General features: G+C 47.6%; 1 long non-coding RNA gene across 1 annotated transcript; it reads right to left on the bottom strand.

The window, feature by feature from the left end:
• Window positions 1–8,441: 8,441 nt before the first annotated feature.
• LOC108530510 (uncharacterized) lies at window positions 8,442–40,910 on the bottom strand. The gene is made up of 4 exons (XR_001885861.1): window positions 40,835–40,910; window positions 24,090–24,224; window positions 12,756–12,810; window positions 8,442–8,598 (listed from the first exon to the last, which is right to left on the bottom strand). It is a non-coding gene; the product is annotated as an uncharacterized LOC108530510 (long non-coding RNA).
• Between the last annotated feature and the right edge of the window lie 25,339 nt (window positions 40,911–66,249).

The following is a 66,249-nucleotide window of genomic DNA, read 5'->3' as shown; positions in this document are numbered from 1 at the left end:
TGCCTGCCTGCCTGCCTGCCTGCTTTCTTTCTTTCTTTCTTTCTTTCTTTTTCTTTCTTTCTTTCTTTCTTTCCTTCCTTCCTTCCTTCCTTCCTTCCTTCCTTCCTCCCTCCCTGCCTTTTTTCCTTCCTTCCTTCCTTCCTTCCTTCCTTCCTTCCTTTCTTTCTTTCTTTCTTTCTTTCTTTCTTTCTTTCTTTCTTTCTTTCTTTCTTTCTTTCTCTTTCTTTCTTTTCTTTCTTTCCTCCCTCCCTCCCTCCCTGCCTTCTTTCTTTCTTTCTTTCTTTCTTTCTTTCTTTCTTTCTTTCTTTCTTTCTTTCTTTCTTTCTCTTTCTTTCTTCTCAGGTAAAAATAAACAAAATGGAAGTCCTAATATTATCTGCAGTAGCTCAGCACATGCAGTCCCTGGGGTGAGCTGGGTGAGCTCTCAGTTTGGAGGCCACAGCTCCAGTGTGGTCTGTTCAGTTGGAACCCAACCCGGAACTTGTGTGCAGACTGAGGCCTTGGAGTCCAAGGTGCTTTACCCAGCTCTGAACAAATGCCAGCCCAGACTGCTCACCCATTCTTCAGTCAGCACCCATTTCCTGCCTGTTCTCAAGCGTCGGGCTCTGTGCTTGGAGGGTCCTTGATAAATAAAGCAGACAGGATCTCTGCCCTTGAGAAGCTTACAATCTAAGACTAGAAAACACGGTATAAACATACACACAAATACATGCTTATAAATTGTAGTCAGCGTTGTAACAGTGGCAGTTTAAAAAATGGGTACGATACAGTGATAAAATACAGTGTGTGTACAGTCGGTGGAGGCAACCCACTGGCAAGACCCCTATCTAACCACTGCAGCAGCTGAAAGGTACACGCACAAAACACCCAGCAATGATTGTGCATGAAATTGGACATTTTTATTTTAGAGGAGTGTATTCCTGAAAGGGAAATGAGAATGGGGTGTGTGTGTGTGAGTGTGTGTTCTACTCTGAGTAAGGAAACATGCTGGGCAGTGCTGTGGAGAGAGATTTAGTAGGTCAGTCTAAGCCAGGAGCCTCTTGGCCAGTCTATGTGTATTTAGGAATACCTGAGCATCTCTGAACCACTGAGAGTAGCAGGGCAGTGAACGTGCCTATGGGACCCAGCCCTAATGCGTCTGGGCTAGGAGCAGACCAGTGGGGCAGGAAGAAAGGGCCTCAGAGGATGTCACAAGGAATGATGTAGATTTCTCCTTGAGACAAGCCACTGCTTGGCACAAAGCTTCTGCTCTAGGCCACTGTCTTAGCTCCTTTGCTCTCCAATTTTTGGTCCAAGGTACGAATGATAATATCACATCTCTACTACATGCTGCACAACTTTCGAGGTGGCTTTATACATATAATGTCATTTAAACCCCACCGCAACCTCACGATGCAGGCGTGAGTATCTTCATTTTGTGATGAAGGAGCTGGGCTCACACTCGTCAAGCCCTTTGGCACGTTGTGTGCAGAGCCGGGCTCCTGCTGCAGACCTGACTCTCTGCGGTACCCGAGCTTCTTCCTCCAGCCCACAGCACGTCGGAACACACCCTGGACCTTGAACATCCTGAGGGCTGGGACCATGTCTCACTCATCTCTGTAGCTCCCAGAGCTCAGCATTGTGAGGAATGCAGTCGCTCATTTATTTATTCATCCAAAATAAATATTTACTGAGCACTAATTAAGTTCCAGGACCTTGCTGTAGGGTCATTAAATATTCGACAAATGAAGGAGGGGAGGGAGGGAGAAAAGGGGAAAACAGCCCGGGGGCAGCTGGATGTACAGTGGGGCCCCGGGGCTGTGTGGGAGGCGGGCAGTGCCGTGGGGCGGGAGGAGTTCTTGGCTGGCACTCCATCCCTGGCTCTGGCATTAGCTTGCTGCCTGTCATTGCCTCTCCGGGCCTTAGTTTTTACAGAACTTTCCAGTGCTCCTCAGGCGATTTTTTGACAAGTGATTTTGAAAGCTCCATCAACTGAGCAAACCATGGGGCCTGCCCATGCCTTTCACTTGTGTCGCCTCGCCGTGGTTTGCCGTGGCTCGCCGTGGCTCGCCGTGGTTCGGATGAGTCCTGCTGAGAAGGAATCTCTTCCTGAGGAATGAATACCTTTTGAAGATTAATTCGTGCATGAAGTTCACTTTTAGTATCTTTTATTTTTTATTTTTTGAGGCAGGTTCTCACTCCTGTCGCCAAGGCTGGAGTGCAGTGGTGCAATCTCGGCCCACTGCAACCTCATGTTCCCAGGGTCAGGTGATCCTCCCACCTCAGCCTCCTTAGTAGCTGGAACTATAGGTGCACACCACCATGCCCACCTAAATGTTATCTTTTTTGTAGAGATGGGTTTTGCCATGTTGCCCAGGCTGGTCTCAAGCTCTTGGGCTCAAGTGATTACCTGCCTTGGTCTCCCAAAGTGCTGGGATTACAGGTGTGAGCCACCATGCCTGGCTGAAGTTTGCTTTTTACATGGAGCACTTACTGTATGCAAGACACGAATCCATTGAAAATTGATTGATTGGTGGGAGTAGTAGAAAAGCATTGGAACTCAAAATGTAAAATTCTGGGTGCCAGTCCTTACTCAGCAATAAGTTGCTGTGTGACTCTGAGCAAGTTACTTCTTTCTCTGGGTCTTAGAAACAGTGATAATTAAATCAGCTCAGTCGATGTCTGGAAGGGGGCAAGGGCTGTTGGCGTTTTTAAAAAGTTTCTTGTGCGATTCAGATATGCAGCCAGGATTGAGAACTACTCATTTATACGTTTTTCTTCCCATGTAACTGTTAAGGCTAGAAACTGGGAGTCCGAGGCTTTGAGGCTCCCAGCACAAGTATCTGAACTATAGAAAATATGAGAAATGGGTTTGTTATTGTTATTATTAATAAAATAATCATGGAAGAAGATAAAAAGCAAACAGAAGGTGATATAGTTTGCATATTCGTCATCTCCAAATCTCATGTTGAAATTTGATCCCCATTGTTGAAGGTGGGGCCTAGTGAGAGCTGTGACGGGAGTGGATCCCTCATGAAAGGCTTTGTGCCATCCTCCTGGTAATGTGTGGGCTCTTGCTCTATCCGTTTCCAAAAGAAGTGATTGTTAGGAAGTGCCTGGCACCTGCCTTCTCTCTTTTCCTCCTCTCTTGCCATCTGGAGCCTGCACCCCTTTGCCTTCCCCCATGAGTGGAAGCAGCCTGAGGCCTCATCAGATGCAGATGCTGGCGCTATGCTTCTTTTACAGCCTGCAGAACCATGGGCCAAATAAAGCTTTCTGTTGTGAATGACCCAGCCTCAGGTATTCCTCTATAGCAACACAAATGGACTCATACAGAAGGTTTAGGAGAAGAAACAGGAGGAAGAGAAGAATCAGCAGCCACATAGAATATTCCAACATTGGAGGAATCATTATTATCTTCATCCAATCTCTCGACTTCAGTTTCCCAAGTGTCAAAAAAAAAAAAAAAAAGGAGAATATCTAATTCCTAGTAAACTGGCTTCATAAATAAATAAACAGCCTCGATTTGTAGCGTCTACACATTTCCATGGTGTAAATACTCCCAGCATGGTTGGCTTTCACTTATGAATGGTTTAACAATAGGTAAAAAATAACCCTGGATCCTTAGCAATGGTTCTCCTAAACCTGCACCGGCCAGCTCCAGCGGAGCAGAATAGGGGAATAAGTGAGTTAAACATATATAAAGTGTTTGGGACAGTGCCTGCCTCATAGAAAGCACTCAATAAATACGAGTTGTTACCATTATCATTACTGGTATTAATAATATTATTTTCAATCCCAGCACTTTGGGAGGCCGAGACGGGCGGATCACGAGGTCAGGAGATCAAGACCATCCTGGCTAACACGGCGAAACCCCGTCTCTACTAAAAAATACAAAAAACTAGCCGGGCGACCTGGCGGGCGCCTGTAGTCCCAGCTACTCAGGAGGCTGAGGCAGGAGAATGGCGTAAACTCGGGAGGCGGAGCTTGCAGTGAGCTGAGATCCGGCCACTGCACTCCAGCCTGGGCGACAGAGCGAGACTCCGTCTCAACAAAAAAAAAAAAAAAAAAAAAAAAAAAAATGTTATTTTCATTATGGCTATTGATAATGTTATTAATCATTATTAGTCATGCTATTTTCTTTCATCTTATTTTGCTAATGGAACTCTTTGTCTCTAACAGGACCCAAAGAAGCTGAAAGATAGGATTTTTTTTTTTCAGTATTTCAAGTAGAAACTGGGTAGCTTCTGACAGCTAAGCAGCCTTCTTATGCAATCTGCTTTATAGCCAGGGTCGTTTAACAGAAAGAGATTACATTTATGATAGTTCAGAGTTTATGAAGCACTGCCATGGTTTTTTCTCCTCTTTTGATACCTGCAACATGCAGTGAGATAGGCAGGAATCCCCATGTTGCAGACAAAAATTAAGGTTCAGAGAGATGGTAACTTATCAGGGTCACAGGACTTCTGCCAGTGGTGGAGTTGAGTCTCAAAAAAGTCCAGTGGGGCTGGACGTGGTGGCTCACACCTGTAATCCCAGTACTTTGGGAAGCCAAGGGGGGCGGATCACAAGGTCAGGAGATCGAGACCTTCTGGCTAACACAGTGAAACCTCATCTCTACTAAAAATACAAAAAATTAGCTGGGCATGGTGGTGGGCACTTGTAGTCCTAGCTACTTGGGAGGCTGAGGCAGGAGAATTGCTTGAACCCAGGAGGCGGAGGTCACAGTGAGCCAAGATCGTACCATTGCACTCCAGCCTGGGCGACAGAGTGAGGCTCTGTCTCAAAAAAAAAAAAAAGCCCAGGCTCCCCCATCGATTGTAGCTCCAACTTAATTTCCAAGAGGCATTTATGTGGGACGCACCATTCCCCTGACCAGGGACCCCAGCAGACATGGAGAGAGAGGGAGAGAAGAAATGAGGCAGGAGGGTGACCTCATCTACTCTAAGCAAAAGCCCTGAACACTCACTGCATGCAGGATCTTAAAATAAACATAGTTAATTCAGCCTAAATACCTTCCATGAACATTTTCAGGGAAGGGATCTCCTGAGGGAAAACTTACCAATTCATGGTAAGGATAAAGTAGACTCATCTCTCGCTTTTAATGTGAGCTTGAGTTACTACGATAATTAGGTTAGGCAGTGAGGGTATTAAGCTGTGTAGTGCAAGAAGTCCTGTTGTTTGTAAAACACCAAGTGCGGTTTAATGGAATGCGTATGTGAGTGCACATTCAGGACGGGCTGGGGAAGACTCCAGCAACACTTTGGAGGTGAGAGTCTGCTAAGTTGGGCAACTACCGGGGCTCCCCAAACATAGTTCTTGGGCTGAAAGCCTCTCCTTACTGAAGAGGCAATGGCTCCATCTCTAAGGAATGCGATACACTCCGTCTTGTGTTCTGCGGATTAGCAAGAAGGGGTGTCTGAAGAAGACACACACGCATTATCTTTATGATGTTTTCAACATGCCATTGATCCTGCAGCGTGTCACATGCCTGGAGTGGGCTCACTCAGATGGGAGGGGGGTTGATTCTCCTACCTTTCCTTCCCCGTCCTCTGGTAACTTAGGTGGGGTGCTTGGGAGAGGACTCAGTAAGGACGTGGGGCTTTCGGTGGCGGTGAACAGCCATGTGGTGCAAAGGGCCCACACAGAGAATGGGGACAGGGCCTCTCATTCCTGCCAAACTAATCACTTGAGGGGTTACCACATATTTTTGTTTCAAGGGAAAACCCCAACAATGTGTCGACATTTATGAATGCATGTTAAGCAATACTGGGAGAGAGCTGTCTACATTAGAGGTCAGTTTTGGGATTTGGGTTTTTTTTTTTTTTTTTTTTTCACTTTTAGAGTTAAAAAAATTATTAAATCAGTAATCACAAATGACTTGCTTCTAGACCTTTGCTATTTCATCCAGCTGGCTTAGAAAAAGCCACGTCAGTGCCCAGGGGAAAATGTGAATTCCACGAAGCCTTTGGGTACCAGGCAGCTTTGGGAGGAGCTTGGAGGACCCTGTTTCAGAGTTCCAGGGCTTTGGGTTCCAAATGCTTTCCAGGCTGAACATCTCCAGGTGATGCTTTTCGAGGAAGAGGGCTTTGAGATGCTGCCCTGAGGCTCTTGTGTGAACACGGTCCACTTTGGCAAGTCCTTCTGGTGTTTGGAGCTGGAGACAAGGAGACCAGCATTTGTTGAACATTTTCTAAGCCCCAGACTCTGTGCTCCTTGCTTTCTCTGCATCACCACACGTAATCGTCACAACCTCCACTATGAGGTAGCTGCCATTATCTTACAGGAGAAGCAAGATACCCAGGCGGCCAGCCCAGGACCTAACTTGGCTCACCCGACTCCTCTGGGTCCCACGGCCCAGGCATGGATGGCTCAGCTTAGACCAGGACAGAACTGGCTCCTTTCTTGCTCCACACGGAATAATTCAGTCCATGGCCTATCACATTATGACACAGAATGAGGAGGACTAAAATTAAATACTCACTGTTTGCCAAGCCCTATGTCAGGCCCCTGAGAGAGGCAGCACAGGGTAACAGAAGGAGCTCCAGCTTGGGAAGAGAAGGTCCTGGATTCATGTCTTACTCGTTATTCATAGTTGTGCAGTTTGGAGCAACTTAACCTTTCTGAATATTAGTTCTCTCAGCCATAAAATGAGTATAATAGTATAAACTTTTCTTCAGACAGCTGTTGGAGGATGAAATGAAATAATGTGTGAGCCCTATAAGTCTTCAGTGCATTAGCATCACCATGCATATTCCTCAGAACCTGTGTTAAATGCTCATAACACATTCTTTCTTTTGTATGTGTGACAGAGTCTCCCTGTCGCCCAGGCTGGAGTGCAGTGGTGTGATCTCAACTCACTGCAACCTCTGCCTCCTGGGTTCAAGCGATTCTCCTGCCTCAGCCTCCCAAGTAGCTGGGATTACAGGCGCCCACCGCCATGCCCAGCTAACTTCTGTATTTTTAGTAGAGATGGAGTTTCCCCATGTTGGTCAGGCTGGTCTTGAACTTCTGACCTCAGGTGATCCGATCCAACTGCCTCGGCCTCTCAAAGTGCTGGGATTACATAATGCATCCTTCTAACAATACAGTCTCAAATTGGGTCCAAAATGGACTTCAGGCTTTTATATCATTGTTTTCAGAGTGTATCTTCTCTCTCTTTTTGAAAATAGAATTGCATTTGCCACTTCTGTATGTCAACTCCTTTCCCTAATGCTCTAAAAATCATCTACAGTGCTTTGGTGAAGAGCTTATTAAGTCATTCAGGAACCTGGGAATACATTTAATCCTAATTCATGAGAAGTAATAAAAGGTTCTGAGAGTGGTAGGGAGGGGAAATGTTTTATATATTTACTTGTCCTATATCATTTCGCACATATTACATAGTATGTATTATTTAGCACCTACAATGCAAGGTACTATGGAAGATACACATGTGAATGGCAGCTTCTGTCCCCAAGGAGGACACAATCTAGGAAACAGCCAGACAACAAAGGCAAAGAGTGTTACATGCCTGAAAAGTGGCGCCTCCAAGGAGGTGTGTCATCCAGGGGAAAGAGAGGCGTCTTCTGGCCCGGGCGCCACGGAGGAAGAGAAATTTGGGCAACTGACTTAACCTTTCAGGAACTGGGAGAGCTTTGCTAACCTTTGGACTAGGCTTTGAAGAGTGGGTTTGGTGGCAAGCCAGGAAGAGGAAGGGCAATTAGGGGTTCAGAGGGAAATATACAGGACCTGACAGTGTCTGTCTGTCTGGTTGGAGCTAACAAATTATGTAAGAGAAAAATGAGATCGTTTAGCTGGGTGCCAGAGTGTGAGAAACCTTAAACATCAGGCTGGGTTTGACTTCACTGGGGAATCACTGAACCAGTATTTTCAACAGAGAAGTGACATAAACCTCACCCTGAGGGGTTCTGTCAACCAGACAGGAGATGGAGACCAGGGGGAGGCATGCTAAAGCCAAGGTCGCTGGCCAGGTGGCAGCGAAAAGGGCAAGAACTAGAGAAGCGTCCAGGACAAACAGCTCAGGGGATGATCCCTCTGAGTTCCTATCCAGGTTCCACCGCAGGGGACCTTGTTTATCCTCTCTGGGCCTCAGGTGCCATTGCTGGGAAGTAAAAAGCTTGGGCCAGAAGGTGATTTCTCCAAGTCCTCCCAGCCTGGCCTCCTCTGGCTTTCTGTCTGACATTTTTGTCACTGCTCTTCAAGCTGGTCAAACAGGGGAGGAGGAGTAGTTGTCCACCCACCATGCCAGGCCACCCTCTAACCCCAACAATCCCTGTCGCATTTGCAACAGCTGATGGTTTTTCTTTTGTACAGCCTTGCAAAGAAACCCAACTAATTAAATCAGTTGTGTTTGCCTTGACTTCGCAAATGTCCCTGAAACAAATGATGCAAAACAAAGAAACACATCAATAAATGCAGCCAAACAATGAAGTGCAAGAACACATAAGAATGTTCTTTTATTACAAAGGTGACACAGCACATCAGTGAAGATAGGAGAAACTCAACCAGCAGGCCTGGGGTAACTGCTGTTTAGGAAAAAATAATGCTCCATCTCCATCTCACTCTGTAGACCAATATTAATTCCAGGTGATTTCAGAAGAGAAATATAAACATTTCCTAGAAGAAAACATAGAGACAGTTAATGTAATCTTGAGACAAGGGAAGCCTTTCTTAGCCTGACACCAAAGCAGTTACAATAAAGGCAAGGATATTAATTTTTATTATTTTTTGAGATGGAGTATCACTCTGTCACAAAGGCTAGAGTGCAGTGACACAATCTCGGCTCACTGCAACCTCCACCTCCCATGTTCAAGCGATCCTCTTGCCTCAAACCCCCAAGTAGCTGGGATTGTAAGTGTGCACCACCAAGCCTGGTTAATTTTTGTATTTTTACTGGAGACGGGGTTTCACCATGTTTTCCAGGCTGGTCTCGAACTCCTGAGCTCAAGTGATCCACCCGCCTTGACCTTCCAAAGTGCTGGGATTCCAGACACAAGCCACTGCTCCCAACCAGATTTGACCATATAAACATTTAAAAGTCGGCATACCAAAGACAATAAAATGATTTCCCAATGTTGTACCAAACATCTTTTTAGGTGTTTCTGGGATGGGTAGGAAAGCCATTTCTAATTATCCCAAACGTGAAAAGGGGGAACCCATTAATGAGAGAAACGAAGAGAACTAGCGTTAGGGGGAACTTCAGGAGGGAAGAAAGCCTTCACCACAGCCACTGAGCAGGGCCAGGAGGACGCTGAGCTCCAGCTCCACCCCAGGACTTCCATTTCCCTCTGCCCTGGGGAGGAACTGGAGGGCTCCGCTGGCCTCCCCATCCCACTCCTCCACCCCGGGCCAAAGCAAGTGAAGGAAGTAAATGCAGATCCCGCCAGGGTTGCCTTGACCTTTGGGCAGCTCAGAGGGGCGGATGGCCTGGGGGATGTCCTTGAGCCCCTCCCCAGGGCTCCAGGAGCTTGTCTTTCCTGTTCTGTCTCCATGGCCTGGATATCACAAGGGAAGGATTTGGTGTCATACTGCCTTCCACAGCCTGTGACTGCATGCCAGGCCCCAGTGCCCACAAGAAATGTGACTCCACCTGCTCCAGGGGACAGGCAGGCCACTCTCGGCGCTCGAGGAGAAGTGGGTGAAATCTCCAGGCGTGGAGTGCCGCTCATCTGAGCCCGCGGATTCCTGCCTTGCTGGGCTTCCCTTTGGGGCTGAGAAGGAGCCCTGCATTCCTGGCGGATTGGAAGCTCCCTCTACGGTCTCCTCAGCAACCACAGGCTGCTGCCCTCTGAGCGGTGGTCTGGGGCTGAACTGCCAGGTCACCGCACTGTCCTCAGCCCTGCTCGGCTGCAGCAGCAAATTCACATGTGGCAATGAATGGTCCCAGCCTAAGATGGGGGATCTTAGGGATGAAGGTGGCATGGGGGCTAACATGGCTTCTGGGAGGGAAATTCAAGTTGTATCCACAGGTAGAATTCACACATACCTGGGCTCATCTGGTAAACTAGAAAGCAATGGCCCAAGGAGGGCCTCAGGGCAGGGAAGCAGAGAAGCCTCTCAGAGAGCACTCACCCTAAGGGAAGAAGGAGCTGGAGGACATGAAGGCGGGAGAGCCTTGTGGAGGAGGCGGGCCCTCCTGAGCAGTAGCTGAGACTCTGACTGGACCCCGCACCGACCCCATTCACTTTATGTCTGAGTTCTATAGAGGGTGAAGGCCCGAAGAGCGAGCGAGCTCCGGACCAGCCCAGGGCCATGCACAGAGTGCGTCAGTGAGGGCTCTTCACTGCAGGCAACAAAAGCCGATCAGGCTGATAGGAGCTAAGAAGGAATGCTGTGAAAGGGTGTCACGTAGCTCACAAGGCGGCTGGCCAGCAGGACTGGAAAACTAAAAGAAACAAAAGGTTACTGTGCAGCCAGAACCACAGCCACAGAACCAGCCCAGAGACAAGGCTGCCGCCTTCTCCCTGACAAAGCCCAGAGAGCTCAGCAGGCTCCGCTGATATTGTCCATCTTGGATGCTGGATGTCGCTGCCACCACCACCACCATCCCCATCACCACTGTCACCGATACCACCACACCGCCAGAAAGAATCTGCCCCTGCTCAGCCTCACTGCCATCACTGGCTCCTGATTCAAAGTTGGAGGTGGGTAAGGCTGACTGGCCCACACCTTGGCCTCAAGGAACATGGGGTAATGATTTGTCTGTCCTGTTCAGCTTCTAGATTTGTACATTAGGAAATTCGCCCAACATAGGCGGCTGGGGAGGGAAGGATCAGTCAGACACTGACAGCCAAGAAGAAGGAGGAAGAGGAGGAGAAGTGAGAAGAAACAAACAGTTCAGCTGGAAAAAAATCTTGAAGATGTCACTCCTGCTCTCTGGGCTTCAACCTGTGACCGTCCAAATTGCCTGGGGGTCATGGGAGGAAGTGGGCCTGAGAGCCCTGTCACTGGCACCGTGGGCAAGGGGGACAGTCACCATCCTTCATGGTCACCACCATCATCATCTTACGGATTGTCCCTAACCCGGGGTTCCTCAACCTCTACAGCTAACATTTGGGGCCAGATAATGCTGTGTTGTCCAAGCGGTCCTGGGCATTGTAGGATGTTTAGCAGCATCCTTGGTCTCTACCCATTCGCTGCCACCAGCACCTCCTCTCCAATTGTGACAATTAACAGCGTCTCTAGACATTGCCAAATATCCCTGGGGCAGAGTTGCCTCTGGTTGAGACCATCGCTCTAAGCACAGCTGCCTCAGTCCTCCTACGGGCACTCTGAAATAAAGGCCTAGACTTTCCCTCTGGAGAGGCTGGGCTCCTGCCAGGACAGGAGCACGCAGAGTCCTAGGGACCCCTTTTGGCTCCTGCTCATGGAGGCAGGGAGGAGGAAAAAGGCAATCTTATGTCACCAAATATTTACTATTCATTGAGCCCTGCACAACCTGCCTTTGCTCATGTAGCATGCCCTCCCTCACCCCAGCCTCTCTTCACTTGCCCAAATCTGACCCCTTCCCTCTTTCTCTGAATTGGCCTGCATCTCTCCCTTTCAAGATGTTCAGTGCCCTGGCCAGACGTGGTGGCTCACACCTGTAATCCCAGCACTTTGGGAGGCCAAGGTAGGTGGATCCCTTGAAGTCAGGAGTTCGAGACCAGCCTGGCCAACATAATGAAATCCAGTCTCTACTAAAAATACAAAAAATAGCCGGGTGTGGTGGCACATGCCTGCAGAGTCCCAGCCACTCCAGAGGCTGAGGCGGGAGAATCGCTTGAACACAGGAGGCGAAGGTTGCAGTGAGCCGAGACTGCGCCATTGCACTCCAGCCTGGGTGACAGAGTGAGACTCCGTCTCTAAAAAAAAAAGAATAGCTGGGCATGGTGGCATACACCTGTCCTTCCAGCTACTCAGAAGGCTGAGGCAGGAGAACCACTTGAACCTGGGAGGCAGAAGTTGCAGTGAGCTAAGATTGTGCCGCGCAACAGAGTGAAACTCTGTCTCAAAAATAAATAAATAAATAAATAAATAAGCTCAGAGCCCTAGTCCGAGACCACATTTTACTCTGTGCTCTACCCCTGCAATGGGGTGGGGAGGGGCAAGCCATACCCTGCACTGAGGGCCATCATGAGACGTTGCCCTGTGAGGACCCTTGTGGAGAGATGTCAGGGGGACGTGGCTCATTTCGTCATGCAGCGCTCTCTCAGTTAGGACCCTTGGGAGAGATGCCCAAACTACTCCTGAGCAACTGGTCAGTGTTTGTTTTGTGGACACCAGGAACTGGGCCTTTTCCCAGGCTTCCCTTTCCTGGAAGCTGTTCGAAAGCTTGGAGCCAAATTTGGGGTTCACCCGCATCATCTGTATATTTATGGTTCTCGTAGTTTAGTCTCATTCCTGGCGCCATTTTTATGCCCTTACCCTTAGTTTGTCCTTTTATTCCTTCTTTTAAATTACGTTCCCTTGTTACGTTTTACGTATGAACAGTTTCTGGCACAAAGCATGGTATAAATAAGAAGATAGATGTAGATAAAGCAGCTCTGTCTCTCTCATATGAGAGCTAGGTATTTTTATGTCTTGTCTGGTTCTAAATTAATATGAATTTACTGAAAGCAGTAGCTGCATCAGATTCATTTCCTGCCCACCATCCCCACTCCTTCACTCCCTCCCCTGGAATTCAGCCCACTGCCCATGACCTATGGACACTCAGTCAGTATTTGTTGCTCTGTGGATGAACGGTTCTCTTAGATGCAACAAATTCCTTCCCTCCCTCCTTTCTCCCTTCCTACCTTCTTTTCTCTCCTTCTCCTTCTTTTTCTTCTCTGTCTCTTCCTTTTTTTCTTCCTGAAAAATAAAGACAAAAAAGAGGAAACAGATACACTTTGGAAAGAACTCCCAGTGAGGTCCGTCACTATAGTCACATTTTAGAAGAGCTGACACTTCAATTCCCTTCTAAAACCTACAACAACAGTCTATCAAGTTCATGCTGAAAAGTGACTTCAGCCAGAAGAAGGAAAGTTCGAGACCAGCCTGACCAACATAGTGAAACCCAGTCTCTACTAAAAATACAAAACTTAGCCAGGTGTGGTGTCACGTGCCTGCAGAGTCCCAGCTACTCTGGAGGCTGACGTGGGAGAATCGCTTGAACACAGGAGGCGAAGGTTGCAGTGAGCCAAGACTGCGCCATTGCACTCCAGCCTGGGTGACAGACAGGCAGAGCCCCAAGGCCTTCTTGGTGACACTGGTCTTGTCTGGGGAAGCAACATTCCATCCTTGTCAGCTCATTATCTTTTCTCCGAAATCACCCTGCCTTTTCATCTGGATCCGGCATTCCTCAGACTTTGCCTTCTCCTGGTGTTACATGGAGGAAGTGAAATTCTACCCTCAGAGAGTATTTGCTGAATGAGTGAATCCTATTTAGGCAGTAAAATAGGGTCTGGAGGCAGGAAACACAAGATACCCTCTCCACAGGGCATACGGCGAATAAATGACTTTGTAACTTTACTTCATTCTCTTCATTTACATAGGGTATACTCCAAGTAGAGGGTATTTAAACTCATAAAAACTCTGTAATGGGGCCTTTGAGCCCCTACACACAGGCCCACTTCCACACTGTGGAGTGTGCTTTCATTTTCAATAAAACCTTCATTCTTTCCTTTGTGCGTTTTCTCCAATTCTTTGTTCAGGACTCCAAGAACCTGGACTCCCTCCACGGTTAACATTATTTGAACCTCCCAACACTGCCGTGAGTTAGACAGGGCAGCGATGATGATCACTATCACCCGTATAGATGAGGAAGATGAGACTTAGACTCATGATTCACGGTATAGTCAGGACCAGAGCGGTGGTATAAAGCTCAAGGAATCTGCTGGGGGTGCAGAGCGGGTCTCCATTAAATGTACATCACCCTAAAGCAGAGCCTAGGCCTCAGGCCCTGCAGATGTGCCAAAGACCCCATTGCTGCTGTAGAATATCATTCGTTTGTTAGTTTGTTATTGCATTTATGGGCAACACCCATTTATTGAACATGGCATGGTGCTAAGCACAGTGAAGCACATAGAGATGAATGCGTCCACTCTTGAGCAGCTCAAAGTCTAGCCAGGAAAACAGACCTAAGGACAAAAGACCACGAAGCAAATCGTCCGCACTCTCATGGCGCCTCTCCTCACCAGCACTCCCGAAACCGCGCCTGCAACTCCACGGCGGCAATTTTCATATGGATTGCAATTGTTTCTTGCCTCTTTCACCACCAGAGTATGACCTCCTTGAGGAAAAGGGCAGTTTTTTGTTTATTTTATTTTATTTCTTAATTAATTTATTTTTATGGTTTTTTTTTGAGACGGAGTCTTGCTCTGTCGCCCAGGCTGGAGTGCAGTGGCACGATCTCCGCTCACCGCAATCTCCGCCTCCTGAGTTCGAGCGATTCTCCTGCCTCAGCCTCCAGAGTAGCCGGAATTACAGGCACGCACAACCGTGCCCGGCTAATTTTTTGTATTTTTAGTAAAGACGGAGTTTCACCATGTTGGCCAGGCTGGTCTGGAACCCCTGACCTTGTGATCCGCCCACCTCTGCCTCCCAAAGTGCTGGGATTACAGGTGTGAGCCACCGCGCCCGGCCCGACAATTTTTATTTTAGCCTTTTTATCCCCCACAACGTTTAGCCCAGTCACTGGTATCCAGCTTCTACTCAGTCAACACTTGCTGAAGGGATGACAACAGAGGCCTCTCGGGGCTACAAGAGGAGGACATTTCTGCAGGAGCCATGGAGCGCATCACAAAAGGGAGATTTTGCTTGGAGTCTGAAAGCTGAGGAAGAGTTTGCTGGGAGACAGGTTGAAGGGTTCCAGGCCAGAGGAACCCCATAAACATGACTGGCCTTGGGTAAACGCTTCCTGCTGGCCAGGCTGTCTGTGGCCTGTGGTGCAAAGGGCTTTACAAGGACGACCTCTGAACCGCACCCACCCCATGAGGTTGCTGATATGATCAATACCATCTTATACCTGAGGAACAAAAGGCATGGAGAGTTCGAGTACCTTGCCCAAGGCCACACAGGTACCATGCTGTAGAAGTGGGACTAGAATCCACTCTGGTACACAACTATAGCCCAGGCAGGAGGGGGAGAGGTCACTACCTCTTCCTTCCCTCTTCTCCTTGGAACTCTTGAAAGATTTTGGATCCATCTGTCACCGAGACCCCAGGGTGTCTGTGGTCAATAGGATCTCAGCCGTGTGCAACCCCTGGGGGCATGCAGCCATGTGGGGCACCTGGTCCTAAATGTTCCACATGCATGTGGCCACCCTCCTTTGCCATGCCTTGAACAGCCACTCCACAGTCTCCCCAGGTTCTCCTAGGCTGTAGCCAGGGAGCTGAGGTGAATGGCTGCTGTTCAGGGTTATGTTCTTCCCTTCCTTAGTCCAGAGAGACCCTGCCTTTGCTCCCCAGGCATCTGCACTCTGCAGAGAAGACACTTTGAGATAGGAAAAAACTGAGGCAGCATGAGAGCAGCCAAAAATGCCAGCCGCTCTCTCCTGGTACAGGATTCTGTTTTCCAGAGTGCTCCCAGGGCTTAGCAGTGGAACAGGATGGAGCCCAAGAGCTGCAGAGGAGGCACTGGGTTCCCAGGGCCTCTGACCCAAGCGCCCATGGTGTGTCCACTGGGGCAGTGTGCTCAGTTACCTGCTGTCTTCACACTAGGCCTCGCCCTCAATGTGCACTCTCACAGTGCCACAGGAAAACGAGACATTGTGTATGTTCCTATTAGTGACCATCATTCAACATGCTTGATTGTTGGGTCAACCTTATGCACCAGCCATGATAGAGGGGATTTTATAGTGTGCTCATCTAAGAGAGTTGCCCTGGATGGACCTGGCCCTCAGCTGGGCTGTGCTCTGGGGACGTAGAGACCAAGAAAGGATTCTAGTTGAGAGGGTCACTCACGTGAAGCAGAGAACATTGTCTGACTGGTCTCTGTCTTATGGCAAAAGACATTTTAGCAGATATTAGGGAATTCTATAATGGTAGTCTCTAGTATTTATTGTCCATCAGGTGCCAGGTATGTAGAATATATCTAATCCTTGTAACAAACTTGAATTGGAGATCATTGTCAAATTTTACAAATACACAATCTTCAGGATGTTAAGCAGAAAATGCAAATGCCACAGCTAGTGTTCAAACCCAAGACTTTCTGGCTCCAAATCCCATACACTTTCCACTACACATGTGCGTCTCAGCCCAGGCTATGTTCAAAATACTCACCATCACCATCACTGTCATCATCATCATTATCTCCAGCTCAGGCTATATTCACAGTACTCATCATCATTTATGCACCATCACCATCACCATCGCCATCACATCTCCAGCCCAGGCCCATGTTCACAATTACTCCACCATCACCATCACCATCCCATATCCACCATCATCATCATCGATTATGTCCAGCCCAAGCATGTTCACAAACTCATCATCACCATCACCCATCATCATCATCATTATCATTATCTCCAGCCCAAGGCATGTTCACGAACACTTCCACCATCACCATCACATTCATCATCATCAATTATCTCCAGCCCAGCGCTGTTTCACAAACACTCAATTGCAGCCATCACAATGCATCATCATGCATTCATCTTCCAGCCCAGGCAGTTCACAACCACTCATCATCACCATCCACCATCACCATCATATCATTTCATTATCTCCAGCCCAGCTGTGTTCAACAAAACACTCATCATCACCATCACCATTATCACCATTCACCATCATCATTCATCTCCAGGCCCGAGGCATGGTTTTCTTACAATACTCCCATCACCCATCACCAATCATCATCGATCTCCAGCCCAGGCTATGTTCACATACTCATCATCCAGCCATCCACCATCTCTCATCATTATCTCCAGCCAGGCTGATGTTCCACAATACGCATTATCACCATCACCAGTCATCATCATCAGCTCATTATCCTCCAACCCACGGAGGCTATGTTCACAATACTCACCACCATCCCATCCACCATCATCATCTCCAGCCCAGGCTCATTGTTCACAATACTCACCATCACATCACCATCACCATCACCATCATCGATTAATCTCCAACCCAGGCATGTTCACAATATCATCATCAGTAATCATCATCATCATCATCATCACTCTCCACCAGGCTATGTTCACAATACTCACCACCCCATCATCCATTCACCATCATCATCTCCAGCCCAAGGCTATGTTCACAGCACTCAACACCATCATCATCATCATCATCATCATTATCTCCAACCCAGGCATGTTCACAGTATTCACCATCACCATCATCATCATCGTCGTCATCATTATCTCCAACCCAGGCATGTTCACAATACTCACTATCACCATCACCATCAACATCATTGTCATCTCCAGCCCTGGCTATGTTCACAATACTCGCCATCACCATCACCGTCATCATCAATCATCATTATCTCCAGCCCAGGCTATGTAACATTCATCATCACCATCACCATCATCATCATCATTATCTCCAGTGTGTACACTAGGGCATCAGTGGGTGCTAGAAGCCACAGAAATAAATATAAGCCATCTTCTTGAGGGACAATTTGTTTGGTGATTCGTACGCATTGGTTTTACATTAAAATCAACATTGATATATTAAGGAAGAGAGAACAAGTTAAGCATAATTGTTTAGGGGGAGAACGGAACTCGAATCTATGGGCTGTTTCAGGCTCTGCCCCAGTTTTGGGGTCTTTCTTTGTGCTGTTGAAACACTTGAATGGAAATGTGGAGAGGTCCCAGGCTCACCCGGGAAATAGTGAGCAGGCCCTGGTGGTAAGGGCTGCAGGTTGCCCTGGACTCCTCCTTCCTGCCTGAGGATTGCCTCCAGATTAGCAGAGGCTGGGGTCTGTCTGAGGCAGACTGCTTCAGTGCACACAGGCAAGCTACGGTCAAGAAATGGACTGTAGGATCTTTCAACTCTCTTCTTATCTTGCTTTCCGGTAATTCTGTTATTTAAAGTTTTTATCTTCTTGAAAATTTTAGGAAGATTAAATATCTTAGGAAATTTTAAATCAAATCATGCTTTTATGGAGTCAGAGAACTAGGCCTTCCCTTTCATGACCCCAGTGTACCTCTCCCAAGAGGTGTAGTAAGTTGGTTTTGCGTGGTTGATGGGGGGCGGGGGTTAGCAGTTCTTCTATCCTTCAGTAGTTCTCAAGCTTGGCTGTGCCAGGAATCACCTGGGAGGCTTTTGTTTTTTGTTTTTTGGTTTTTTTGTGGGTTTTTTTTTTTGAGATGGAGTACCACTCTGTCGCCCAGGCTGGAGTGCAGTGGCGCAATCTCAGCTCACTGCAACCTCCACCTCCTGGGTTCAAGCAATTCTTCTGCCTCAGCCTCCCAAGTAACTGGATGCGCCACCACGCCCAGCTAATTTTTGTATTTTTCGTAGAGACGGGGTTTTGCCATGTTGGCCAGGCTGGTCTCAAACTCCTGACCTCAGGTGATCTGCCCACCTCAGCCTCCGAAAGTGCTGGGATTACAAACATGAGCCACCGTGCCCACCCCACCTGGAAGTTTTAACAAACACTGATGCCTGGGTTCAGTCCCCAGAGGCACTCTCTGAAGTGCTTGACCAGGGCTGTGGCCTGCCCACTGAGGGTATTAAAAGCCCTTCAGGTGACCCAGGTACAGCAGACTTGAGAACCACTGTCATGTAGTTTTAGGCCAGTGACCAGGATCCCTGGCTCTTTGAAGGAGCAATTTCAAGTAGATCTGAGCTGCAAAATTGCCATCACCTTACCCCTGCTCATTAGGAAAACTCAGAGAAAAATCTTCCTGCTAAAAGCCTGAGGTGAAAAGGTTCCGCTTTTGATGGATGCACTTAAAGGAAAAAGCTTTGATTTGTTTGAAGTCATCCTTAGGGGTTGATTTTTTTCTTGCATCTATGAGAGAGTTCTCAAACCCTGTGAAATAAATTAGATTCTAGCAGCAAAGGTTGATGAAATGCAGATACTGGGAAAGAGCCGTTTCAATGAAAAACCGGAAGGCCTATGGCTGGCTTCCTTCTTGAGTAGTTTCTATGGTTTTCACAGATATTTCTGCAATCCGATTGCGTCCATTCATCCTCTCCATTCCCACTGTCATAATCCAGGTCTGACATCTTCCCGCTGCAGTCACAGTCTCCTAACTCATCTCCCTGCCACCAGTGTTCCCCTTCTTCAGCCACTCTTTGCATCATGCCCAGAGAGATCTCTCTAGAATGCATATTTGATTCTCCTGCTTAAAAATCCTGTAGTGTCTGCTTCCCTGTTGCATTTGAAATAAAACCTGAACTTCTTTGTACAACTCATAAAGTCATTCATGATCTAGTACATGCCTACCTCTCTGGCTTTTCATCTCAATTTCTCCATAATCCCGCACACTCTGTGCCAAAGCCAAACAGAATGACTCATGGTTTTCCAAACATGCTGAGCCCTCTCATGTCCCTGAGGCCTGGTTTCTAGAAGGTTCTAGAGGGCTCTCTATATCTGGAACATCCTTCCCACCGCTTTCCGCTTTCTTCTCTCGACTAAGTCCCACTGTTTTTTTTGTTGTTGTTGGTTTGTTTGTTGAGACAGAGTCTTGCTCTGTCGCCAGGCTGAAGTGGTGTGATCTTGGCTCACTGCAGCCTCCGCCTTGCGGGTTCAAGTGATTCTCCTGCCTCATCCTCCTGAGTAGCTGGGACTACAGGCATGAGCCACCATGCCCAGCTAATTTTTGGGTTTTTAGTAGAGACTGGGTTTCGCCATGTTGGCCAGGATGGTCTCAATCTCTTGACCTCATGATCCACCCGCCTCGGCCTCCCAAAGTGCTGGGATTACAGGCGTGAGCCACCATGCCCAGCCAGTCCCACTTGTTTTTAAAGAAGCTTCCTTGAAGCCTCACTCCAGGTTAAGCATACTCTTCTTTCCTCCCACAGCACCTCAGGCATTGACCTCAGTCACTACTCTTACCACACTGTGTTATGATCATCTCTTTGTCTACCCTAGACTGAGGTCTTTACAACACCACTCCAGCACCTAGCCCATAGCCTGACATGTTATTGGTGCTTACTATGGTTTCCAATATAAAAGAGTCAAAATAATTCCCGAAATATGTTCATTTCTGCCCTACTGACATCTAGCACAATGGGCAACTGAAGTAGGTAGTTTGCATAGACACCAAGAAAATAAATCTTTGTCTTAGTGGCACCTAATTTCCCCTATGTCAATAAAATCTCATGGAAAAATATCCAGTGCTTGCTGAATGACCAGCACAACGGGGAATAAGCAAAAAATAAGACCTGGTCAGATGAGATGTTCTTCCTCTTTGCTTCCACTGCAATAGGTGTTCCTGGCTAAATAGGTGTTCCTGGCTGAATAGGTGTTCCTGGCTGAATCCCTTCATTCCCCACGAACTGCTGTCCCCTGGGTGTGTGGCTGTTCCTCCGCTATCAGGAGAACCCGCTCCCGATCTTTAACATGGGTTCTTTTCTATTTCCCAAGTGTCTCGGCTGGGTTAAGAAATAAAGGGAAAGAGCACCAGAGAGAGAAATTTAAAGCTGGGTGTCCGGGGGAGACATCACATGTCGGCAGGATCCGTGCTGTTCCCCGAGCCATAAAACCAGCAAGTTTTTGTTAGCGATTTTCAAAAGGGGAGGGAGTGCACGAATAGGGTGTGGGTCACAGAGATCACATACTTCACAAGGTAATAAAATATCACAAAGCAAATGGAGGCAGGGCGAGATCACAGGACCACTGGATGAGGAGAAATTAAAATTGCTAATGAAGTTTCGGGCACGCATTGTCATTGATAACATCTTATCAGGAAACAGTGTTTGAGAGCAGGTAACCTGTCTGACCACAATTTATTAGGTGGGTATTTCCCCACCTAATTATAGTAAGCCTGGGAGCACTATAGGAGACCGGGGCTTATTTCATCCCATTGGCTTCGACCATAAAGACACAACGCCTTAAAAAGGGGCTGTCTATAGGCCTACCTTCAGGGTGCATTCTCTTTCTCAGGGATGTTCCTCGCTGAGAAAAAGAATTCAGCAGTATTTTCTCCTATTTGCTTATGAAAGAGGAGGCATATAGCTCTGTTCCGTCCAGCTCACCAGTGGCCAGTTCAAAGTTACTTCTCTTGTTCCCTGAACATCGCTGTTATCCTGTTCTTTTTTTAAGATGCCCAGATTTCATTTGTTCAAACACACATGCTCTACAAACAATTTGTGCAGTTGATACGATCACAGGGTCCTGAGGCGACATTCATCCTCCTCAGCTTACGAAGAAGATGACAGGATTAAGAGATTAAAGTAAAGAATAGGAAAACACAGGGGTATTGATTGGGGAAGTGACAAGTGTCCATGAAATCTTCACAATTTATGTTCAGAGATTGTAGTAAAGACAGGTGTAAGAAATGATAAAAGTATTAATATGGGGAACTAATAAATGTCCATGAAATCTTCACAATTCATGTTCTTCTGCCACAGCTTCAGCCGATCCCTCCGTTTGGGGTTCCTGACTTCCCGCAACACTCTGCTACACCCAAAGCAGCTGGAGGGCATGGTCATGCATTATGGTCCCTCCATGGCCCACCTTGCCTGGGGCACGTGCTCAGGAATGTTGTCCAATTCCGAATTATGATGAGCTAAGATTTGGCGACACATTCTGAAATGTTTTCTTTGGAACCCAAAATTAAAACTCTCACTTCTGGTGAAGTTGCCTCAAACCCTTTCTGAAACAAAGCAAGCTATAACAAAATGAATAGAGGAGAATGAAAATACATGAAAATGAATAAATAAGGACATGAAAAATATTTGGTGAAACCCACTATCTCTCACCTATTCATTTATATGATCATTTAATCACCAATCCGTCCTGTCATCCAACCAACCATCCTTCATTTAACAAATATGGTCTGCGCCTGGGGCTGGGCTCAGAATGATCAATGAGACAGAAATAGTCCTTGCACTCATGGGCTTATGTTCTAATGGGAAAAAGACATTGGACAAAGAATTTCAGGTGTAATTGGAAATGAAAAGGGTGGTGTGGAGGTGCCCCCAAGACAGAGGGTGGTACTCGCTCATTCATTCACTCACCACTCACTCACCCCCTCATTCATTCCCGGGTCCTCACATGAAGCCTGGACTAGCAGCACCACTCAATGTTTACTGAAGGAATGGATGAGGCCTGCTGTCTGCACAGTGTGTCACTAACAAAGCAGAATTTACCTGGAAGGTTGACTTGGGGAGCCCCAAATGTAAACTTACATGATTTTTTAAAGCTTCTGTTTTTCTCAAATCTCTGCAGTAAGAAGGAGCATGGGCATGCATAATGCCAGAATTAAGACCTAATGATGAGACACCAGAGGTGTGAGTGTCCTACCGCACAGTAGCAGGGTTACCCTAGGGCTTAGCCAGAGGCAGTTTAACCTCCAATGACAAAGAAATGACATTTCCATCACCTACTTCCCTGAGGAAGAAGAAAGATCAAAGATCTCGCAGTGCCATCATTTAACAGTGAGATAAAATTCGCCTTGCGCAGCAAATGCCCCATTGCACCTGCGTTACCAGTGTTCTATGTTTTCTCGGTGACAAGCTCTTGTAGGTTCTCTTCTATCCCGTGAGTCCCAGCAACTCTAGCCAGCACCAAGAGGGCCCTGAGGGACACTTGCCTGTTTGATTTCACAAAAGGACTGGCTTTTGCCTTTTCTGGCTAACCATGAGATGGAGAGAGACAGGGAGGGCGGGCTTTAGGATGTCACTGTGCCTTTGGCCAGGGCTCATTCTGCTGCCAGCATGAGTCACCTCGAAGACAGAGTCTCAGTCATTTGTGAGCTGGGTGTTACCATACTTGGCAGAACTTGGATGCTATGGCAGGAGCGATAAGCTTAGGTCTGGATCTGTAAAAGCATCAGCAGGTCCAGACAGCCGAGGCTCTGTGAAAAGGTCCTATGTGCTTCTCCTGCTTCCCAGCTTAAGAACTAACAGGATGTCCAAGTGCTGAAGAAAGGACCCAGGGAAGAGAATGGGAGACCTGCTTCTAGTCCCAGACCTGCTACTGATGCTCTGTGTGGCTTTGGACAAGCTGCTTCTCCCTCTGGGCTCCTCTTTCCTCATCTGTAAAATGCTCGTAGTCAGTCTAGTCCAGAAGCGCTAACTTTTGGGCCCTAGTCTACCAGAAATCCTCAAAGATAGCAATGGTTTCTGTGATTCCAAATAGCCTGATGGAAACGTACATTTCACAATGAAGGGGCTGAGTTGACTCAAGAACCCAACTCCATTGCTTTTGACTAGCATTGTGTAGATGCCATAAATTGGGACTCTCGTGTTCGTTAGAAACCCCTAGCAGCAGCCATATATTTCTTTAATGAATCACAGGAAAAGAAATTTTTAACATATTTAGTTTTCTTCATACAAAATTGTTCTAAATGTGGGCCAGCATGAAGGATGGCCTTTGAAAGGTTTCTGGTGGTAAGCACATCTGAGGTCCCTTGAAACCCAGTGATACCTCCGGCCCTAAGATTCTAATATTCTAAGACCAGCTAAGGAGCCCACCTCGCTCCCTTCCTCCTGCTCCATTGCCCCACAGCAAACAGCAGCCGTCTGCACCTAGGACCAGGCTGCAAGTTCACTTCAAACAAGGGCACTGGACCCTCTGTGTGTTCAGAAAAGGTCTGAGAAGTTGGTGATTAGAGATTATGATCCCTGATACCCAGAGTATCTCTCAGTAACCATTATCAACTTACTTATCATTGCCTCAGTTTCCTTTTCTGCGAAATAGTTTTCTATCTAACATAGGCATAAATGGACATTATTTTGAGTAGTAACCGTTAGAATAACCTTTTGACTATTGGATATTCTATGGATAGAGGCAAGTGGAAGGCAGAATATAGACTTTCAGAACCAGAATTGCAATTTATGGAAGTTTACCCACCATACGTGTAAACACACACACACACACGCACACACACACAAAGTCATACTCTCCTACAAGACAGAGGTGTGACCTACCCAGCCCTCTCTCTGAGTCCTTGATTTCTGACTTGAATAAGAGTACATAGGTAGCTGGGGTGTTAAAAGAATTTTCTAGGTGTTAGCACCTGTTACCTTGGAAAGACTTTGAAGGTCACCAGCTGCTCCCTTCTTCCAGGTGAAACCAGAGAGAGCTTGACCTTGATGTGGGTACCGATGCTCTAATTCCCTGATGCTTAGAGGAGGACATGTCAGAGGGACTGCTGGACTCTGCAGAGGGAAAAGGATGCGCTGAGACTTTCCATTCCAACTCTCTCACAAAGCTCCACATGAATCCCTCAGAGCCAGGGTGAGAACCCAGGGATGAAGGAAGTGGCTACTATTAGGCCGTCAAAACCAGGAATTCATCTCTTAGTGTGATATTTATAGGAGCTGCACATAAAAAGTAACTCAGCCACCATTACCATCATTGCCATCATCACCATTGCCCTGAGAGAGGAGCATCTGCTCAATGTCCTATAATGTACAAAAACAGCTTTCACATCCATTATCTTATTTGAGCTTCAAAATCACCCTGTAAAGTAGGTACAGCAGGGTTTATTCCCTGCTCCCCTTCCCTTTTGAGGATGAGAAAACGGCAACGTCAGGAGAAGTGACTTGCCCACGGCCATCCAGCAGGTAGTAGCAGACACAGGACTAGAACCCAGGCCTTCTCACTTCGGCCCAGCGTCTTTCAGTGACAGCTCGGAAAGCTGTTGCCTTGCCAAGAGCACCGAGGGGGATGGGTGCAGTGGGAAGGCGCTCTTCTAGGTGGAGGCTACCTTAGTTCAGGCTGAGGACAGAGCAACAGAGACCCTGTTCCCCGATGAAGGCCTGCCAACATTCTGACGCCTTTGGGGTTGCTGATGGTCCTCATTGCACCAAGAGGAGCAAGTGGTTTTCTGATTGGCTTACTCCACTGATTGCAACTGAGCTGAATCTTTAAATTGAGCTTGCCAGAAAAACTGGTACCAATGAAAGAAGAGCCTTCTGCTCTCCATTGCTGGCTGGGGTTTATAGGCCTCAGGGCAGCCCGAAAGAGGCTCTGTCCCTGTGAGGTCAGCCCTTATCCTCCCATTCCCGAGGCTCCTTCTCTGTAATCTGAGCAGAGAGCCCCCACTATGGACAACTCTTTTTTTCCTCGGCAAAACCTGGCTGTGCATTTCTTCCTCCTACCCATCTCCTTGAAATCAGCCCAGTCTCATCTCAGAAACATGTGCTGAAACACCCACAAGTCCACCTGCAAACCCGGAAGGGCCAGCGCCATAGGAGCCCAGGCCTTCAGCTGACTTCTCAGGCATGTCCCTCCTGCATCCCCTCCCTGCCGCCCCAGCCCTCCCCCAACCACCTACATGCTGGACCAGCTCCCACTCCATGGATTCCCAGGCCCCCTGTCCTGGCAGGGCATGCTCCCATCTTTCTGGTTTGTACCCTTCTCAGTGCTCTACATCCCACTGGAGGAAACCACCTCCAGTCCTCTGGCTTTTAACCATTTTCTGTCTCATACTTCCATGTATCCTTGACTGCAAGCGATCTCTGTTTTCACGGTTTTGAACAAGTGTCCCAGCTAACTTACGTTGGCTTTTAAGCACAGTTTCTACAGGCCTCTGTGTTATCCCTCCCTTTCACAGAATCATGATGTGTAAGAGGTGGAAGGGGCCTTGCGTAGTTCCATTTTACAATGAGACACGCTGACGTCCTGAGAGGAAATGCAATCTGTCCTGGGTGGAGATGACTTTAGTTTTACTGAAGACAGAGGACCAGTGGCCTGTGCCCTAATTGAGGCTGGCAAAGCTTGACCTCCATGTGGATCCTGAAGCTCCAATCCCCTGATGCTTACGGGAATGCATGCAGGAGGCACTGCTGGACCCAGCAGGGAGAAAGATGCGCTGCACAGCGACTGGCCTGGACTCCAGCCTCCACCTTCTGGCTTCAGCGCTTAGCGTTTCTTCATGACTCCCTTCTGGTCTTTCCACTATTTGAGTCAATCCCAGAATCCCTTAGTCCAGGTCTGGTGCTGATGCTACTGGTACCCAACACATCGGTGAATGAAAACAGAGGCCTATCACGAAGCAGACTGAGGACTTCTTGTTTGCCAAATAATCCTGTCTTTGTTTTCTGCCAGCTTGGATTCACAACTTCGAAAACATGTTTGTGCAGATTACAACTCTGTCCAACCGCTCTGCTGTCCTATCAGTCCGGGCCCTCAGTATGTCCTGCCGAGCTGTTTGCTCTGGCTCCATACGCTAGCCTGATCACTCTTCCAAAGACCCAGCTCTGAGCACGTCCCCTTCTCTAAAACCGTTAGTGGCTCCCCATTATCTACTGATCTCCTTCAGCTGATATTATCCTTCTCTGCACCAGCTGCAAATGTCTTTCTAGCTATGCCTTATCTGACAATTCTCTCCACTGGGCATCTTATACCCACCATGCAGCCAGCCTGCCACTGCGCCCTCCACACACCTTAAGCTTCCCTGATGGATTGTGTTTGCCTAGGCTGTCTCCTTGCCTTAGAATGGCCTCCTCTCTCTCCCAAGCCTGCAGAAATGCTACTGACTTCTCAAGACCTATCACAAATGCCATCTTTCCATGAAGCCTTCTTAGTCACTCACGTGGTGCCTCAGACTTCTTTGTTTTTTCTCTCTCATCTCACTCACCTAACTTTGCTTTGCTTTACAACTATTGAGACCCATGTCTCCACTGGGCTATAAGTTGGAGGGCAGGGACCTGGCCTTTTCCAACTTGGTATTTGCTGCTGCCCGGCACAGCAGCCTGTAGGAGAGACTGCATGGCAAACATTTGTTAAACAAATGAATTCTTTGCAGTGCTGTCATTGCAAGGGTGTCTCTGGGTTGTCAAGGTTAATATAAATAATTAAGGCTAGTTATTCCTCTCTGGATTATTACAGTGAACCCAGTCTCTGATTGCATGCCTTCCTCTAACAACTCTTTACCCCAGGCAGAATTTCCTTCTGGGAGCTTGAGGCTTTGATTATAGAAAAGCACCCTGGGAGGCAAGACCTAGAAACATGTTTATCAGCCTCTCACATTTGCAGTTTGCCTGTAGACGGCTCTGAAAGTGGGTTGCATGGGGGTTAAGAGCTGGAGGTAGGGGCCGGGAGACCATCCCCCTCCAAACTAGCCTGAGAGCTTGTAGATGTTAAAAGCAGCCAGTGTTTCATAAGTGGGCATGGAGTCTGTCCCCATCAAGCTCTTCTTTCTCCTGGGCTCTGTGACTGTGGAATAACCAATCAGGCCACCGCAGATTCCTGTGATGCTTCCTCAAAGTGAATGCTGCTGATTCTCACACTGTAGACATTATTTTATTTTTTGAGACAGAGTCTCATTCTGTCATCCAGGCTGGAGTGCAGTGGCATCGTCTCGGCTCACCACAACCTCCGCCTCCTGGATTCAAGCGATTCTCATACCTCAACCTCCCGAGTAGCAGGGATTACAGGCATCTACCACCAGGCCTGGCTAATTTTTGTATTTTTAGTAGAGACGGGGTTTCCCGTTGTTGGCCGGGCTGGTCTCAAACTCCTGACCTCAGGTAATCCGCCTGCCTTGGCCTCCTGAAGTGCTGGGATTACAGGTGTGAGCCACTGCACTTGGCCACATTTTAGACTTTAAAAAATGATGTCCACCAGTCCTCTCACTACCCCACAGAACTTTCATCCTTTCCACCACCAGTGGTGCACAGGGCCAGATCATCCTGGATTTTTTCACCTGAGTCAGTAAAAGCTCTTTGAGTTTCCACTGGTGTGGACCCTATGGAGGGCACCCACACATGATTCACACCTGCCCAGAGCATGCAGACTCAGAAGGCCAGACCGTAGGAACAGAAAGGACCCTAAAGGGCACCAGGCCCCACCTCTTCATTTGTAGACCTGGAACCTGGCTGGAGTAACACATGGAACCGTCAGGTGCCTCTGAAGGACTGCTTGTGAGCAGGGGATGGATGGGCAGTTCCTGCTGGGTTTTGATGAGGAATTGCAGGGGCAGACCCCTGGAGCCAGATCCTTTTTCCTCCTGGCCCGGGAGGCACACAGGTGTGCAGCGGGTGCCATTCGTGAGGGCGTCTGGCTGAATGCTGAATGGAGCAAGTAGGAACTGAAATCCAGTCCATGCTCCTTTTTTTTTTTTTTTTTTTAGACTAAGTCTTGCTCTGTCTCCAGGCTGGGTGCAGTGGCGTGATCTCTGCTCACTGCCACCTCCACCTCCCAGGTTCAAGGGATTCTCCTGTCTCAGCCTCCTGAGTAGCTGGGACTATAGACGCCCATTACCACGCCCAGCTAATTTTTTGTATTTTTAGTAGAGACTGGGTTTCACCCTGTTGGCCAGGATGGTCTCGATCTCTTGACCTCATGATCTGCCTGCCTCAGCCTCCCAAAGTGCTGGGATTACAGGCGACAGCCACCGTGCCCAGCCCCACGCTCCTTTTACCGAACCCTATTCCATGGCCTGGCACGAGATCTCTCCCTCCGCAGTAAGAGGTACCTTTCCCTATTTTGCAGAAAGCCACCTTCTACCTGGCAACTCTAGTGCCACAGTCTGGCCACATCTACCCAAAGGCATGACTTTTTCTAATCGGTCCACTCAGAGGAGGCCCCATTTTCTAAGTCACGCAAAGATATGCTATAGGCCAGTGGGGGTCCAGGTGACCTTTCCCTACCTCTTCAACTGCCTCCCACCTGTCCCTTGTACAGATCTTCCATTCAACCCGGACTTATTGTATGGGAATGTAGAGATCACTTCCTTTTCCACAGTCTCAAGCCCTCGAGCACATTCTCGCCACGTGTGACACGTGTATCATGCTGTCTGTGTACCTTCTCCACACACCAGCGAGCTTCCTAAGTACAGAAAATCTGCTTATTGATCTTTGTTTCTACAGCCCCTGGGAACTGCCTTAAACGTATGAATGAAGGAAGGACTCAATCAGACACTGCCGTATAAATTCTACCTCCAGTATCTCGCTGCCACGCCACTCCTCCCGCTCCCACCCCACCCGCTTGCGGACTCTCCAAGCCTGGCTCTTCTTTACAACTCTCCTTGGGTTCTGCTTCCTTGTGAGACTTTCCCCAACAAATGGTTCACAAACGTTCCCCTCCCGGTGGCTTGTGCCACACAAAGTGTGATGGTGATTCTAACAATAGCCAAAATTACTAAGGCCCTGGTATGTGCCTCCCGTGCCAGGGGTTTCATGAGAAGAATCTCACTTAATTTTCTCAACATCTATGCAGCTATATTAAGTATCTATTGCTGTGTTACACATTACTGCCAACACAACAATACATACTCATTATCTCACAGTTGCCGTGAGTCAGGCGTCCAGGCACAGCTTGGCTGTGTCCTCAGCTCGGGGTTTCACAGGGCTGTGGTCAAGGCATTGGCCAGGCGGCATGTTCTTCCGGAGGCTCCACTGGGGAACAATCCACTTCCAAGCTCACTCGGGTGGGCAGAATTGATTCCCTTGTGTTTTGTAGGAATGAGCTTCCTTTCTTGCTGGTTACCCACAGCCGCTGCCCTCGGCCTAAGCTGCCTTATCCCATTGACACTTCTGCGGGTCAGTCCATCTTCACTCCCTGATTCGTGGATGGCAATCAATTGCTGGCTGAGCCTTTTTACATAGTTGCACTGGAGGGCTGTGTGTGGCTGCTGTCACCCTGGTGTTCACGCGGCCGTGCATCCCGACATCTGACTGAGTCCCAGCTCATCAGTGTTGTTGATGATGACGATGATGATGACGATGATGTCAGAGGAGGGAGGCCTTCTAGCCAAAGAGGAGAGAGAAGCCCAGCCTGTGAGGAGAGTTCCCTGGTTGGGCGATCCAATGCAGGGTAGGAGGGGAGAAAAGGGTGAGGGTGGGGAGAGGGGTGCAGAAAGCATGGGAGCCCTTCAGCTCCTTTTGGGACTCCAGTGACCAAAGGGTCTCAGTCCTGCCCACCCTGGTGCAGATGGAGGCAGTAGGGCCAGCTGTGGATAGGCGGTGACCTTGGTGCCTTTGACTCATATACCCATTGTCCTTCCACCCCCTGCCTTTCACCCTGAGACAACGGCCTGTCATCATCCCCTTTCCCTTTTGCCACCTGAACTCCTGGTTGGGCCACTGAACCCTTTTGGAGCCCAGGCTCTGCTGACTGATGCCAGGCCCTTCCACTTAACTCATTCAAATACCCCATATGCTTTTATATCTGAGATCATCTTTCCATTTTCCTCCCTGTTATGATTTTTTCTGGTTTGTTTGCCCACTGTGGAAATTTATGTTCTTCGCCTAGCTAATCGTATCTTCTTCCATTACTCTCAAATTTGATCATGCCATGATCTTCTCCCCACAATTTCTGGTAGGCAGGAAATCCTAGTTTAAAATAACAACCCATCTCATTTCTTATTCAATCGTTATTCACTCAGTACATGATTTCTTTTCCTGAGGCAGAAGCAATTGCTCAATTTTATTTTCTTTATCAGTCCGGTAAACAGAAAGGCAGCGCAATAATCCCAGCAAACTCCAGTAAGCGGGGAAACCTCGGGTCTCATTTAACCTTTTCTTATCTGTGGCAGAGGTTGATAGGGTGAGCATTACTCACTTCATTCGTGGTGAAATTCTCTTATTCCTCCTTTTCCCCAAAGTTTAGGTCAAGACACTTCTCTTCATGATGTAAACAAATAAATAGTTTTTCCAAATTTGAAATGTAGGAGTCACTTTTGATATTTCTCTCCCCCTAATCCCCATATCTAGCAGCCCGAGTCCTGTCCATTCTGTTAGAACACCTCTTGAGGGCCCTTGCCTGCAGCCCCACTTCCCCCACCCTCTCCACCCTGAGCTGCTGCAACTGTCGCTTTGTTCTCACTCCCTCCACCCTTGCCTCTTCCAGTCAATACCTCACAGAGCAGCCAGACTGCTTAAAAACCTAAGCCCCCATCCTGGCTAACATAGTGAAATCCCGTCTCTACCAAAAATACAAAAAATTAGCCAGGAGTGGTGGCGGGCGCCTGTGGTCCCAGCTACTCAGGAGGCTGAGGCAGGAGAATGGCGCAAACCCGGGAGGCAGAGTTTGCAGGGGGCCGAAATCGCCCCCCCCCCCCCCAGCCGGGGAAACAGAGCCAGACTCCGTCTCAAAAAAAAAAAAAAAAAAAACCTAAGCCCCGATTCAAACCCATCAGCAACTTCCCATTGCCCTCAAAATGAAACTCGAGCTCCTCTCTGTGTTCTGAGGCCTATAAGGCCCTACAGAATCTGGCCCCTCCCATGTCTACTCTTTCCTCTCCTGTCTCTGCCTTCCACCCTCTAGACACTGTCCTCTCCTTTCCATTTCTCCCAGAGACAAGTTCTTTGCTGCCTTCGGCCCTTGCAGGTGCAGCTCCCTCGACCTGGCGTGCCTCTCCCCAAGCTCTTCACAGGACGACATCCTGCTCGTTTTTCAGTCTTCCGCTTAAATGTCACCTTCCTTAGTCCAAAGTGGGCCTCCCCTGTTATGCTTGCTTCGGCTTGTTCTTTTTCTTCACAGCACTTGCGGTCTTAATCAGTGGCAGCCTCTCCTCCCCACTAGACTATAAGTTCCATGAGGGCAAGGGCCATACAAGTGTTGTCTCTAGCTATATGACCAGCTCCCAGCTCAGTACCTGCCACATGGCAGACGCCAAAGTCTATTAAATGGAGTTTTTTAAAGGATTAATTAATAATGAATAAATGAGGCTTCCTTGAATTCTTTCCACCCACCTGTGCCCTTCCAACCAAGATTAGATGTCTTTCAAATATGATATGGACTCCCTCCCTCCTTCCTTGACTCCATTCCCTCCATTTGTGCTTATTTCTTGAGTAATTTCTATGTGCTCACATTTTTCCCCTCCGCAGTGACATCTGCTTTATCTGAAGGACATTGTCTCATCCCCTCTTCTACTCAGAATGCAGCTGAGAAGCCAGAAAGAAGCAAAAAGTCCTCTGCAATAAACTCCAAACTGGGAGATTCTGGCCTTTGGGCTCCCACTCAGAGCAAAATTTTCTATTTTCCCACACTCCTAATAGGGACGAAGATCTGCTCCCCAAACCTTCAGCTGATTAATTTCTTTTGTTGTTGGGAAAGGGTGCTGCCAAACTCCATTAAATGATGACCACCTTTTTCAACGAAAGACCTCAAGGAAGGAAATTTAAATAAAACTTTTAATAGACATAGAATCCTTACTTTTGGTATATTTATTCATCGCAGTCTAAACCCTGCGGATGCTTGTACACACACACACACGCATACCCCGCTGCCTCTTGCTCCCTCGCCCACAGCCACAGTCAGACACGATGGAGCTCCTTCCAGGGAGGTATGTAGTACCCGTTCCCAGGTGTCCTGCTGGAATGCTGAGGGATGCCCAGAGGGGCCCATTGTAGGGCATCTTCCTTATAGGATCCAGGAATGCAGGAGCCTTGGGATTTCTCTCAGGTCATCTTGGATGGGTTGGCCCGAACTGCAGCCCTCCAGAAGCTTGGAAGAGTTTCCAGGAGATCACGGATGAATTCCTTCAGCACCAGCGGCTCTGTCCAGCATGCCTGGCCCTGTCAGAACACACACCTGTGCCCACTCCTCCAGGAGCTCTTCCACAGCTTCCACAGGTCCAAGCCCAGAAGTGGAGTATTTACGATCAATCGGTTTGTTATTCGTTCATCTGCATTCGCGCCCCCGTGTGCCTGGGGCAGAATTGATTCCCTTGTGTTCTGTAGCAGTGAGCTTCCCGACTTCTTGCTGGCTACCCACAGCCTCTGTTCTTAGCCTAAGCTGCCTTATCCCATTAGACACTTCTGAGGGTCAGTCTCTCCGCAGGCAACATGCCAGGAAGACAGATGTCGGCAGGATGACCTCTGCCCTCAGAGGACTGTCTTACTTGAGTTCTGGCTGCACCAGGGATTTCCCGTTTCTAAGACAACGCTTTCTTTCTTAAATAGCCTATCAGGCGGGTTCCCTTAGGGGTCCAGGTTCCCTCAGGGGTCCTTAACCTTGGCTCTGACTTGTTGTTGTCTTTTACAATTTGTTCACCTGTCTCAGAAGAACTTCTGCCCTGATTTGTAGATAGCTTGCTACATTGTGGGTTTCTGCTGGTTCCGCTGGAACTGCCTGCCAGGTTCCTTCTTCCCTGTCTCTGCGTCCCACATCTGATGCAGTGCCGAAGCGCAGATTTAGCTTCGGATTTGTCCTAGAAGCTGCCGTAGCAGTTTTTTAGGATTGGAGGCGGATCGCTGTTAGTCACTCATTCTATAGGGATTGTCCTGTGAAAGGAGAGATATGTATTTCCCTGGAGAAGCTCCCCCAATCCACTGCAATCTCATTACAAGTTATTGCCATAAAGAATTCCTGATGGGTGCCCAGGGAGCTGAACTGGTTACACAAACGTTCAGGCATTGAAGGGCCCAAGGCCTGAAGGGAATGGGACAAAGCCCGCAGGTGTGAACAGAGCCACAGCAGTGAGACGGCTTCTCCATTTTTCTGTGTTAGGCTTCCAGGTGAACCAATATCACTCACTGAAGAACATTAAACTTCATGGACAAGGAATTATGGGACTTCTCTCATAAGCCTGGACTTCCGGTAACTCACAAAAGGCCTTTGACTCAGTTTTCTCCAAAGGCTCTCTGAATTGCAACCACTTCTCCCCAGCCCTCTGCCACCTCTGCCCTTGCCTGGACACCGCACAATGTTGTAACTGGAACTTCTGGCTCCCCTCTCAGTCCCCTCTAATTGGGTCTCCACACAGCATCCGGAGCCATCTTCTCAGCCACAACTCCGACCAGGTTTCTCTTGCCCCTCAGTGGCCTCCTTAGACCTCAGAGTAATATCCGAGCCCCTTTGCTCTGGTTCATAGAATCCTTCCAGCTTGGTCCCCGTTGACCTCAGCTACGTCCTTATTCCTCAGCACTCATTCTGTTGCATGAATGCTCTGACCACGCATGCCCCATGTTTGCTCTCGCTTCCAGGTCTTCAAACACACGTCCTTCTGGATCTCCCTGCCCTCCCTCCCCTAACTGCTAGTCAACCTTGAGGATGGTTTAGACACCAGCTAAGGGTACCAGGGAAGGACATTTGCCCAGCGCACTCAGCACCCTCCACCACTACCTCCTTTCCCAGCAGCTGGATTAGGAGGCCCTGCACTGCTGTTGAGACATTACCTTAATATGTGCTAATTACCTGATTAGTTGTCTGTTTCCCTTACTAGGCCGTAAGACCTTGAGACCTAGATTCTCTCCTATTCATTATTGTATCTCCAGTGGCCAGCACAGTTCCCAGGACATAGCAGGGAAAACTCAATAAATGGCTGTTGAATTCATTCATTCATGAATAGAATTGCTGCAATAGGATAAATCCTTGGTGTTAGAGACAATCTTGAAAAAGCAGGTTAGCACAATAAGAAAAGTCCTGGGCAGGAAAGTCACGAGATCTGAGTTCCTCGTAAATTCGGACAAGTCAAATCTCCTCTCTGCACAGAACTTCAGTTTTCCCACATATAAATTCCAGAATCTAAATCTCAGAGGTCCTTTTCAGCCTCTGTGGTTTATGGTGGTGAATCATACGTGTTTTCTTGAAGAATTGCCGCTATTCTTTTGAGTTGCCTGTGAAGGACATCAGAAGACCATCATGTTCAGAGGAGTGCTCTGAAATTCCATGAAGAGCACCAAGGACACAATTAGAAAAAACAGATGCTTTGGTTCCAATAGGACTTAGTCCTCAAAACCTAGTTGTCAATCCCTCCTACTGCCTTCTTCCTGGGGTGGAGGAGTCCCTGTCTTTATTTTCTCCTAACTGGCATCTTGGGGCTTCTCTACGATGGCTTTGCCATCTTTTCCCTACCGAGCTGGTAAGTTAGCTGAATTCCAAAGATTGGGGCTAAAAGTATCAATCAGAATCAGGACCTGAGAAGAATTGGAAAATGTGTCCAATTATATGAATGACCATAAAGCATCTAGAAATTTATTATAACCCTCCAGAGTCTAAGGCCTGAGGCCCCCAAATCCTGGGCTGGAATGTAGGGCAGCAGGTAAAAGGCTCAAAATTATTGCTAGGGGTCCACAGTTTCCTCATGAATCCAGCATTGTTTCTAGACTAACTGAATATGAAGTCTTGCAACTATGCCTTGTTTCTCAAATGTACAACAGAGCTGCCATTGTAACTAACAACATAGAAATTGACTTAAAAGTAGCACTGAATTCATACCGAGCATCATGCACTTTCCTTGCTCAATGGATATAATCATGGATACAACAACAGGTACTATCACAGATACTACCACAAATACCGCCACGCATACTACAATGGGTAGTGCAAGGACTCTTGGTTACTAGAATGCCAGCTCTGGAAAAGATGAAACCACAACTGTCTTATTAGTGCTATACTCCTAGCACCTCCTTCAAGACTGGCCATGGCTAGAGGCTGATCAGGTATTTGTCAGGCATCAGGGAAAACGCTTTACTTTAAAAAGACAGATGCAGCCGGGCACGGTGGCTCCCGCCTGTAATCCCAGCACTTTGGGAGGCCGAGGTGGGCAGATCACCTGAGGTCAGGAGTTTGAGACCAGCCTGGCCAACATGGCTAAACTCCGTCTCTACTCAAAATACAAAACAATAGCCAGACGTGGTGACCGATGTCTATAATCCCAGTTACTCAGGAGGCTGAGGCAAGAGAATCCGTTGAATCCAGGAGGCGGAGGTTGCAGTGAGCTGAGATCATACCATTGCACTCCAGCCTGGGCAACAACAGCAAAACTCCATCTCAAAAAATAAACAAACAAACAAACAATAAAATAGAATAAAAAATAAAAACAGCCATATTTAAAAACATTAAGAACCACACTAGGTAGTCAAAATAATTAACAAAATGACAGCTTCATGTTTTATTGCCTGTTGCAATTAAAAAACATTGATTTTCCCAATGACTGCATTTGGCTCTCAAAACATCATCTTGCAAGGGAAGTAGAGCTCAAAGTCCAACAGGCTGCCTGGGGCGGCTACATAAGCAACCAGTAGTGGAACCTGGGCTTCGGCAACATACCACACAATGACGTTCGCTTGCAGGAGAATGTAGCTCTCCTCTCCCCTCTGCTAGCTGGGATGGCTTGGCTAAGTGACATCCGGGCAAGATACGGCCCTAAAATAAGACTGGAGCTTCATCAAGCCAGGTGACTTATTGCTGAGAATTGCAAAAATAGTACAGAGCTTCTTGCATTTAACAAAGTAAAGCAGTTGGGGAGGTTGCCTGAGCGGTGGCAGGCAAGGCTCTCCTTTTGTGTCTCCGTCGTCTCCCTTTTTTCTGTCATTAAATAGAAATAAAACGGTAGGGGCAAAATGAAGGTGAGTCTCTGTTAAGCAATTTAAGATGCATATTTTTGTGTATCTTAATTGAGGCCCAAGCTTTAAGGATCGTGAAAGATGGTTGAAATACAAAACCCAAAGTAAATTGCAATCAGAAGCCTACTGATTAAATAGAGGTACATTCATAGAATGGAATCGGATGCAGTTAAAATGATATAGATTTATGTCTGTTGATATACCATTGACTAAAGTAAGTAAAGGATAGCATATACTGTACAGTGTTTTCCTATTTACCTACATGTTATTCCTCTTGTAAGTGCAAAGACAGATGTCTGGAGTGACAGTCACCAAACATTAACTAGCTCTGCATAAGAGAATTTCGTGTGACTTTTACTTTCATACTTTGACATTGTTATGAGTGTGCAAACGGTATGTTCTCTGAGCCCACCTGCAAGGCTCATTCCAGAGAGTATAACGCATTCCCAAAGGGCGGTGGTCTTTATTAACGAGTCCTCACTCATCATCCAAAGCTACAGAACACTTTCATTCCTTTGATCACTGAGAAGACTGAGCCTTGATTGGCCACATGGCCAGCTGCCACCACAGGGCTCAAGTCACAGTGCTCACTGCTGCCAGCAAGGATCTCCCAGGAGCCACAGAGACGCCCAGGCAGTGTATGAGTCCATTGCCCACCCTGCCTGCTCACTCTGGGCATCTTCCTTGTCCCCCAGGAGGCAGTGGTGAGGGAGGACAGATGCGCATCCCTGTTCCCTCCCAACTAGCCAGGTACCAGTGTCTGTGCCCATAGCCTTCTCCCCAGAGGCCACTGGCCGTCCATCTCAGCCACCGTGGGGACTGACCCCGGCCAGGTGCTCAAGGAATTTGGAGTCACTTTGTTTTTCTGAGCCTCAGTTTCTTCACTGGGAAAACTGGAATTAAAACACTACCTCCTGTGAGGATCGAATCAGATACAGTTTACTGCAGTGCTTTGTAGACTTGAAAACCGGCAAGACAGCAGAGGCTTTGGAGTTAAACATGGATCTGAATGTGGTCCTGTCACAAACTGACTATGTGACTTGGGGAAGCTAAATATCCTCTCACAGCCTCAGTTTCTGGCCTTTAATATGGGGTTCTCCTTTGTCCTACCACCAGCCCAAAACCCTTCAGGAGGAACCGTGATCTGTTAAGCTCCAGAGAACCAAGGCTCAAATGAAACCTTCTTAAGAGTAATTATGCAGATGTTGTGGGGTGGGGATGCCTCATGGCTAGAACCCAACTTCCCCACTTTGTTTTATTTTACACCCCTGAAGTCCAAAACCAGCTGTCTGAATCACTTGCAAACAGAGCCAAAACTATTTTCATGCGTCACAGGAGGCTGCAGGCTCCAGCCACACCTCAGGATGGTGCACTAAAAATATCCTCCCAGCACTATTTTTAAGGCCCTGCAGCCTGCTAACCCCAGGTCACGGGAGCGGAGCCCTCATCACATGCACGCAAAGGCACCAAGTTAGGGCCTGATGCCTAGCGGGCCCTTGGGCCAGTGAGGCGCTGTGCATAAACCCCACACTCTCCTCCCGGGCCACAGTGATCGCCCACTGTGTAAAGGCCTCTGCCGCAGGTGCAGGCTCATCCCTCTCTGGATACCTGCCAGGCACCACAAAGCCCACTGTGATGGGACCACTGTGCCCAGCTGTGCATTCCAGTTCCACACTGGACATTCTCAGAATCAACAGCACACAGCATCTGCCCAGCTGGGACACTGGGTACTCACCCTTCACGTGTGAACAGTCATTTATTATTTCCAAAGCATGTTCATAGCCGTGACCTTCTCTGAACCCCACTGCACTTCTGCCAAATTGATATTATTAAGCCCCAAGTTACGGATTCAGAAACGAAAGTGATATGTGTGCATTTCTCACAGCACTGTTATGCAACAGAATGTAAATGAACTTCTCTGGTGTGACGGAAGGTAGGATGACCTCGGATTAGCTCAGAATTGGCTCAGAATTTCTTCTTGATGTCCTACATATTGGCCACACCCACCTTCCCTTGTAGTCAAACCAGTCACCATTCATTCATTCATTTGCAAGCATTTTCCCAGCATGCAGTCTGGGCCAGGCCTTCTCAGAGACAAATGACATCTTCCCTGCCCAGGGGAGGTCATGGTGCCAGGACAGAACTCCAGGGCATGGTGGGTACAGGGTAGCAGGAGAAGGTAAGAAAGGCTCCAGGAAGGGAGCCATCCCTTTGGGCATCTGAGGGCTGAGCAGGAAACAGAAATGCTGTCCAGACAGGAGCAGCTTAGGCAGGAGGGCAGGGAGCATGTGGGAGCCTACAGCAGGTCAGAGTGGGAGTGGGCAGGAGGCAGGGACCGGGGGCTGGACCAGAGCAGGGCAGAGCGGGAGGTGCAGGGCTGCCTGAAGGCCATGGGGAGCCACTGGGGGGGTTTCCAGCAGTGGAGAATGTGATCATCAGTGGGGGTTGGAGCCGTCCCTGTGGTAGGTATGGGGAGGACTGCAAGAAACAAGGCTGCAGAGAAGGAGGCCAGATGCAGGTCGTACAATAGTTCAGGTGAGACAGGATGGGGCTGAGGCAGGTGGAGTGAGAGAGGATGAAGAAGGAGTCAGTTCTAGAAGTCCTTAGAAGTAAATACAAGGTAGGATGAAAACAAGTGACAGGGCTTAGACCAGTTGGATGCATAGGGCGGGAGAAAAGAAGAGTCCAGGGTAAGCCCAGGGTTGGGTCTGGGTGACTGTGAACAGATGAATGCCATCCACGGAGTGAGGGCACACGGGACAGGAGCAGGTGCAGGCAAGGACAGGCTTGCTTTGCATCTGTCACAGTGGGGGCGGGGCCCGTGGCTATCTAAGCAGCACTGATAAGCAGGAAGTCAGGTATACAGTTGTGGGGCTCGGGAAGAAATCAGGCTTGCATCAAACCTTTTGGAAGGTGGTAAGGAGTTGAAGAAGCCTCTAGAACAGCGGGTCTCAACCCTCTCTCATCAAAATCAACTGGGCAGCTTTAAAAAAAAAACTGATATCTGGGTCCCATCCCCAGACATTCTGACGTGATTACTGTATTTCTGTATAATGGGCCCTGGCACTGGTATATTTTTAGTGATCCCAGGTGCTCCTTCTGGTGTGTAGCCAGGGATGGAAACACTGCCACAGAGACTCGATGATGGAGCAGAGGTGGCCGGAGGCAGGCCTGTGGTGCACACCAACACGGAAGGGCCAGGGAGAGAAGAGAGCCCCCAGTAGGGCTGAGGGCACCAGGAGAGAGCATTATCCCAGAGCAGCAGGAGCCGGATGTCAGGAAGGCAGTCCTGCGAGCAGCATCAGATGCTGCAGGAAGAACCAGGCAGTGGGAAGACTGAGGAGTGTCTCTGGCATTTAGCGTCTAGGAGTCTGTCAAGGTGACCTGAGTCAGGACAGGCTCCAAGTTGGGGGAAGCAGCTGATGAGGGCTGCAGACTAGACCAGACTTCAAGGAGAGCGGAAGGGGAATAAATGAAGACACTAAACATGAAGCACTCTTTTAGGAAACTTGGCTGTGAATAGAAGCAGAGGAAAGAAGAGGAGAAGGAGGTACGACTGGACAGATTTGAGGATGCTTCTGTTCCAAGCATAAAGAAGCAAGAGGGGTAAGTGGACAAGGCCTTGAATGATGGGCAAAGTGAAGTTCATAGAGGGTGGTCCGGAGGAAGCTGAGGACCTGGGTTTCAGGACTCAGTGCAGAGATCACCCCTAGGAGGCGGGCTGCTTTCCCCCAAGGGGGCTAGGACCTGAGATCGTGTCACCTGCCCTCCATACAGCCCTGCACTTGCATCTGTGCCGTGGAGTGTGTTGATGCGTGGGCAGGCGCTGCTCTTTCCTCTGCTCTCCAGCCCCACAGCTAGCCCTCTTTCTCATGCCTGCCTTCCATGTTCTGGCCCTGCTGCTGGAGCCGCACACGCCAGGCTCTGCCTAAATACGGACAACTCCACCACCTTTTGCTCCACTCCTCACCCCCAGAACTGTTGTTGTTGTTTACCAACTATGAAGCACCCACCATAGGTAGAGAACCACGTACTTTGCACCCTTGGAGCCCCTGCTTTAAGACCTCCGCAGTCTACTTATCTCATATTTATTGCATAAATTCATACATATGTACATCTACAAACATGAAAGCAATGACAAAAATGCATTTCCAATTATACATATGCCTAATTGTGCATGCTCACCACAGGGCAGACACAGACGCCTCCAATGGGCGCACGTATGTCACCAAGACCTCCCCGCAGGACCCAGCTTGGCTACTCTGTGAGTGGCTCTCACGGCCTAGAAAGAAGCCCTCGTTGACACAGGCCCAAGACCACCCACATTTCCCAACACATTCACCCAAGTCTAGGAAAGGCCACGAATCACCTCCAGTCACTGAACCCCAAGCTTTTCTGACATGTGGTCAAAGGGAAAGAAATTTGTCACTGCATTTTGGAATTTATGCATCACGGAGCTCAGTTTTTGTTTTCCCAGTAAATGGCTTTTAGAAGATAACAGGAAGAGGTGTCTTTCCAATGCTCACCCTTTTTCCCAGTTTTGCTCAAGAAACATCTGGCACCATCAGTGACTCAGTTTCAACTTGCAGCTTTAATTTCTTCATTTACAAGAGCTATAAAAGAATGGCCAGCAAAGCAGTCACTCCAGTATTTTTAAACTTACACTACTAATGCTTTTGTCTGCTAACGAGTGCAGACAAAAAAAAAAAAAAAAACTCAGTATCTATTTCAATACATTCTTAACTCAGTACATTTCAATACATTCTTAACTCAGTACATTTCAATACATTCTTAACTCAGTACATTTCAATACATTCTTAAGGAAAATTTTCTGACACGTGAATTGCCCTCTTTAAGTAAAAAAGGTTCTTAGTTCTGAATGCTAGGTAAAAATAAGTATGAGGATGCTAGTAAAAGGCTATCCTGAGATGTAGCTTTTTTTTCCCATCCTGTGTGAGGCCTTGGTTGAGAAAGACATACTGTCCCTGCTGTCTTCGAAGGACAGTGAGAAGGAGTCGCGTTCATGCCATCAACAGCAAAGCACCCACTCGCACACAGAGACGCGGTACAATGGTGGATTAAAATGGTAAACTGGAGTCATCTTAGCTTGAGGCTGGATTTCTTAAGAGAGTGAGGGACCCTGGACCCTGTGTGCAACAGCCCTATAAAGGCCATTTGAGTCCCCCACCCCACCCCACCCCACCCCACCCTCTGCTTCCCTCAACCACAAACACCATCCCTGATCCTGGTAAGCCCCCTGCACTACAGACTGTTCCAGGCCTCCAGCCTGCCTTTTTTTTTCTTCCTCTGTGACTCTTCTGACCCTGATTGTTCGGACAATGTGGGAAGGATTCTCTCCCTTAGGATAAAGAATGGGAGCCCAGTGGGGTTACCACTTCCTATCTTGGAAGGGCATCTGGAAACAGATATTTCTAGAACTGTGGGATCTTCCTGGGGGTCAGGCTTGCCTCTTTAGAGCCCAGAGGGAGAGAAGATAGCAGGTTTCAACTCATCACTAGCAAGAATAGTGCTTATAGGCGCCTTGGAAGGTGGTGAGCTCCCCGTGCTGGGGAGACTCAAGCAGAAGCGGTAGGGCTGTTTGTCAGGGACGTCCCACAGGAAATGCTCTTCATCAGGACTTTGTGGCCATTCCTGCATGGTGTGAGGTGAAGCCCAGGCCAGCCTCCCCTCTTCTCCATGATTCTCCTTTGCCTTGCACAGACAGGACTCACTCAAGACTGTCCAAGACTCTCAACACTTAGCTGTACTCCTCCTCCCTGTCCAGCCTGCGACCGTAGCTCACAAAAAGTGACCGGAGCCCTCATCGGTGCTGAGTTACAAACTGAGGTCCTGGCTTTGAGCATATGAAAGGGGTATGAATAGCTTAGCTTTACCGATGAGGAAGCAGGGTTTACAGAGGTGACGCAGCTAGTTGGTCAGTGGGAGTTTGCCCAGGCTCCTGACCACTAGGCCACAGTGATTTTTTTTAATGCATTCTTAGGTAAGGCAAAGACCAATGTATACAATCACTCCACCTAATGTAACCTGTTTGTAAACCAATTTCTTCTTTTTTTATTTATTTTTTTCTTCTTTTGAGACATTGTCTTGCTGTTACCCATGCTAGAGTGCAGCGGTGCAATCACAGGTCACTGCATGAGTCTTCACCTCCCAGGCTCAAGCGATCCTCCCACCTCAGCCTTCTGAGTAGATGGGACTACAGCACGTGCCACCATGCCCATACCCCACTAATTTTTATGGTTTTTGTAGAGAGAGGGTTTTGCTATGCTGCCCAGGCTGGCCTCGAACTCCTGGGCTTCAGCAATCTGCCTGCCTCGGCCTCCCAAAGTGCTGGGATTACAGGCGTGAGCCACCGCGCCCAGCCTAAACCAAATTTTTTAACACATTTCCCTAAAATGCTATTTAATGACACATGGTTTTATCCCCATTTCCCATCCATAGGTTTTTCGGTTTCTTGCATTCCTAACTTCCATTATAGGACATGACGACTGGGGATTACCGACTTCTGGGAGTTGTACTACCCGATAGTTGCCTGTTGGATTCTGTAATCCATCCTCTCACCCCTTCGTGGGGGCATTCTGTGGAGGACAGCGAGGCCCACATGTACACCTGCATGCTGAGCAGATTAAAACTCGCCTGTTTCCACACATGGCGTGAGCTCTCGGGGGAACAAGAAACATTCTGGGTGGTCTTGGATCTTACATCTCAGGTCAGGGATCTAGAAGCAATCCAGATTGGACAGGCGGGAGCCGTCAGGCGGGTCCGGATTGGACAGGTGGGGGCCGTCAGGCGGGTCCGGATTGGGCAGGCGGGGGCTGTCAGGAGAGGCTGTGTCGCGTTAGCTCTCAGGTGTCAATGCTCCCAGAACTAGTCCAGAACGGAAGAGAGAAACCCAAAGGATCTGGCATGGGAGAGGCAGAACCACCTGCAGGGAAATCTTATTTGTTTTATTTTTATTTTGTTATTATTTTTTAGAGACCTGTCTCGCTCTGTCACCCAGGCTGAAGTGCAATGGTACGATCTCGGCTCACTGCAGCCTCCACTTCCCGGGTTCACGCCATTCTCCTGCCTCAGCCTCCCGAGTAGCTGGGATTACAGATGCCCGCCACCATGCCAGGCTAATTTTTGTACTTTTAGTAGAGATGGGGTTTCACTATGTTCACCAGGCTGGTCTCGAACTCCTGACCTCAGATGATCCACCCACCTTGGCCTCCCAAAGTGCTGGGATTACAGGCGTGAGCCACGGCACCTGACTGGGAAATCTTCTTAACTCGAGGAACATGGAATGCTCCAAAAACAACCCTGGGTGATGATGAGCTTACTGTTTTAAAAAACCAAACAACTAGGTAAGGAGATGAACTTCAGTCTTAGAGCATCAGCAGCCACAACACAGGAAGGATAACCTGGAAGAGACTTTACATAAGTAAGCTTAGGAGAGTGAACAGGGGGTGAGAAGGGAGTCTGGCGAGTGCAGCCAATGTTGTCGGGAAGTTTTACTGTGAAGAGGGGCAGAGCCAGGCAGAAGCTGGTCAGAGACAGGAGAGGATGGGGAACTGTGTGTTACAGGAATGGCCAAGACCGGAGACAGGGAGAGAGTGCACCTGAAACCTAGAGTGGGTGAGGAGAGGGGAGAGGGCTTCGAGAGGGAGGTGAGGGGGTCTCTGTGGGTGGGGGGAAGGCTGCTTGTCCATCAGAGCCCGAGGGAAGAAGCTGGTGCAGATGGAGGGATGGTTCCAGCATTGGGAGAGGGACGATGAGACTCTCTCTCCCTGATGGCTGCTATTAAAGACATGAAACGAGGTCACCTGGTGAAAGTGACAGAGTTTGAGGAGAAAGGGTAAAGTGTGCGATTATTCCCTTGCAGAGGGGACAGCAAGCTTTCCAGAAGAACTTCCACGGGTCTCTGGACAGCATGGAGGTGTGTGATTGTGAATGCAACAGAGGAGACTGGGCAAGAGAATTGAGGGCATTTTCAGGCAAGCAGTGATGACACCAGCTTATTGTATGGTGAATGCCCAGAGAACAAGCCAGGCACTTCGTCAGAGGACCCCCAGATGCCAGTCGCTCAAGGTCTGTTCTTCTCATCTGTTCAGTTTCTCTAGAGAGGCAGAGCCCAGTCTCCCGGAGGGCACGCGCCTGGCTGCAGCTACTCCTCGGCAGGGTAGGGACGGGGCAGAGTCTCAACGTCCATTATGTAGATTTCACTGAATCCTCGTTTGCAGCCTGTGTGGCACCCCACTACCCTCCATTGATCCTGGTGGCCCTAACGTCAAAGCTCCTTCTGTTAAACTTATTTAGAAAATGAATCTCCATTCTCCTGCTGGCTCTGGTGGGAAAGGGCTGGGGAGAGAAGGAGCGTGAGTCTCTGTGTGAGGTGGGGTAAGGAGCATGCACGATCAACCCACAGGCAGACTTGAAAACAGTACCCCCCTCTTCTCCTGTCTGAGACACATCCTGACCTCTGCAAGTTGGGCAAGACGCTAGTTCAGGCCCTAGACGTGGCTCCCAGCCATTTGATCCAGAAACTCTGTCATCCCATGTATCTGTGTCAGAGTCTGGAAGGGGCTGCAGGGGCTGCTGCTAGCACGGCCCCTCACCCCGTGGATTTCCTCACCTGGAGCTGGAGTAAGGCCTACATTGGAGCCATCTGAAGTGCAGGGTTGAGGTAGAGACTTGGACTGCCCAGCTCTATGGAAGATTCTGCATCTAACTTTCATTTGACTGGAAAATCAAGAACAACTCACTTTCCCTGTTTATTCTGCGCTTATAAAATGGGAACTCCTCATTCACACAGGGAACAGGGATGTAGCTTTGTCCCCTCATCCAGATCACAAAACAGAATAAAACAGTCCTGGAGAATACCACCTTTCCCAGTATCTGCTAGACTCATAACCCATTGAGAGTAGTGTGCTAAGAGGTTCTTTGCCTTTCCTGGCTGAAAGTTTTATGTCCCAGTAGGCAGAAGAGGCGAGTGCCTTCAGCTCACTGCTGGTTATAAAAGTCAAGCCGATAATGTAAATAATTCTTACGCCAGATTATTTGCTCGGCTTCTGACCACAGTCCCAGGTTCCCACTGGCAATTATATCTAAGTTGCCTTCTCCTACGCATAAAATAACACCTGTCTAGGTTAATAGCTATCCCTCTAAACTATAACCAAATATGCTCGTACACCCAAACGTAGACAACTTTTACACATACTAAATCTTTACCACCTGTGTATAAACTATAAACTAAAATACTAACTTAACACAGTCTAATAAAACCTCTCTAAAAGTGTACCCCCCAGGCAATAGTCCTCAATAAAACATTCAAACAAAACTAACTTTAATTATTTGAAAGCTTATTTCTTTCTTTAGTTAACAAAAGGTAATGGAGCCAAGCGATGGTGTATCTGGACAGATGGAGCAGCAGGAAGAGGCAGACCTTTACCCCAGGGGAAAGCAGCGGGCCAGGAGTCAGAATGCTTAGGGTTTGCAATTTCCCTCTTACCAGCTAGTGAGATCAAAATCCACAAAGCGGGGCAGCTTTGTAGTAGTCTAAGCTTGGGTTTGAATCCTGGTTCTGCCACTCACTCTATGTGTGACCCTAGACCTTGGAGAGTTAAGCTGTCTAACCCTCGCTTTACCTGTTATTGAAATGAGGAAAGATAGCGCCCTTCAGTTACCGGGTGGCTGTGAGGATCAGATGAGCTCATGCTCGTAAGGGACTTGGCACCATGTACGGCACTTAGGAAATACTCCAGTAAGGGTTCTGCTGATGATGAAAGTGATCCTAATGAATAGAACAGAGACTGAGAGCTCAAAAGAACACCTCACCTCGACTTGGTTTGCTTACCTGTAAGATGGGAACACTGCTTTAATCCCTACCCAGTTTTCCTCACATTGTTGTTTTGGGGATCAAATGAACGGAAGCAATGGTCCCAAGCACAGATCTTCGGAGAGTTGTCAGAATATGACACAGTTCTCACCAATCTGAATAATGGGGAAATGAAAAAAATAACAATGCAGTAAACGGGTTTTTCTTTTTTTTGGAGATGGAGTCTCACTCTGTCGCCCAGGCTGGAGTGCAATGGCGCGATCTTGGCTCACTGCAACCTCTGTCTCCCGGGTTCAAGCGATTCTCCTGCCTCAGTCTCTCGAGTAGCTGGGATCACAGGCACCTGCCACCACGCCTAGCTAATTTCTTTGTATTTTTAGTAGACAGGGAGGTTTTACCATGTTGGCCAGGCTGGTCTTGAACTCCTGACCTCAGGTGATCCACCTGCCTCAGCCTCCGAAAGTGCTGGGATTACAGACGTGAGCCACTGTGCCTGGCCTGTAGTACATGATTTACAAATTGAATTGTTCCCAACTTTAAAAGGCTGCATTATCCTGATATCACGTCATTTCTAATCTGAGTGTGTGTGTGTGTATGTGTGTGAAGTTATCCCTTTTGAATAAAAGTATGGTGCTAATGAATGATAGTTTGTTTTAATGGACTTGCTCAGAAAAATAAAAGTTGTCAACCCTGTACAGATCCCTTGTTTTTTGGAAATCTTACTAGTCTGTGAAATTAAAAAAATAAAGTTAATAAAATTAAAAACTCTATAAGGAAACCTCCAGGATAAGAAATTTGAGCTTGCCAGTCATAAGATTCTGTATGGAGATAACAAAAAGAACAGCACCTCATACTGAGTCCCTACCACATGCCAAGGATGGTTGGGGATGGCTACACATTGCCTGTAATCCTCACAACAGCCTGGCAGGCTCGGTGTGGCTTAGCCCGTTTGACAGGCGGAGAAACTGAGACATAGAGAGGATAAGCAGCTGAACTCTTCCTCCGGGGGGGAGTTCAATGCCAGGTCCTCCTGACTCCTCGCCTCATAGTTTTTCCTGGATTGTGCTAAAGGATTACCGTGGAGGAGGCCCTGACAGGGCCATGGAGACTTCACCACTATAAAAAGTAACCACACCACAGGCTTATGGGCAAATCACTTAACCTCTCTCAGCTTCTAACATCCAACTGGGAAATTAGGCAGAAATCGGGGTCATGCTGAAAACAGATGGAAAGGCAAGCTGGGCTAGGAAATAAAATTAGCACAAAGAAGCCATTCTTTATGATTCTCGATGATTCAATGCCCTTTGACTATTTACGAGATTGGGAAGCGTCCCAGCCCGGTGATTGACAGAGTGCTGCCTGGGTACAGGGACGCCATCAGATGGCCTCTTTCTCCCCTTGGCCAACCAGATTCAATCCCTCTGCCTTCCCACGGTTGGCCAGGGCCTCCCTTCCTGATACCCTAGGTGGTTTTCTGGGTCCCAGAGGCCTCCCAGAGCTGGGTTGGTAGAAGACCCCTCCCGCCCTGTTCACTCTCCCTCTCACCCTTCACACTGCAGGTTAGCATGGCGCTATGCGTTGTTCATTTGTTCTTATGTACCCTCTCAGCAACTCTGGGAGGAGGTTTTATTAACATTAATTTACACATGGGGAAACTGAAGCTCACTGAAGCTAAGAAACTGGCTTGGGGTGACACAACCTACAAAGGGCAGAAGGAGAATCCCCACCCAGCCAGGGTTGCCTGACATGAGTCTGTGCCTCCCATTTTATCACTAAAGCCCTCATGAAGACTGAGGGAAGAAGATTCTAAAACTCTTAACAGCTCCCAGGCTCCCTTTACATAAACTATGCCTTCTCTGGATGCCAAGGTAGTCACTATGTACCCACCATGTATTGGGCCATTCACTCAGAGCCAGGGTCAGCCCAACAACTCCTTCCTGACTTACGCCCTAGGAATGGACTTACAGCAACATTTAATTGAGATGTGGTAATTCTGGTGACAGTGACATTTCAATTCTAAACCTACCCTTTCTTTTTTAATTTGAAGTAAGTGCTTCATAGTTCTCTCTTCGGCCCTTTTAAATTTATTTGTTCTTATTGAAGACAGCTAGTAACAAACTCCACATGATCATTCAATTTTTGTTGAAAGAGGTTACAATATCTTTAAGCAGAGGAGGGGAAGAGCCTTTAACAGGGAGGAGTGAGCCCCTTCTCCAGGCCCAGAGGGCTCATGATCCTCAAGTGTATTGGCCCAGATGTCCCTATCCCATTTCAAGGTCTTACTTCTTCCCAACCATGACAATGGTGGCATTGCAGACTTGCTGTGGTTGAGAACTGAACCTTCTCTGGAGTTCAGCTACCCTCATGATTAAGTCTTGAGCCTGACCCTGAGCTTTTTTTGCCCTCCAGGTGCAGGAGATGAAAATTATTTCTATGCTGTCAAGGGGACCCTGAAACTTTCACATCTTACCTTAAACGTGATTAGTCACTCTCGGCCTTTTATTATCTTGCTCCAGTGAGTATGTGGCCCTTCAGGACAGTCATCTGATTGCATAGTCCTTTTAATCACAACTTGACCCAACTCCTTAAACACCTGAGATATTGCACCTGCTACTGCATCTCTTCCACCAGTATTCGATTCCAACTCACCACCACCACCAATCTTAGCAATTGAACTACCACAGCATACCAAGTGCCACCCAAGCTCGACCCACCAGCCAGCCAGTGAGGGACCCAGCTCCACATCCCCATTGTAGAGGCAGCTTCTGCAGACAACTTCTGGTGCCAGCTGTCTTATGTTGAGATCTCCAGAAAACAAACTCTGAGATGGAGAGTTGTGAGTAGGTTTATTGAGGTGTGCTCTTAGCAAGAGCACTATGGGGAAGTGAGGGAAGCAGGTTGGACAGAGAGGGAAGTTGAACTACAACCTAGTTGCAACAAAGGCCTCAGCCAAGCTCATGGTGAGCTCTGGAGCTAAAGTGGTCTTTCAAAGTTGTCCCAAATATAGGTTAAGTGGCCAGGCCTTTGTCGTCCTACATCAACCAGTCTTCAGATGGGTGTTGTCCTTGAGGAGGTGACATAGCCTTGGGCGAAGCAGCTTCTCTCTGCCGAAGGCAATGCTGGAGTCACGAGCAGTGGGGAAATGAGAGCCTGGTCCTGATGGGAGGAATCTGGGTGGTATACCACAGTATCCACTACAGCCCCAAACAGTCTCCACTTAACCCTGTTGTCCTGGAATAATTATGAGTAATGTGTCTTCTCTGTTAAAAGTGTACCAGTGCGGATGATGTTTTGCTGCCATTCTATTCAGGAGCCACCACCATGCTGCCTACTGCTCTGTACACAAAGGGCACCACACAAATAGCTCCTCCTTCTCTTCCTGTCACTTGCTGCAATCAGCTCCTTCACTTCCCATGGAAGCATCTTTAAAGAGCCCACATGGTCCTCGGTGCCACTGCACCATGCTGGCTGTATCCTAGGACCATCATCACCTTGGGTGGGTCAGGAAACTTGGAAAGAAGAAGGAGACACAAGGTTCTGAAGTCATTGCTCCTGCAACCATGAATGTGAGTCAACTGTGGCTCCTGGCTGGGAGGGGGCCCTGCCCCAGCATACCCCTGGTCATCTCCTAAGTTATCAGTAACCTACTGCATACAGTGACCATGCCCTGTTGCTGTTCAGCAGCCTCCAGTGCTCCATCAGTGAAGCTGAAGAGGTGGAACAGTGTTCAGCGATCAGCAAACACAGCCTCCTGCTCCCAGCGGCTTACAGCTCCCAGCCCCACCACACATCCAACCTGCACAACCTTTGAGAGCAGATTGATGCCTCCCTCCTCACCAAGGCTGTGGCTTGGTGGCTGATATGGTGGCTGTGTCCCCACCCAAATCTCATCTTGAATCATATTCCCATAATTCCCACATGTTGTGGGAGGGCCCTGGTGGGAGATAATTTGAATCATGGGAGTGGTTCCCCCCATACTGTTCTGTTGTAATGAATGTCTCACAAGATCTGATAGTTTTATCAGGATTTTTGTTTTTGTATCTTCCTCATTTTCTCTTGCCACCACCATGTAAGAAGTGCCTTTCACCTTACATCATCATGATTCTGAGGCCTCCCCACCCATGTGGAACTGTAAGTCCAATTAAACCTCCTTTTCTTCCCAGTCTTGGGTATATCTTTATCAGCAACATGAAAACAGATTAATCCAGTGGCCCTCAGCCTTGCCCTAAACTGACCTGCAGTGGTTGGCAGGAGGTTCACCAGGATAATCATGGGGAACCCAGCACATCAAGAGTGTCCCAGAGGCTTATGCAGTAAGCAGCCATTCCCTGGGCTTTGACGCCTCTGAATTCAGGGAGCCCCCTCTTCATCTGTGAGGATCCTGCTGCAATTCTCATGCACACCCCATAGGCAATCAATGCTGTGGAGAAACCACTGTCACCCTCCTCCCCAAGTGTGGGCCCAGCTTTCTGGCTGAGTCTTGGAGTCTTTTGGTGCCTTGATACTGGGCTCTGAGGACTGATGTTCGCTGTTCCACCCCGGTGAATCATGGAGGACACTCAGAGAGCCTGTGGCCCACGCTTTGCCCTTGCTGAGCTGCCTCTGTGGACCTTCCTTTCCTTTCCAGATGATGGAAAGAGGTTGGCAGACTGTCGAGAGATGTTTCTCAGGGGTCTTACTGTGGCCTACGTTTTTTTCCAAGGACAAACAGAGACTCCATTTCTTTGTCACTTCTTGGGCACTATATATTTTTAATAGCCCCTTGTAAAACCAGAGGGATACTGACCCCAGCAGAATGGAGGGGCAGCCAGCCTCTTTCTGCCCTACTTGCCAATGTCCTCAGACTGACTTAAAGGTTCAGTTGATCTATTTGGTTCTTACATTTCAAACCCCTCGATAAGTAAAAGGGTCGTAATTAGTTTCATTTTTAAATAAAAATGGAAAGTTAGCACTCACATCTTGATGACATCTTGGTTAGTGATTCTCTCAATACTCGAGGAGAGAGATAAGGTGCTGAGTGCTTTCATGCATGATCCTATCTGCAACTCTATGGAAGACGCTGGGCGTATCCCATGGTTCTCAATTTTCAGATAAAGTGAGACACAGGGAGGGATTATGGCACTTTGGGGGCAGAGGCTGTCTGCACATCTTGGCATCTTCCATGGCATCTAATGGGATCCCTTGCACAGAATGAGGGCCCGAGATGTTTGTTGAAAGGGTGAAATTGCCGAGATCACAGAGCTCACTAGGTCTCTGAGATCCTAATCAAATGTTCTCTCCACTAATCTGAGCTCCCTTTGTCTGAGTGAGCCAAGGGCTTTGAAAATAATAAACATCGTTTAGCAAGTTCAAAACTGCAAAGAAAAACAAGCCAGAAGCATGAAAGAGAGCAAATTTTAAACCAAAATGAGCAGGTTCCAGGCATCTGTGATGCTGCTCATTCTCTGATTACCTTCCCCACTGCATCTTAATCGGAACAGAAGGGCCATGGCAGATCCAACCAAGTGAAGGGATGGTCCATTTTTACAGAAAAGCCTTCTTGCCTTGTGGTGCTCCAGCCCCAGGTGAACTGCGCAATCACAGTGGCAGTAGGACAGCCCACGTCCCCAGCCCTTCCTGTCACCCTGCATCTTTCCTCATGATCTCTTCCCTGGCCTCAAATGTGTCTGGGGAGAGGCATCCTCATGGTAGTGCAGGTCCATGTGTTATGTGAAGTGAATTGAGACCATGCATCACGCTTCATGCGTGGGAGCTAATGCAATAAAGGCCCAGCCCAGAGCCACCGTGGCATATTGCGCACATCAATCACCCACTCCCATGGACTGAACAGCCTCCTTCCAAGCCCCTGGGTGAACGCTGGAGGTGCTTCTGGGACTGATAAATGTTCGCTGAGTTTTAACAACTCTGTGTCTCTCCTGCTACAAGATTTGGGTTATTTAAATGGGCTGGTGTCTGTTGCCTTTTCAGCCCCCCAAAGCAATGAAACTGTTCGGAGTCTACCACTAAAATAAAATGGTGGGGACTTTCAGCTCTTGAGTGTGGGCCTTCCTTTTCTCCTCTCCTCTGTTCTCCTGCGGGGGCTGAGCTCCGGCCACCCTTCCACCTACCACTGTCCAGCATTTCCTAATGGGTGGGGCCCTGAGAAGTGGGCTACAGGCTACAGGGGAGGAGTAACTCATCACCCCCTCACTGAGCAATGGCAGCGACCCTGGCGAGTCGCATGCTTGCCCCAAGGCTGGGTCGCTACCGCAGAATCCCCTGTAATCACCCCGTAGAGGCATCCAATGCGTTACATGAACAAAGCCCTCTGGCCTTCACCATCTGTTCACATATGCAATGTCTATGCCAGTCTTTTGAGAGTGTACGCTTATGTGCATGTACTCAATTAATATCCTTTTTGTGGTGTGCTTACTGTGTTCTACGTACTGTTTTAGGCACTGCCATTCAATGAATCATTTTATCATCATATCACCCCCAACAAGAGGGTTTTATTAGCCTCATTTTACAAATAAGAAAACTAAACCTCCCAGAAGCTGAGTAACTTGGTCAAGGTAAACAGCTTTGAGTCCACAGCCTGTGCGACCTTTCTGCTACATCTTAGAGCAATTGCATAGGCTCAGAGGAGGGCCAGAGCTCACACTGTAGGGGTCATTGTCTGTTATCCTGATTTGCCTTTTAAGGGTGCAAATTGTGGGAAAGATTTTTTCATGATATCAAAAGATCAGAAGGGTCTTTCAGATAACAGAAGCCCTTGCCCTCCACAGACTCTCCAGCAAGCTCTCGGGTGCATTTCATGCCTGTGCGGCCCATCGTGGTCTGAGTGACACAGCCCAGCTTCTGGGAAGGAGAAGGTCTGGAGGCAGGAAGACAAGCTTTGAAAGCTGGTAGGCCTGATTTTGAATCCTAGCTTCAGTCTGGAGCTGAAGTCATCCTTTTGGGGTGTTAGTTTCCTCATCTTAAAGGAAATAATAATTATTTGGCAAGATTCTTGTATGGCTTAGAGATAGTGGCAAAGGCTGGGTGCTGGTTAACTGGAGCTGATGGGGGTTGCAGCAACTATTATTAATCCTCCTCCTGAAGGCCCCAGTTCATTTCCCCTTACATTGTTCTAACTGAAGAAAAAAATCAGATGGAGATTATTTGAAAAACTAAAAAATTATAACGGCAAAAGATTGCCCTTTGCAGTAAAATAATTCTAATTGCTCCCCTAGGTTTGGAGGCCAAGCCCCACTATTACAGATATGATAATTAACATTTTGTATGACAAAAATACTTCAAACGTAAATGATGACCCTTCCCCCAGTTTAAGCCAGTCAGGAAACCCACAGGTGTGGGTGCACTATGGGTTGAAGAAGCAGGTCCCTTCCCTTGTCCTGGTGTCAGTACACGTTGTTTAGATACCCCTGAGACTGGGTGGCAGCAGCAGGTGGAACCCATCTCAAATTTTCCAAACCAAGAAATTCAAATCACACCATCTGACTTGTCTCCTGTGCTCAGTGCAACTAATTCTGGAGCCGCCCCCCAAACAAAACTGGACATATTCCCTCTCTTTCCTCACTCAGAACAAATAATTTGGGAGTCTCACAAAACGCTTATCCTATGTCTTATTGCTTTAGCTTGTTTATCCTTTTGACCTCTCCGTTCCATGTGTGTTCAACTAAAATCTAAACTGACTCACTTTGTACCCGGCCCTGGGCAGGGCAGAGTGGCAGCTGACCTCCTTTAGCGCCCGTCACCTTCTGACGCTGTGCTACGCGCCTCGCACAGCTTCTCTCTCATGACCTCATTCCCTGCCCTCAAGGGACTTAACAAGCAAATGGGAGAGACACAACTGTATACAACCACAACACGGTGCACAGTTTCCATGTCACAAGAAGGGAATGTGCAGACAGAGTACTTAATTCCAACTGGAGAAACAAGGAGGTTCCAAAGAGGAGGCAGTATTTGATTTGCCTTTTAATGATGGAAATTTCAGAGGAAGCTTTTCATGATATCAAAAGATCATAGTGGTCTTTCTGCTAGGAGAAGCCCCAGCCCTCCCATAAACTCCATAAAGAAAAGGAGCAGAATTTCAAGACGGGAAGTTGGGAAGAGGAATCTGGTCATTGTAAACAGACTATGTTGCAAAACTTCAAAGACTCCTTAGAGATCAAGTAAACCCATGTAGCTGGGTCTTATTTACGGACGGCGAGAAGCGTCAGAGTGGAGGGAATAGTTCCCTAGGTTTGCAGTCCCTGCAATGACCACGGATCAGGTAAATGACTGGTAATGCAGTTCTGTCTTACTGAGTGGATGATCTTCCTATAACTGACACATTGAGATTTTCTGCTGTAAGAAGCTTTGAGTGCCCAGGCCTAGGAGTGGAAACCTGGTGCAAACATCCTAGACTGTTCGGAGCTGTCCAGGTTGTGCTGGTATAGCCCTAACTGTGCAGCCAGACCAAGGCTGGGAAAGGAGCACAGACCTGGCTCTCTTGCCCATAATCTGATGCATTAGAGGGCGCCTGGAAAATTATGTGTCCATTAGCTAAATGACCCTGGGGCTTTATGACTTTGCTCTTTTTGCAAATCAAAATAATAACAATAACAGCTCACCATCTTCTCATGCTATTGCAGAGTGAGGATATCATCCACCATCAAACAGTGACAGCTGCCCCCAGGACAACTCCATTCTAAGCCCCAGGATACAGAAGCTGATGGAAAGTCTGCGCTCCCATCCTGACCCACCCAGCCAGGACCCCATCATAATTAGCAGTTTAGCCCCTTTCTTATCAAAGAGGGTTGGCAACCAAGCCAGTTCAGAAGGGAAGGTGATTGTTTTAGTGCAGCAACCTTGTGGGGAGGGACCAGACGTCCCTGTCTTGAAGCCAAGGTAACTCCACCTAGAAGAGGTCGCTGTTAATTCCACCTGATGACAAGTGTCCCCACCCTAATCTGCTATGCCCTTTCATCCATCATATCCTTCCTGGGCTGCCTTTTCATCCGTTATATCCTTCCTGGGCCTGGGGCTGTTGCCAGCTGGCTGGAACAGCAGAGAGGTGATGTGGAGGTGAGTGTGTCTGTTGCAGGGCAAGAAGAGGGCTTCTCTCTGGGCAGTTCGCCCAGTTCCAGGTAGCCTCACGCTGAACCCCAGACACAGGTGTGTGGCTGTTTGGTGCTGATTCACCCCAACCAATGGGTGCCTCACTCCAAGGCAAGGTAAAAATTTCCAGACCATGTTTTTCCCCATAGGATGAAACACATGAAATGGAAAGAAACCAATCATTTCCAGGCCTTTAAGATGACAGACTCTGACATCATCTATACCCAAGAGAACTGCTGTGGCAAAAGGTCCATGCTGTTTGTTCCGACAAAGCCACCCGGGCTTCTCTCAGGGACGCTGCACTGAATGTGTCAACATCTCCGAAAGTCCCCTGATCCAAACTTGGGAGGCTGACAATCCTGACTTCCTTTTAGTCAGAAACCTGGTTCCTAGGGCTAAAATCTCGTCTTGTATTCCTTGGCCTTCGTTTCTGCTTTCTTTTTCTTATATAGGCCTTAGATCCTGACACACTCTCATGAATGACCCTCTTTTCATTAATTAATTGAATCAATCAATGAATTGATCAATTATGAATCAATGAATGAATCAATCAATTAATGAATGAAAAGAGGGTCATTCATGAGACTGTGTCAGGACCTAAGGCCTATACAAGAAAAAGAAAACAGAAACGAAGGCCAAGGAATACGTGATTTTCATCTAATTATGATATCCTTAACACCAACGAACTCCTCCAGAGAACCAGGGCATTGGCAGTATCATGTCTCTGCCTGTGTGTTTCTTCCTCATCAGACCTCTCTGCCTCTCCCACCAGAGCCAATCACTTATTTTTCATTACCTTGGTTGTTTTAAAGTTTTATTTTACATATGGTTTTATTTAGATTTAGTTGTTTACTAAATAGTAAATAATAGTAAACAATATTCTTCTTCTGGATCTTTTCACTCGGTATTTTACGCATGTATATACAGAAGTGTGTTATATACGTTACATAGTGTATGTATATACTATATTGAAAGGCGTGCAGCTATAGCTCACTCATCTGTACGGCCATTATGTGGCAGTGCCACAACTTATATAGTCAATATCCACAGGCATTTGTTGTTTCTGGCTTTCTGCTGATATGAACAATTCTACTGGAACTTTGTTGTGTGAGTTTCCTAGCATAAATGTGAGATCATTTGCACGTCCACCTAGTAGCGAAATCGCCGGGTCACAGGATACGTGAAGGTACAACTTTATAAGACCATGCTACATGCCTTGCCAACATGGTTGTGCCAATGTGCACTTCTACTAGGAATGTGGAAGAGACGCAGTTAATAGACACCATCTCCCACACATGGTATCACTACTTCTCAATTTTTGCCATCAAATGAGGGCACACAGCAGTAGGATTTAATTGCTACACAGTTTTGGAAAGTAAGCTGGATATTTCTATTAAAATTTTAAATGGACTTGCTCTTTAACCCAGTAGTATTACTTTTACACATCTATACTATAAAAAAAAAAAAAAAAAGAGAGAGAGAAAAAAATTGTTAAAGCAGGTACAGAAGAGTACCTTTTAAGGACATTTATTACATTGTCTCTTGTATTAGCAAAAGCTTGAAACAACCTGAATTTCCATCAATAAATAATCGGTTGAATAAATTATGGGAGATCCATACACAGATTAAAATGCAACTATTGAAAACAAAACCAAGTTAGATATGTGTACAGTGACTTGGAAAATGTTTACTGGATGTTGCGAAGTGAAAATAAGCAAGCTATAGAGTTCTGAGCCTTTTCACCAAAAGATGAGCTCTCTTAACTCAGAAACAAAGTGGAGAAGACGTGCTCTACTCGCAGAGGGGCAAGGAGAGCTCCTTACGCTCCCAGGTCTCCTGCCGCAGCCCTCGGGACACAGGTTAAGCAACTGTGATGAAGAGCGAGGGGCAACAGGAGGGTCCAGTCACTAATCCAGTGACCTAGGAACAGAGAGGAAGATGTCCTCAGGACTCTGACAGGCCAGCTGAGGGCAGAGCCCACGCTGGGAACCAGGGGTCCTTTTGCTCCTGCCCCAGTCCCTGAATGGCTCTAAGAGTCCTCTCCCCTTTCTGGGCCTCAGTTTCCCAGTCTTGAGGATGACTCAGTGAGAAAAGTTGACTGACTCTTAACTGTCATGAGTATTGCCTCTCTCTACCCTCCCCCTATCTCAAGGGTCCCTCTGGTAAAGATAAAGAGGTGCCGCCTCTTGGCCATCTCTCTCAAAGGGCTAGCTGGCTATGGCGTCACAGTGCTGGCTCTAGTCACGATCCAACAGTCCTGATAAAATGATTCTTCCCAAAAATGTTCCTGTGATAAGTAATTTCTATGCTTGTGTGAAGCACATTTGTTCTTCTGCTGCAGGAAGGAACCATTTAGTGAATTACTTCTTTCTCTAACCACTCGGTGCCCTGGGAGAGTTCCTTCACTTCACAGAGGCAAGCAATTTACTCCTATAAGTTCACCATGAGCCCTGCCAGGCCTCCAAAGCTTTGGAAAATTACCCAAACCTTGTCCCCCACAACCCCCTCCAAGAGCTGAAATTGCTCAGCACACGGACAGAATCCTTCAAGGTTCTTTGGATGTTAGGTCTCTGCTGAGCACTTATGAGACACCTTCTGGGTATGAAACTCTGCATGGGGCAGCTGGGAGACACGGAAGACAGATGTGCCACTCCTCCAGTGACTCACCATAAACCTGGGAGACAAAACAAGTCCCAGATTCAGGGTCATGAGCTCTTCCCGGAGGCCCTGGGCCAGCCCAGTTATTCTGTTTCCTCGGCTGAAAGATGAGGGGACTTGGTTCTTCATCTCTAAAAATCCTGCTCTTCAGCTTTGTCAAAGGCTACACAAAATGCATTGAGCAATTCCAATCCACGAAGGAGAAGAAAGAGGGCCTGCCTGACTCCCCCAAAGCCAGTGTCTCACCACCCCTCAACACCAACCCTGAGCATTTTTCCTGCTGCGCCTCTGCTCCCTGCACCTGCAATGGCCCGGGCCTCCCCTCTGTTCCTCCCAAGCCCTCCTCCCCAATGTTTTCCTTGACTCTTCTGTGGCTATTTAGTTTGGCAAGATCTCAAGTCTTTGAGCCTTTCAGTTCTGATTAGAGCTTTGTGTCTTCAGAGTCTCTTTATTTGCAGACTGCAAGTAGGGTGGGATGAGTTCATAGATGACAGAGCATCACAGTAGGATGACACTTAGCAACTGGTTCCACCTCCTTTGTTTTACAGATGAGGATGCTGAAGAGAGGACGAGTGACCTACCCAGGGAGGTTCAGGCAGCACGGGGATAGGGGATGAGGCTGGACTCCAGTCTACTGTTCACCAGGTTGTGGCTCTTTCTAATTCTTGTGTGTAATTATTTTATTAATATATGCATTCAACAAATACTTACTAAGTTCCTCTGTGCCAGACCCTGAACTAGGCACTAGACAGAGAAAGATGAAAAGTAGCCTTCGTTTACACTTGGCCTTCATTTACAGAGTTTACATTTGGACAGGAGAGACAGACCTGCATATGCATTGTCCCAGGCGGGGTACTCAATGGTACAGGTTGGAAGCTACGCAGAGCATCATGGGAGTTCAGAGGAGGGGCGACTGCTACTGGAAAGATCCAGAGAGGAGGTGACACGTGATACTGGTCTAAAAAAATGTGTCCTCATCCACTGGGAAGAAGCTGTGAGGAAGCTCATCCCAGAGAGAAAGGCTGCAAGCTGGGCATGATCAGGAGAGCACCTGAGGTCAGCTCAGGCTCTGCACTGGCGGTGGGAGAGCAGAGTACACTGTGGCTCAGGCATCGATGGGAGCCAAGTTCTGGGCCACAGCCCACATACTGCAACCTCCGTGAATGCTACTTTCCTCAAGATTATGTCAGCACGCCTGGTTTCCCCTGACAATTGCATATATTTCTGTAGCCTTTCTAGGTGACTCTCATGAGAGCTGTGAGTCTGTCCACACAGGCAGCTTTGAGAAGCTAGAAGCTTCATTACATGGTGAGCTCTTGCCCTCTCCCAGCTAGAGGACTGAGATGGTCAGGCCTGTCCCTGTCAGAACTCCAGCTCCCAAGAGGCAGGTGGGATGGATTGCAAGGACAGGGGCCACAGGCAGGGCCAGTCCACGGGGCATGGTGGGTCATCTGGGGTGGTCCCAGCAGAAGATGGCACAAGAAACCGTAAACAAGCATCCGGCCTCAGGGGGCCAAGGTCAGTCCATATGCAGACACCCAAGTCATCAATTTCAGGGGTGAATCAGACAGAGGCCAGCTCTGACCAAGGATTCCAAAACCCAGATCTCTCACCCAGACGTTGCCTTTGATCCTTAGACACACAGTCTGCCCAAGTGTCTTGTGTTTCTCACAGACACTTCAAACTGTCATGTCCAAACAGAATTTATTATCTTTCCCCCAAATCCGGTGGTTCTTCCTCTGGATCTGCCTGAGAGAAGAACTTCTAGAGGTCACTCTGACCTTGTCCACAGCCTATCAAGACTGCCTGTAAAATGTCTGTCTCCTCCTCCGTGTCCCTACCACACTGTCCTCTATAGGTCTGCCTCTTCTCTCATGTGGACCACTACAGCAGATCCTAACTGGGTTCACACATATAACATATTCCCCTTCCATCAATTCTGATTTGGAGTCAGATTTCCAAAATGCAAACCAAGTCACTTAAGCTACTCACTCCTCAGTGCCCGTAGAGTAAACTCCAAATGTCTGAACTTGGCCAGTAGGGTCCTCCATGATCTGGCCTCTGCGGAGCTCAGAACAGCAGAAGGCCAGGTGTCAGACATCCTCCCGGTTCCCCTTTTGGCCTGCTGACTTTCAAGGACCACATCGCTGTAGTGATGCCCTAAGTCTGGACTCTGGCTCCTGGACCTCCAGCTCAGGCCACAGTGCTCACTCTCAGGTCAGATGCGTCATGCCCAGGAAGAGAAAGGTTCACCCAGACCTGGCGGAGACCCTGCTCCTCCTCAGCTGAAGGGTCAGTGCTGGGCTGGCCTTTGTTTGACCAGCACTGCATCATGCTAGGAGAAAGTCACACACCCAGAGTCCCTGGAATTAGCTTAGCGTCCCTAGATGGGAATACCTCTCCTAGACTGGGGAGGGAGAGAGACTAAATGAAAATTCGTAAGCTCTCTTTCTTTCTCAGGCTTCAAAGTGTCTGGGAAATATCAACCATTCTCTTGGCTTCAACTAAGCCATTATTATACTATCACTGCTTGAAATAGCCATTTTACTCCACCTTCCGTCTCTACATTCTGGTTTTTTCTCATCACTTCTGAGAATATCTGGAAAATAGGACACGCATACGTACCAGAGTTATATTAAGAAACTCAGTCCACAGGGAGAAAACTCTGTAATGTACACATTGGATATTATGAGTGTATACTTCTTTAGTCATCAGAGTACTGGGTTTCGAGCAACAGAAATGGACTCCAGAAACAGACAAGAAGTTCATTCAAAGAGTACTGGAATTGCCCAGAAGGCCAGAGTAGCAAGCAGAAAAGGAGTAGGGGAGAAAAAAAGAAGAAAAAGAAGAAGAGGGACAGGGGGATGGAGGAGGATGAGGAAGAGGAGGAGAAGCAGAACCAAACTAAAACCATGCTACAGAACTAGCCTGGGGGAAGGTACTGCTGTTCTGCCAGTGAACACCAGGCATAACAGCTGCTCCACCGGTCTCACCTCAACAGGGTGTTGTACATGGCACACTTGATGCAACCACCTCCAGAGCCACCAGAATTATCCTCAGGCCCTGCTCTTTATATCACTTAGAAGGGCACATCCACTGTGCTGCCCAAGATATCTAAGGGCCGTGACCTGAAAGTCATCCTGAATTCTTCCTCTCCCTCTCCCCGTCCCTGTCTCTCATGCCTCACATCCACTTGGACACCAATTCCAGCTAACTTCACTTTCTTCAATTGCTCAAATTTCTGAAATCTGTCTCCTCTCTCCCTCCCTGGAGAGTTTAAGCTCTCATTGTCTCTTGCCTAAACTATCCTAACATACTTCCTCTGTACTGCCTCCCAAGCTATACGCCTAAGACAGAGATATAACTTCTGCTCCCAGCTATGGCAGACAAACTTGTATTAGACCAACCCTTCTACCAATAATAACTACAAAATTGAATACTGTATTTTAAAAATCCATTTGAAGTCATTGGAAAGTGACCAATATCAAAGATGTGAGGGGCCAAGATTGTGGAAAGAAGGTAAATACAAAGAGGTAAGTCCAACATTTAGCTGCTCTTGAGGCATTTGCCCTTTCAGAAGGAGCAGTCTAGAGTTTGAGAAACTAAACTGACCATTTGACAGCCTTATGGAGCTAGAGAGACAAAAGTGGGACTGCAGGTCTATCAATCTAGAAGAGTTAAACCCTAATTGTTGGTCAAAAATGAGAGTTTCCTCTCTGGAGAAAGATAACATCATCCTGAGCCTCAAATAATCTCTACAGCAGCAATGTCTATTTTCTGCAATGATGGGAATGGTCTGTAGTCTGCACTGGCCAAAACAGTAAGTCTGGCTTACAGTCTGGCTCATTTTCAAAGCATATGGCTATTGAACACTTCAAATGTGGCTAGTGCAACTAAGGAACTGAATTTTATATTTTATTTTATTTTAATTCAAATAGCTACATGTGACTTGTAACCACTGTATTCAATGATGCAGAGGTATACAATGCCTGGCTTGCTTTCAATTAAAAATTACCAGGAAAATAAGAAGGTAAAATCAAATGACTGAAAACCAAGAGGAAAAAAATTGACATGTATAGATCCAAAGGAGATCCAGAATATTGGGTATCTGGGGTTTTAGAAGCAGTCAGTGACAGAGGTGGCTGGTCTAAAACACCAGACATGGTGTTTAAATCAGAGAGGTAATGACTCCCTGTATTCATTAAGTTTGGCTGAATATTACAAATCCCCAAGTGGCAATAATTTAAATCACGTAAATCCTTGTTTATCTCTCACATAAAATAAAAGAGGACACACAGGGTTGGTGCCTCCTCTTTCTACTCTGCCATTTTTAGTTGTGGCTTTCATCCTCAAAGTGACTTTGTAGTACAAAAGAACTGCTGAAACTCCAAGCGTGATGTCCAAGTTGCAAACCAAAACAAGAGGAAGTAAGAAGGACACAGGATTCTCATCTCCCTTTAAGCATCTTCTTGGGAGTTCCACACAACACTCTGCTTACTTCCCTTTGGTCCAGACTTACTCATTCATTTATATCTTACTCATATGGCTAACTAAATGCATGGGAAGCTGAGGAATGTACTCTTCTGTTCCAGAAATTAATAGGCCTAACTAAACAGCAGAGTTCTGTAAGTAAGAAGGGAAGAGATAATAAATATTAGAGTAGATAACCAGCCATCTCTGTTATACTTTCATATTTAGAGACCTACAACCACCACCCATTGCTGGGCACATAAGGTCCTTCCTGCTTTGCCCCTACCTCTCATTCCAGCTCTGTCTCCTATCCCTCCCCCAGATACTCTACACACCAGCCACCTCTTGTCACTGACTGCTTCTAAAACCCCAGATACAAGCCTCCATAGCTCAATTCCTGCTCTTTCTGTAGCCTGGAATGCTCTTTTTCTGACAAGTCTGGCTCATTTTCAAAGCATGATCCAAAGGTCATCCCTTTTGTGTTACCTTTTCCAGCTTTCCTAGTCATAGTCAAAGCCTCTCTCCTGGTTCTCACAGTACTTTTGTGCATACCTGTATTGTGTTTGTATTGAATTGGGATAATTGGCTTGGTTTTCATATCGTCTCCCTTTCTAAATTATAAGCCTCTCCAAATCAGAAACACAACTTCATCTTCATCTTTGTTCCCCTGGAGTTTAATAAGGTCTGGCACATGGTAGGTATTCCTTCAAGGTTTGTTGAAAGGATAAGAGAGTAAGGAATAAATTTAGTCCAAGAGGGAAAATGTTTTTTCTTTCTAATTCATACAACTCTAACTCTAGACAAGGTAGCCTTTACACACAAGGTAGATAATTTTGCAAATTCTTTTCTTATACCAGAATTTTATTGTATCACACACTGCACAAAATAAGGGTTCTGAGCTGAAAAGTTATTTTGCTATTTATATACATATTATTTGATATGATGGCATAAAACCAACTTTAGAGCAACACAATTACAGTTAGCTGTCATAAGGAATTAAATTTAATTCAGCAGGGTCAGCCAAGCATCACCTTTGTGCTCAGCAGCATGAAAAATGCGCATAAAATCCCCACCTCCCTCCCTCCCCAAACGTGCTCCAAGAAGAGTGTACATCTCTGCCTTCTAGAAGCAGGAGTCTCCTGGCATGGAGCCTCAGAACAGTTAGGTTACAGTAAGTATCATAATAATTGGTACTTTTTACTATAAAATGGTACCTGTTACTATAAATATTTACTATACTGTTAGTACTATACCTGTTACTATAATACCTGTTACCATAAATATTACTATACTGTTAGTATTATAGCTGTTACTATACTATTACTATTATACCTGTTACCATAAATATTTTCTGCAATGGTGGGAATGGTCTGTAACCTGCACTGGCCAAGACAGTAGGCACTAGCCTTATGTGGCGATTGCACACTTCCAATGTGGCTAGTGCAACTAAGAAACTGAATTTTATATTTTATTTTAATTCAAATAGCTACACGTGACTTGTAACTACTATGTTCGATGATGCAGATGTATATACAACGCCTGGCTTTCAGTTAAAAATTACCAGGAAAAGGCCAGGAGCGGTGGTTAGAGAAAGAAGAAAAAGGCATAGGCAGAAGTAGTAAGCAAAGACTCCGAAGACTTTTGGAGGCAGTAAAACCTTTTAGCTGGTCTTTAAAAACAAGTCAGGATTTGGGCAGAACTGTGATTGTCAAAGCGTGACATATGGGCCACGGGAGGGAGGAGAAATGACTTGAGGTAGATACAGACACAACATTGAATAGCATTAAATCACAGAGCAAGAAGGTTTTTGCCCTTTTCAATTCTCTTTGGTTTCTTTAGTTTACATTAAAAAGAAAGTCTCATTGGTACATCTTTAACAGATGGTGATATTCCATTCAGTAAACACAGGGCAGGCCTCAAGCCTGGATCTTTGGAAGACAACGATATTGAGCTAAAATGATAGTATCTCGTTTTCATTGTATTCCATTGCTCAGGCATCTTCTATTTACAGCAAGTGATTCTGGTTTTCACCATTTCGTTTCACTTGTAAAATCAATTAAGTATAAGGAAAGAGTCACTTTAAAGAAAACTAATAAGCAAATAGCAGTACATGTGGTATGCGGATATGAAAACAATGGCAAATGGTACGTAAAGGTCTGGTGCTTGGCAAACATAATGGCAGCCAGTGTGCGGAAGAGAGACTTTCCCAGCCCAGGTGAAAGCTGTGCACACCGAGGGCTCCCGGGGAGCAGGGGAGGATCTGGGTGAGGATGGGGAGTCAGGGAGGCAGGCTAGGGACTCCTGGGAGCTGGACGTGAGGCCTGTGCCCGCCAGGCTAATGTTTCGTTCTGTGGGCAGAGGTGAGCTGTGTCTCTCAACATGACCCATGCTGTTTCCTGATCCCCTAGCTCTGAAGACAGGGCTGTGCATGTGGATGGCAGACACGAAGGAGAGGCCTGGTGGAAGGAAAGAGAGAAGAGAGACCCAGAGGCCAGGCTGGCGATCAGCACTTTTCCATACGTACACCCAGGACCAGAGCTGCCATCACAAGTCAGAGCTGCAGCCCCTCATATCTAGAATCCTGTCCCCAACATCCTGCGAAGGGACGTGCTGCAGAGCAGCAGGGGCTGCCTGGCTCTGCCCTGGCACCTCCACAGAGCCCTGCCTGCGTGGAGAGGGAGCCATCGGTGCCTGGTGGCTCCTGCGTCTCCACTTGGAGACACAGCCCTCCACCCTCCCCTTGCTTCCTGCCCCCATCCATGCCTCTAATTGCATGTGACTGTATCCTCCTTTTTCCATCTCTTTTGCTCTGAGGACAGAAAATCTAAAGCAGCCCCCATGACTAGAGAAGCAGACTAGTCATAGTCTGCTTCTCTACCACAACCTATAAAACAATAAAACAATAAAAGTGAGGAGAAAAGGGAGGGGGATGTGTTCTGCATAGACTGTCAGTGGGACATTGCCCAGCCCTGCCGTGTTTCTGCCTGAGCTGGCCTAAGTTACCAAGTGAATCGACGCAAGGTGGAGGCTCCACTTCTCAGCATCTGATGCCATCAATCTAGACCCTGCTGCCAGCACCGAGTTCCCTTGAAAAACATTTTAAAAAGAAAAGGTCAGAACCATTTGTTTCTCCATGTGAATGAGTTCACAAAACCCTGGCTGCTGGCCCCCAGAAGCCTCAGCATGAGCCCAGACAGCTGCTTCCAACTTCCCAGAGCAAGCTCTCTGGGCAAAATAAAATGCGCGAAGGCAAATTCCACAGATCTGAGTCTGCTCATCAGGGGTTTAGTCCCCCGGGTCACCTGCCTCCAGTCACAGTACAGAGCACCGCATAATGGCATAAGGTCTCAGGTTAGGTTGTTGGGGTTTAATCCTGGCCTTTCCACTCACTTGCTGTGTAACCTTGGCTTTATTACTTAACATCTCTGAGCCTTTCCTGTATGTAAAGCAGGTGTAATTAGTAATGACAGGTGCTGTCTCATAGAATTCTTGTGAAAAATAAAATAGAGTAATAAATGTAGAATGCTTAGTATGGTGTCTGATATATAATAAATGGACAAGAATATAGGTCATAAAGACTATTAGAGACAGAATGGTCCTGAAACCCAATTGTTTCACTTGGGTTTCTCTGTATCACTGTGAAACAAACCACTTCAAAACCTAGTCACTTAAAACACAAATGTATTATTACTTCTCATTATTCTAAGGATTGACTAGGCTCAGCTGGGCAGGTCTTTCTGGGTGCCTCTTCTGGTTGCAGTCAGATGGCAGCTGAGGCTGGTGTCATCTGAGGACTGGAGGGGGTGGGAACATCCAACCTGGCTTCCTCACTCACGTGTTGATGCCTTGGCTGGGGGATGGCTGAGCATCTCTCTCTCTCTCTCTCTCTCTCTCTCA

This window comes from Rhinopithecus bieti, unplaced genomic scaffold (assembly GCF_001698545.2).
Source record: "Rhinopithecus bieti isolate Rb0 unplaced genomic scaffold, ASM169854v2 scaffold_5626, whole genome shotgun sequence".
In the NCBI taxonomy this organism is placed as follows: domain Eukaryota; kingdom Metazoa; phylum Chordata; class Mammalia; order Primates; family Cercopithecidae; genus Rhinopithecus; species Rhinopithecus bieti.
The sequence above is the reverse complement of the archived record's forward strand: the minus strand, read 5'-3'. Positions and strand labels throughout refer to the sequence as shown.